Genomic DNA, 72089 nt, shown 5'->3' on the forward strand with positions numbered 1-72089 from the left:
TTCATCCTGCATTTCTCGCACATAGCCTCTCTACTCAAAAAGAATGTGTGGACCAAAAAGCATCTTCAATACCGTTCTCAAGTAGAAAAACAGGCCTTACAGCTTCTGAAACAAATCATTACCTCAAAACCATTTCTCCTAAGCTCTGATTATACAAAAACATTCTTATTACAAACTGATGCATCAGAAAGCGGCCTTGGGGCCGTATTGTCACAAACTGATGACATAAATCAATAAAGGCCAATTATATATATTAGCCGTAAGCTCTTTCCAAGATAAACCAGATATACAGTAATAGAAAAAGAAGCCCTAGCCATCAAATTGGCTATTGAGTCCCTTCGATATTACTTAGAGTGAAAGGAGTTTGTCCTGTATACAGACCATGCCCCGTTAAAATGGCTCTCGTGAAATAAAGGACATAACCCAAGAATCTTACGATGGTTGCTAGCACTACAACCATTCCACTTCACCATTCTCCATAGAAAAGGAAAGGACCAGGCTAACGTCGATTACCTGTCCAGAAAGCCTTCAGACCCCTTTCTTGTAAACAATAAAGTTAGGGGTGGGAATTGTGAGAGAATAATTCAGCCCCTCCCCAAGACCCTCGACTTACCTTCTGCTCCGCGTCCATGGTTCCCGTTCTTCCTGAGTCCCGATGATGAGGGCTGGGAAAGGAAGTAAACAGTAAGAAAAGACTCTCATTCACTCCTACAGGACAGAGACGCCGGAACTTGGCAGCTGGACCAATCACACAGCGAAGGTGTGAGGCCAAAGGACCAATCAGGAACGAGAGAACGAGGAGCAAATGAGACGGAGAAACCGACGAGAGACGAGGAAGAAGACGCTGACAGGGAGAAGGACGCCGATAAGGAAAACACTGTCCAGGGAGAAGACATCAGCGAGGAGGAGGACGCCGCAGACATAGCGAGGGAAGTCACTGTCAGAGACTTTGCTGAGAAAGAAGCCTCCACTGAAAACGCTGAAGACGGGGAGAATCCTGACGTCTGGTCCGAGGAGTGGTGGTTCCCAGAGAAAACACAGGATCCGCCGCAACTCTGGAGAGTTGCGGCTTCACGGGGTATGGGATGCAGGAAAAAAGGGGTAAAGGTAGGGGAAGGGGGCAAGAAGTGGGTGTGAACCGGAGCTCTACTCTTTCCTCCACCCCTTCCTCACTCCACAAGGGCGTGCATTTGCTTTCGCCTTATGATATAAATGTATTTATTTATTTATTTTTCTTCTGCACCTTTTTCTCACCACCTTGAGTAACCCCCCCTTTCCTCCTTCATAAAAAAGGGGCCTCCTAAAGAATATATGAAGACTGGGAAACAGACACTGAAAGAAAGAGACCTGAAAGCCAGAGTCATAGTTATATGCATGCATGCTTTCTCTCTCTTTTATTTGCAAACTCACTGTAACACAATCTCCTCCACTTGGGTGTAGGTGAAAGAGTATTGGCAATTATAGTAACCATACTTAACGCTCCTTATGTGTTGTTCCACCCCTCTGCAAGCTACTCGGGACCCCTCCTTCGAGATGTAGAAGTACCTAGAAAAAACCAGAAGAGAGAGAGAACCGTGAAGAAACGACTGTTTCTTTTATGAAAACCTAACAAAGTATATCGTACTCTGATTTTGAAATAGCATTTACTTGCAACTGTCAAGAGAGCAATTAAAATAAAGACTCAAAATACAGACCCATTATTAATCCGATACGGCCTCCTCACTTCTGTGTTCGCCCATCCCTCCGACACAGACAAATATGGATTGTCCTAAGTGGAGGGTTACAACAGTGGGGTAAGAATGCCGGAAGACCAACATTATCTGATCCAGAAAGATAACTTTGAAAGAAAGATGATTCTTAATTGGTGAGGACTCTTCAGGAGTAGTAGTAGTAGTAGTAGGAGGGGACATTATTTGAGTCTGAGCGCTGTACTGAGGCACAGAGTGTAAGGAACAAGCACAATTTGCAATGGGTAAAATGTTAATCATCCAAAATGCTGGAGCAGGAGAGGAATTTAATTGGAGAATAGGGAATCTAGTGACTAAGCTTCAAACTTTATTACCTCGAGACCTAGGTTCTAATTGTGGTTCTGGCACTTCACTGTAAATCAGTAGATTCTGGGCAAATCACTTAATCTTCCAGAGTCTAGAAATTGTGAATATGTGTGAAATATTATGAGATTGTAAATATGTATTTTGCAATGTTGTAAAATGAATATATTTAAATGCGAGATAGATGTACAGCACTCATTTGCTATCCAGCTAGGTTTGTGCATGTCAGAAGGGACTTCCTCTCCTGCCCATGTCTCTCCTATACAAATACAGGCATGAGCTCTAATCTTTTCAGGTACAATGTCCATTAAAGAGCCAAGACAAATCTCACTCTTAGAGTTAGCCTGTTACATATGTCCTAATATTTGACTGCATTGACTGTTACACTCCCATGCATTCATGCATTGCCTAATCGCTTACACGATGTGTACTTTCTCCTGTGTACATTTCACAGTGTTTTGTCCTTTGTACTAATAGAAGTCATGCGACTGTAGTATTCATAGGTATGAATTTGTTTGCTTTGTATATCCGGTGCACCCTTCACCCTTTAGGCAGTCCAACGGGGTTGGGGGCATGGTGGGGAAAGTGGCATGGCAGTGGTTCGAGTTGTTTTTAAGAGGGTATAAACTGTGAGCTTAACTCTACCTTATGTGCCAGTTTACAGCCAAAATATACGCTGCCCTTGATCCTAATCCCTATATGTCCTTATAAAACTCAAACACACATTTGTCAGCCTTATCAGTATGTGGGGTGTGTCTCAGAAGGGGATACCTCTGGCTGTTAGATTCCTCCTTTTCATGGCTACAGAGATGTTTCCCTCAAAGCCCAAAGATACCATCTGTACATTGATACTAACATCTAAGAATTTCTATGGTCATCTTCCATAGTTTTTACTTATCATCCCTGTATTTTCTGTTGCATACTGTTATGTGCCTGAGTTAGGCCCATGTAGAAATGCTGCACATTTTCTTTATTGTCCGCTTTTTCGCCAACAACATTTTACTGAAGTGTTTTTTTCTGTTTATAATTAAACCCAATAGGAAGATTGCCCAACACCACTAAAAGGTAGTTCAAAAACATTTGCACAGAAGTTTGACTATTTCACTGATTTTGACACATCAGACCCGGCCTCATGTTACTATAGGCCTGTACCTACACCTGCAAAGTAAAATGTGCTGACAAACACCAAGCTGATATACTCTGCTTCCTTTCATTCCCAGCTGGCTGTACAAGGTTTTGACTTTTGTAAAGACACAATATACACAAAATCTGTTTGGGGGACAATAGAGTGGCAGGTTCAGGGGACTGAGGCCTTGTTTCGAGCATGCCTGATACCATTCCAAATGATTTTCCTGAACTAAAATGTGCAACAAACATCAACGTTGGAATAGCCAAGATAAAAGACTTGAACACACCAAGATTTCCCACATTTGCATGCTTTGACAATTGGCAGCATTTCACACAATAGAGTGAGGATACACTAGATGCCATGCTGTGCAATAGCTCTTACAATTCATCAGACCCCAATTGGAAGGGATGGTTGGTTTGGCCTTTAGACACTAAAGGGTGTCAGTCTAGATTCCTGGGCAACACTAAAGGGTTTAAGATCAATAGACCTGACCAACGTTATGTACAATATGAACACGCTGGGTGGTGGCATCATACAGTGTTGGAAAGTTATGCCTCGATTTGCTAAAAACCTCAAAACTGGCTAAGGTGAAGCAACACTTGTCCCTTCTTTCTGATGATACGGATCTCGGGGATTTCATGTTAGGTCACCTTAACCCACGTCAAAAGTGCTATTTGTGTGCAATATACAACAAGCTGTGTAAAGTTTCTCAACCGGAAGCTGCTGAGAGACTGCGTGAGATTGACAGGGTTAATTTGGAAAAGATTTTTGCTATGGTTGTCAATGGTATGACCACATTATCTTCCAGGATATAGTCACTGGGCAATATAGTATCTTCTGCAATTGATACAATGCACCAGGACATACCTTTTTTACAAAATGGACAGTCACAACTTCGGTCCATTGTGTTATTAAGCTGGACACTTCAAACCTTATATTCTAACCACGCGCCATGGCGTTATAGTAACAGCACCAATCTGAGTTCTTCATGCGACCTAACTGAACGACAGATATTAAGGGCACAAAGTGATGCAAAGTCTACCATGTTGCACATTGAAAAGTTAGACCACTTAAACTTCACCGCTGCTGAGACGCCGTCCACTGATTGTATAATCCATGGTTATATTACCCTACCAGTAAGGCATTCCAATTCCAATATTCTCTACAACATCACGAAGCAGACAGATAGGAAGCGTTACGGGAAGAATTTGGGCATGAATACTGGGAATTACCCTTCAAGTTTAGATGCAGGAATAGGGATACAGACATTTTTCTCAGCGGTTCTGACTGTGAGAATGCATTGAGCGCGTCCTTAACATACAAGAGCATTTCACTTCACTGGGCTTGTAATGCGTTGGTTGCGAACATGTCCTGTCATCTTAAGGGTTCTCCAGCCGCCGTGATTCATCCGGTTTTCAGGCTGCTCTCTAATGTGAGTAACTCGATGCTGAACGATCAGGGCAGCTGTGGAATGGAACCAGGCATCGCTTTTCTATTGACGGTTAATTCCACAGTTACTTGTTACACACAAGTATTGTTTCCACCTGCCCGCACAGTTAGGGAGGCAACGCTATGGCCTTCGATAAATGTTTCCAACATAGGCTTTGATTCTCTGAGCAAGCTGAAAGCCATGCTTTTTCAAAAGGATGTGGCCTTAACATATGCCAGAGAGACGTTTGATCTCCAGGTTGCGTGGGCTTCGTCCGAAATACAGACGCTTCTTCATACTAATTTCCCTCTGCATTTTGGAGAGCTGGTCCACCATATCTTTAATATGTCTGATATAAAGGGAATAGTATACTTTTTAATATGTATTGGCTAGGGACTAGTTAGCACCTTTCAGGCAGTTTTCAGAGTTATTCCATCATTCATGCACTTCGTGCTGGGAAGCGTTTCTGGAGGTCTCCCGCTTGTCCTGCTACTTGTGGCGGGGAGTCTTATGTTAATTTTTCTGCTCCGCAATGGACGTCTCAGTTCAAACTGGAATGAAGACAGCACTGCTTGTGCTACAATGAAGAGAGTGCATGATAAACTTATTCGGCACACCTCGGTATCGATAACTAAATGAGCATTGGTTCTTATCATTCAGGCTTGTATGGCCTCACTGCGTACAACCTGTATTCCGCTGCCTGCTCTGCAGTCATGAGCACGCACTGGATTTCTGTCTCGGATCTCAATTGGTTGTGCCATTGAACATTGAGGTACTGATGGACTCCTTAAAGGCCCATGGGTATAGTTTTTCCAGCATATTCCTTTGCTGATGAATGCATTCTTCGATCCACCCTGGGATGCTTTTGCTCCTAGAGAACTGGATATCGGCTCTGCGGAACATTTACAGGATGTAGTCCCTCTCTTTGCAGCTGCTAGCGAAACTGGATGGACCCCCTTTGCTCTATAAACCTGCTCCCAGGTGCACCTCTGGGAACATAGTCTGCGGTTGCTTGCAGCAGCAATGTTGCAACTACCACTCAGAACACAAACAATTGGCTTTTCGGTTTGGTGGGAAGTATTTAGCCTGTTTTTTAACAAAATTGCTACAAAGTGAACATTTATTTTCCCTTCTCTTACTATACTTTTAGGCACCTTGGCTTTCTGTATTCTTAGTATTTCAACTACATGTTTTAATATGTTTTAAGAATCTTTTTTAAAGTTGATTTTAGAGTGTTTTTCAATTTTTACAGTTTTACAATTTTATTTGGCTGGCTGTTCTGTAGATACCTTTTAGGTCAAACTTTAGTGTGAGGAGTGGGTGTTATGTGCCTGAGTTAGGCCCATGTAGAAATGCGGCGCATTTTCTTACATTTTCCGCTTTCTGCAGAACACATTTTACTGTAATCTTTTGCACACATTTGCGTGAATAACAATGTTGGATTTGTATATATGAAACCGCTTAGCTTACACATCTGGTTTCGTGCACCATTATCATGGTGCCCCGAACACCGAGTACAAAGCCTTTGCGCACACTGTACAAATGTCATCCTATCTTCATCCACAAGGCAACAGGGCTATCTGCATATCCATAACAATGCTAATCTACACGTAGATAGCAAGTATGTTCTTTATAATAAATAAATAAGTATTTCCGGGGGTTAGCAGAGGAGACACCAGCTGACATCGAAGGACCCTGCATGCTTAGGCTTCGCCAAGCATCAGCCTGACATCTCTGTGTGGGGTGTTCACTTCATGGCCTGGACGGGGTCCTACATTCTTTCCCATCAGGTAATGGGGTTAGATCATCCTGTGGGGGATTCTTGGCTACACAGCTATATACACTGTAGACACACATAGAATAGGGAATGCATAGTAGGAGTATGTCTGATTACTACCTTTTATCATATGTCTGCATATATACACTGTTGTCACACCATGGTGGAACTATACCTGCTATTTACCATTTTGGTGCTTGTAATCACTTTCATACGCTTCTGTCTACTGATTATCGCAGCACATGTATTCTATACAAGAATAATGTTAGTTCAATAAATATATTTAAACGCCCCAGTGTGTATTTGTTGTATATTTCCGAGAATAAGAGAGCACGAGTGACTGAGCAAAAGGGTTTTGGATCTGTTTTCACGATCCCTGAGGGGACAGGACTGTCATGTTCAGTTGTTGCCCGAAACCAATTGCTCCCTGGTTGGGTCAGGGGGGCTTAAGGTGGCACTGTGAGCTAGTTGGTCTCTAGGCCAACATATACTGCGGGGGTGCATGGTATGAGTCTAAGCACCTCACCCAAAGTTTATGTTGTCCAACAAATGTGCAGATCCTATGGATTAGTAGCAACTGCATGACAATACCCACTGGCTGTTGATATATGAGGAGAAATGGCGATGTTGGCAATTCCTGATTTCCAACTTCAAAGTCCTGCTATAAAGTCATGGTTTATGGCAGAGAACCTTGAAAGCACATGGTTTGTGGTTGGATTTGGTGGTATGTTAAGTGGAGTTTCACTTTTGCATGGGCTTTGCACCTTGCCCTGTTGGAAATTGGCATTGCCATAACAGATATCACAGCATCTTTGGTGTCAATGGCATATTCCTTGTTTCTATTCCCTCTGTCCCCTCCTTACGTTCACATTTGTTGATGCCTGATACTTTGCCCCATTAACTTCCAGTCTGTCCTGTTTTAAAAGAATTGTGATGGTGGAATGAATAGAAGGGTTTCCCTTAATAGTGTTCTGTGTTTGTTTTCACAAGTGTGCACAGGGTACAACTGTAGAATCGTTTATGAGATACTTTGTAACATCTTACAAGTATAACTTTCCATTGGGACAAGATAGAGAAATGGAGTTTAATATGCCTGAACTCAGAATGTAAAAATGCATCTTTTAGTAAAGATTATTTTTATGTTGTGTGTTTGAAAATACCACTTTCAGAAAGTGGGTATTTTCTTGCTTAGCCATCTTTTGTGCCTCTGCTGGGTTTTGGATTGACTATCTGGCTTTGGAGAGACAGGGGCTGGGGATGTGCATTTACTGTAGACAGCCACCGGGGGTAGACGTGTGAGCTGGGCTGAATAGACTTGGGCTGCATTCAGAGTAGTGGGAGGAGTTTCACTAGCACCTGAATAGGCCTGGTCTGCATTTAGAGTGGTGGGAGATTTCCCTTGCACGTGAACAGGCCTGTCTCCCTTGCACAATGTTGTTCCCACCCCCAGCCAAAAATCTGGGCCAGAGAGGATAGAACTGGTTTGGACTGAGCTGAGAGACTTTTGCCACAAGAGAACAAAGAAAAATGTAGTATAAATATTGGGGCCCAGACCCCAGAACTTTAGATTACTGCTGAACTAAGGAACATGCCAGGAAGAACAGCTGGAAAAGCTGTAAGGAAGAACTGCCACTTTGCTGCGTGCTCTGCTGTGTTGTCTTGCTGCTTGCTGCGTCTGGGAAAGGACTGGATTGTACTTTCATCATCCTGCTGTAAGAGTTTTCTGCAAGGGCTTGAATTAGAGCTTACCTCCTGTTGGAATTCTCAGGGAGATAAATGACTTTAGAGAACTCGCTTGGATCAAGGAACCTGCCAAAAAGAAGAGCTGGAAAAACTGCCAGGAGGAATGCTGCCCCTTTGCTGTGTTGTTGCTTTGCTTGGTCAGCCTGCAGTCGCTGCTTCTGCCATGGGCAGTGAAAGGACTGGACTGCACATTCTTCGCTTGTTGCTGAGTATCTCCATTGGCTTAAAATAGAGCTTGTCTCCTGTTCACAAAGTCTCAGGGACAGCAAAGACTTCACTTACCTCTGGGTACCGCCTCTGGAACCATGGGTTCCAGTTACCACAGAGAGGGAAAGCTGTCAACACCATCATCGACACCGCTGCTGGCTCTGTCCTGAGGGCACTGCTGAAGGCACCGCCACACTTCGGACCTTAACCCTGGACTCACCGATGACAACTACCGCGGCCGCCACCGAGCCGCTGCTTGCACCACGACCTGTGGGCACCGCACTCTGCACCATCTCGCTTCACTCCGCAGCCCTGGTCTAACCGACTACGGCACTGCACGCTGACCTAGACACCCATGACTGCACCGTGGATTGGGGGCACTGCTTGTAAGTCACACGACGCACCGCCCCATCCCACACTGCAGTTTTGGCGGACCAACACCAGCTCCAATCAAACGTCCTTTATAGTGTTTTCACTTTATTACTGTGTGTTATGTGCAAATGTTTTACACATTGCCTCTGAGATAAGCCTGACTGCTCATGCCAAGCTACCAAGGGGGTGAGCAGGGGTTATTTCAGTGGTGTATCCCCCTTATGCTGACTAGGACGAAGGGTCCCTACCTGGACAGGGCAACAACCTACCAACTACAGACCCCCATTTCTAACAAGGTGGTAAAAGGGAAGATTATTAGAAGGGTAGGGAAGGGGTGAACTCATCTCTTGGGGGTACATTTTCTTGTTGGGTTCTGTTTTATGGGAATAGTGCAGGAGGCTTCATGATGCCATATCTGATGTGTCTTCTTTGCTGCCTAGCCCACTGTCTGAAAGAAAGAGTTTGAGAGGTAAGAGTATTCATGTCATATGATCATCAAATTCTCTAGATAGTTTATCATGCTTGGGTAATGTTTCAAGGTGGGACAAGAGGAAAGAGAAATGAGAGCATTCATGAGGTACAGTGACTGTTTAATGAAGTTGGTGCAAACCCTTATACAACTAAGGGCCCGATTCACAGAGGTAAAGTTGGACTAAAAGTCTCGGTTTAGATCAAAAGTCTAACTTTACTACTTTTCAATATTCATAAAGGTAAGTTATGAGTAGTATCTTTACGACTGCAAAGTTTTCACACTCGGGTGAAGTTTACGCACTCGGTGGAATTTCCGCACTTGTAAACATACTACTCGTAACTTATCTTTGTGAATACCCAAAAGTAGTAAAGTTAGACTTTTGGTCTAAATTTAGACTTTTGGCCTAACTTTACTTTTGTGAATTGGGCCCCTAGCCTTTTTTTTGTTATTGTTGATCATGTTTATATTCATATTTATTTTAAAATTCCTATTTAGCGCTCTATGTTTTACTTTTTTATCTTTTTTACTGCTGGTGGCTCTCTTCTGGCATTTAATGTTTTTTGTTTGGGGGAACATGACTACAACAAATTTTGTGGGGGCATTTTTTCATTGGTCACTATATTTGTGCTTGAGTGATTTTCAAATGGTTCAAATATTTGAATGTAGTTTAATTTCTAAACCTTATTTTATTTGAGCGCTTCTATGAGTTTTTTGGCTGGTGGTGGACAGTCGTTATTCTTGACTCATCATCTATGTGTTCTCTCTCTCCCAGAGGTACCATTACCTTTCGTTGCTGTCCATCAAGCTGGCTACCACTGAAAGGGGGTGCCGAGAGTCCACTGAGCAGGCGTTTACTTCTCCCTCTTTGCAGTGTACATGCAGTATCTCCAATACTCTTCCTGTGTTCTAGATACTGTTGCACCAGTGGGAAGAATACAGAGAATACTCTGCCATGCAATCTTTTAGACAGATTTTGCAGACAGCCTTGCAAGGCTATGGCAGTTGTAGCAAAAATGCAGAAGCAGAAACTGAGGTAAGTCCTGTCCAAGATCCTTTCACTTCCTTTTCAGTGCTTCTCTCCCATTGGGGATGCAACAAAGGGTGTCTACAAGCTACATTGCAAATCTTTTTTTTCCAATCTGAATTGCTTTTCTCATTTCCTTAAGTTTTTCCCATAATCCCCACCTGCAACCAGGCTTGGGATTGGCACAGAGACCAGGGAGAGGGCTTCCTACACTCCAGACTTCCAAACCCAACAGAAAATGTCCAATGCCCGACAGCTGTTTATCTTACCTTTGGCTGATATAGGCTGCTAAGGCACAAAGCCCCCCTTGTGTTCGCTTCTGAGCTGTTGGCTGCAGCAGTGGGTGTAAAATTCATGTAAGAGTCAAAGATCCCCTTAGTTAGCTTCAATGCTACTAGGGATCTGGTCCCTGACTTGTGGGTGCTTCTTTTAGCTGGACTGAGGGTCTGAAGTCTTAGACTACCTAGTAGTATGCCGTTTACCATACTAAGGAGTCTAAAGGACACATGGCAGTGATTTTCTAAGAAAAAGAGTATTTTGTCTCACACTCGACTCCTTCAATGTAAACCGGTTAATATAGTAGCTGCCTTCCTCCATTTAATGCCTGCACTGGGCTGACTCTTTGCTACTGCCATGAAACTGTCTCCAAGGTCTGCTATGCTTCATCCTTGCCATGACTGCATCAGATCTATCATCGTCATCATCCTCAAGCTCAAACTGGTCCTCCTCATTTTCATTACTGGTGATGCCTCATCATTGGAGGTTTCTGACTAGTCATTGGTGTGGGGAATATAGCATTGTTTGTGAAACGGAAAGAAGCCTATTCTGGTGCAGATACGTCAACCCTAGCTCCTCAAACACTGTTGTCGCCTATTCCGGCCTTTGAGCTGTTAAGATTGGTGTTACCAGTCCTGGTACTTACATGCCTCTGTCTTTCCAGCCCAAGTCTCAAATAGAGCTGAGTTTGGACCGCTGGCACATGCAGCCATCCCAGACACTAGGCAAAGGTGGTTGTGGTGCTCAATACTGGCCTATCTGCTGCTGCTGATTTAGTGAGTTGTGGCTGCAGCTGGGACCTAGAAGTAGGATACACGAGGCCCAGCAGCTGAGTGGGGCCATCAGATGTGTCTGCTGCTGCAGCTCATAGTCACACTACTGTGTTTTGGATTGGGTGTGATGTGATAAGGGATTCACAAACATATGGAACTCTACTTTCTGTCCAAGCATGGATACTCCAGCTCAGTCTGTCGCATCTGTATACAACCAAGGCCCAGATATATAATCTCCAAACTTAATACAGTAGGTCTAGTAAATGGAACTTCAGCCTCCTGTTTTGCTGCTCTTTGCTTAACTTGGAAAATACTTCATTTGATCACAGAAACCTCAGGAAATATTGTGATTAATGGCATAATCTTTTTTGCAGTCTGATGCTTGGGGAAAATGGCGGCTCCCTAAACAAGCTCCTGAGTCGGCACTGCCCGTAGGCAATCCTTATCTTCTGTTTGGGGCCAGATGAAATAACCAAAGAAGGGGCCCTTGCAATGCTCAATGATCGGGTTGGGAGACTGACGGTGCCACTTGAGACCCCAGAAAGCCTGGTCAACTTGCTGTTTCACAGCAACCCACTGGCGCACCCTCTTCGTCTGGGTGCAGCCTCTTGGCCCCAGCCTCAGTGGCGGTGCCGCCTGACTTCAGCATCGGCGCCAGAGGTGGGCTAGGCCACCTGACTATCAGGCTCCCTTTTCCCGGCTCCACAGCTTGTTGGCTCCTGTGGCTGTGGGGTGATTGATGCTTTCATGACCATAACTGGGCCTGGCAAGGGAGGCAGACCACGCCACCGCTTACTCTGCAGTCCGGAACTGCAGGAGTCAACCTCCAAAAACCAGCAGGTGTGGCACTGGGGAGGGCTCTCTGGCTTGGACTCTTCTCTCTCCTCCTCCAGATTGTGATGCCTGGGGCTGCCTCCGTGGGTTGAGTGACTGGGACAGGGCCATCATTTGTACGGTGTGCGACACTCAGGCATTGCAGTCACCGTGCTAGCGGCCCCCCCACACGGGGCTCCGGCCCATCATCCCCACCCACCCTTGCCTCACTGGGGTTGGTGGGGTGAGGTAAGTCGGGAAGCCCAACCTACTGGATGCTCCATTTGTGGAGAAAAACCAGCAGCAACAGTGCGGCCCACAGTAGGATCATGGATCTAACCTGCGAACGAGGCCACTAGACAATGTGAGGAGCGACAGACTTTGCAAAGACCGTACATTGCAGCAGCACCCACTGGCATAAGTAAGTAAAAAGCTTTAAGCAAGAAAATGCCTGGAGGCATCCTGGTGCTAGCATCCAAGAAAAAGCTGACAGAAACAGAGACATATTTGGAAGAAGGTGAGAAGAGCCAACATTTTCCTGAATTGTAGTACATTTGGCTGTGATCTTAGTTAAAAGGGTAGGGAGTGTCATAGTTTACAGGCAGAATAGGAGAAACTCCTACTGCCCCATTGGGCTTTATTGATTCTGGGGATGACCACCAGCTTAGCTGAGCTGGACAGAAGGTTGCGGCTGGGCACATGCCAGCAGATCTTTTGGAAATATTCAGCACCAGTCTTATGAAGAGCTTCATGGACCAGGCAAAGCAATATTAATGGAATCCTATCACAGGCTGGTAGGCAGTAAAGGCTAAAGATAGTTTGCGAGACCGGACCGAAACTAGGAATTTTCATGAGCTGCATTTTGAAGGGAATTAAGTTTTTACAGCAGAGCTTCTGGATGCCAATATGGTGAGCGTTGCAATAGTCGATCTCTGAGATGACGAGTGCCACAAAGACCATTTTCTGTAGGTCTGGGGAATAAAGGGAAAATCGTTTTTTGGGTTCCAAGCAGGAAAAGACAGGAGGAAGTGATTTGGTTAATTTGATCTGAGAGCAGAGTACTCCATGAAACAAGACTCCTACATTTTTGGCTTTCTGCGCTGGTGGAGGGAGTGGGCCTAGGTTGGAAGGCCACCAGGAGGTGTTCCAAAAGGTGGTATTATTTCCAAATAGTAGCACCTCTGTCTTGTCTGAGTTTAATTTAAGACAGTTTTTCTGCATCCAGCTGATTATTTGCACCAAGCAGTTGTTAAAACTTTTGGCCACCTCCTCAACATTGGACGAGACCAACGCTGCCGGCGTGAGATACCAGTGAGGTACCTGACTCCCATCGTAGAAGTCATACATCCTTGATTACATCATATTCCTGAGTATGACCTACCGCCTGGCTAGCAGACAGCTCTCATTGATGCCCATCAAAGACCCTTGAGCCTTGCCAGAGCCACAGGACTCAAGGAACTTTACAACGGTGAGTGCTCACTACCCACATTTACCGGCCCCCTGCCTGGCATTGCATTGTACCAGCTACACCCTTTCTGGGCGGGACGCCACCTATGCCTATCTGGGGGACTCTCTCCCATCATCCCAAATCTTCCAGCCCTGCTTGGGGCCACCACCTGTTTCTTCCACTCCCACCTACACACAGGCCTCTCTCGAGGGCACCAAGAGAGACCACTGGCAGATCTAGTGCCTTGAAAACATCTTTTTGGTCTGTTAGCCCACATACACGCCCACTGTTCCCTACTCACTAACCCCTGTGCCCCACCAGCCTCATATTTACTGTTCCTGTCCCCCTAACAATCTATGATGTTGAAGCCCTCCAGCTAACTTCTTTTCACAGAAGCCGTGGCAGGCAAACAGAAAGACAGAAAAGATATGGACTCTAGACACGATACAGCCCTGGAAGCTATCTTACAGGAACTATCTGCTCTTAAGACTACTATGAAAGAGATAGCTGACAACACCTCCAAACCTTCAAAGTCCATCTGCCATGACCTGGCCTCTTTCAAAACCCGCCTCACTAAGGCGGAATCTCTCTTGGATCGAATATACCACCAACTATCTTCGGCGACAGACTGACAACAGGATCCCTGGTGCAATCAGGTAAAGATGGTGGAGCTGGAGGACCGGAATCAGTGTGATAATCTTTGTTTTTCAGGAGTTCCGGGGAATTTGGAAGGTGAAGACATGTTGGGGTTCCTCTGAGACTTCATACCGGCCATAACAAAGCTGTCATTCGATACCCTCAATGGAGTTCCGGAGGGCACACCACATTCGCTCTCACCATCTGCAAGAGCAGTCCAGACCATGCCGAATAATTGACTGCTTCTTAAGGCACCAAGGCTCTCAATGGCCAGATGTCAAGGCTCACTCTTCCAGATTAACATAAAATGTACATATCGCAAGACTTCTCCTAAGACACCATGGTCCTTAGGAAGAAGTTCTTCCAAGTACGTCCCTGACTCAAGAATATGAACATCAAATACGGCCTTTTAGACCCAGCCACAATGCCCATAATGCATGGTAACAAGACAACTGAATTCAACGACCCAGGACAACTGGAAGGCTTCTTGGACTCTCTGACCCCTTTGTGGATGGAGGACGGGAGGGACCAGGTCTGCCCCCAACAACACACAGACCAGCCCCGTATGGCCCAGCCTGGTACCCCGGAGGATGAGCAACTCCAGCTGGAGGAAGTCACCAACTATGGTCAAGCGCTCAGCCTGCAAAGATCTTTATGCACGATAAAAGTCTCAATCTCCCCTGAAGTCCCCAGCACCTCCCTTGACCATATTTCTGGGCCACTAACCTGCTTAATCATTAACACTGTCCCTTACACATGCCCTAGCCAGCATTTCCTACTCCTCCCTGACGCGTTGCTGAAAGTCCACCACACACTTAACTCCCAAGCACCACTATGGTGTAACGCCTCACTGTTAATAGATGGCAAAGAATTCCTGTGGAATACCTTCAGCTCTAAAGGCTTATGCTCCCCGTCAGATCTACTCATGGACCAGTCCTATAAGTCCTTGGCAGAGGCATGGGGCCAACACAACCTGCTTTTACACTCTTTCTGGAATTACCAATGTCTCCAACACTGTCTATGAAAAAGTTTGGGTCCCACTCCAGTAACACTGGTGTCATCCCCTATTGTGGAATATTTGCACAAGTGGGGCACATACAAAGGAGTGGAGAAGTGGTGTCGGGCCACTATCGAATTCTGTCAGACCACCAATATTGTAAACCATTGACCCACTCCCTAAATGCTTGGTGGACAGACAGGTTGGGTCTGCAATACACAGACGAGGACTGGACAAATCTCTTATCTAATCCTGATGGCTCTCTCATGGAAGTCAGATTAAAGTTCAGCTACTTTAAAATACTTCATCGATGACACTGGACACCTCTCAGGCTACAATGCTCCCTAATACTCCCCACAGCAACCTGTTGGCAAAGCGTCTCCATGGAGGGATATATTGTCCAACTGCTGTGGAAATATCCCTTGCTGGTTCAGTACTGGGCATCTGTGACAGCAATGATCAGGAACACAATTCCTCTTCGAGTACCCACCATGGCCCAGCTGATTCTTCTCCATGATGCAGCACATTGCACTGACATAACCAACCAACAAACGTGATGGGTAGTCACAACATTGACTATGGCAAAGCTGTGCATCCTCCGGCTGTGGCACACAAGTGCTTGCCCATTCTACGACTCCTGACTACAGCACATGTATAAACTGGCATCCTAAAAACGTATCCTTGTTTGCCTGAATGACCGGCTAGAGAAATTCCTGGAAACATGGGGAGGATTCCTTAACGCCCCTTGACACTGTACATACTTGCAGCTATTGGCGCTCTACGGGGACCCAATCTTCGGTGCTAACGTTGAGCCCCCTTAAGGACCCCTGCATTTGTACTGTAGGCCCCAGGCCAAGGTCTAGAAGATATATGAGTTCAAATTGTAACAATGTTACGTTTTTGGGACACATAGTGGTCAGACTGCCGCCCCCTCCCTTTCTTTTAACCTGCTCTTGCCCATCGCTCTTTTTTTTTCCACCCCTACCTCCAACCACCCTCCCATCCCTGCCTCTCCCCTCCCTTCCCCACACCCCATACATCTATGTTTTTTTCATTATTAAAGTTCTAAGGCTTATGTTATTTTACTCTATTCTATCACGGAGCTCATGACGTGGTGGAACGCATTACAGAACTTTTGATCTTTTGACTGATGCAGGCTTTGGCAGATATATGTATGTTTGAGCAAGAGGTTGCCCAACCCATGCAAAGCTGATACTGGGGCGTGTTCATTGCGCTTTGTCGTACTTTGTTGCACTTCGTTGTCATTTCTTGTATGCACACTGCAAAACCTAATACAGTTCATATAAAATCCAAAAAACAGAAAGAAAGAAATTGGGCCGGCTCTCCAGAAGGGAATGTGTGGCTTTGAAAGCACTATGTATAGCTCATCATTCAATAATTTGCTGTGGGCCCAGCTTAGTAGAGTCTAGGTTGATCAACTATAAATCGTAGTGTGCACTGAGATAAGAAAAGGTCAGACACCTCCAAGTACCAAGAATAAAACAAATCACAATATTGGGACAGAGCCATGCTTAAACTAAGCATATGTAACTCTTATCTTGGTGAGAGAGATGAAAGAACATCTCCCTTTCATGGAAAAATCTAAACACTTGCCTGTTCAGTAATGCTATTTGAGCTAACTCTCAAAACTTAACTTTCAAAACACGACATCAAGAAATGGATAAACTACATGACAGGTCCCTTAGTGCATATTTTTTGCAAATTTGCTATAGGAAATTCTACCACTGCCTGAGAATTCCACCCTTATCCTCGCTCTGAGGTCTAAACACATTGCTTGAGAGGTTAAAAAAAACTTTCCTCTCTCGCTGGATTTGCCATTTGATGAGATTTCCAATACAACAAACCCACTTCAAGCTAAAAGAGGGCTATGCCATTTCTACTATTTTCCACATACTGAGATACTACAGTAAGGTTTTTTTTACACAGTACATCTGAAGCAATGTAATTTCAATAGCACAGCCACCACTAATATTTCACAACTGTACCCATGAAGTTCCTGAAAAAACTGTTTTTTGATGTTAATGGACATTATAGTTTCCTACCTAGCAAAGCTACTTGCTATATTAGTTCACATGGTGTGAAGGACCCAAAAAGAATTCATTTGAAGGGGCAAAGATTGTGATACAAAAAACTTTAAGCATGATAATATTCAATAGGCTAACATTAAATCCCCAAAAGTCACTTTTTGTCATGAGCTCTTACATGACTTCCCAAGACTTTGTGAATGCCATCACCGATGACATTACCAATTGCAGCGTCAATTTTATTGACGATGACTTCACATTGCAACAACTTTATCTGTATGCTCAGAATTTCCATCTGTAATTGTAATGACATTTCTGTGATGCTCTTTTACTCACGAACAAGCAACGCTTTTCACTCTTCTGGTCTAATCCAGCAACATTCGCTAAATGAGACTGCAAGCCGCTCAGCACATGCCGAGAGTAATATCTATTAAAAAAAAGTTTTAAAAGGGGGAAGAAATTTAAATAAGACAACATCGAAATACTGCACACTCAAGTTATAAAGTATAGGGTGCATGGAGACACTGCTTCTTACAACAAGACTTAAGGAGACCAAATGAAGCCCCCACATATTCCGGCCATATTAAGACACAAAGGAGCACATGCATCAAGCAAAATACCGGTCGCAAACGGGCCCATTCGCAGAATCGGCGCGTTTGCAACCGGTATTGAGCTATTTGGGATGCATCAAGCCCAAAGCAAATAGAACGGCAGGGCTGGCATCGGCCACGCCAAAGGTATGGCGGTCGAGCCGGCCCCCTCCACGACAGTAAGGGAGGGGGGCGTGCCTTTCGCACACCATTGTGACGCGGCGGCCTCCCCCACCACCCTCTCCCTGATAGGTGATTCGAATCACTTCCGGGTCGCGTCGTGGGGCAAACGTCCGTACAGGGCTATAAAGGGATGGGGAGACCAGGAAGTCTCCTCTTGGTTCCTGGCTCCCCAGCTTGCCCCCCCACGCCTCGCTAGGAGGCGTTAACATTTGTTTTTTGTTTTAATTTTACAGGTCGGCTGCTGCGGCGAGGACGGGCACCAGACGTCGAGTCTCGGATCGTCAAACGCCGGAAGAGGGAAGCCGTCGATTGCGGTGTGAAGCCGGGGGCGTCGGAGGCCGGGTGAAGGAGCCATCGCTTGCTGCCGGGAGATCGGCCGAATCGAGGACGCGTCGTAAGCGCAGGGAGGTCGAGGGTGGGAGCATCCGGATTGAGGTACCCGTTTGGGGTTGTGCAAAGCCGGTAACGGTGCTCACCCCTCCGGTTGCGAACTGTGAATTGCACCGTGGTTTGGTTTAAGCATCGCGCGCTCTGTTTACATGTGCGCGGTAGGAGTCACTCTGGCTTAATGGTTTAAGGCCTGAGACTCTTACTCGGAAGTGTCGGTGTTCATTCCCTGATTTTTCGAAGGCAATGACCTCCTCAGTCTAAAATATACGCATTGGTAGCAGGTGTTAGAAGTAAGCCCCTGATAGCGCAGTTGGTAGAGCGGAGGAATGCAGTAAAGTACTGGGCATCCTTCGGACGCTAGTTCAATTCCGTCCCGAAGGAATTTTTATTACTGTAATTGCTGGGATAAACGCGCAATTGCTGGGGCAGCGGGCCGGGGTGTGTAAGATCACCTTTTTACTCCCGCGCGCCCTCATTTAAATAGCGCCAAAGCGGTGCAGCATAGTAAAGGGCTGGATATCAGACTTTCTTTGCGGGCCAAACGATGACAATTGTGTGGTGAACAGATAGTGCCCAATGCAGACGCTTGTTTTCATAACTGCTGGCTGTATTTGAGGGGGGTGCAATTTCTATCACATTTGTGCGTGGCTTAAGCATAAGTGGTTTGTGGAGTGTGGTTTGTGGTACAGTTTGACCATTTGATCTTAAGCAATCTGCGAGGGCTACCCTCCGTACGCAGTTGTGCGACTACCAGTAAGCTCAATTTAAGTTACGTTTTGGGTGGTTGGCGGTTAGTGTGATATATTTGCCTTATGGCAGGGAAGGCTAAGAGGGGGGAGCAGGGATCTTGTATGGAGAGGCTGATGGAGGAGATGATGCGGAAGGTGACAGAGATGGGGCAGGATCTTGCTAACCTCAGGGAGAAGGTGGAAGGACAGGAGGGGGAGAGGCCTAGGTGCCCGCATGTGCCCCCCAAGGCTGCTTTTCCAGCAATCCCCAAAAGGGAGAGAAGCGCGCGACAAAGGGAATACCTTCACCCACCCCCCAGAGGGGAACGATCAGGTGCGACCTACCCCTGTCCCAGTAGCAGGCACAGGGAGCCCGTTGGTACCAGTACCGGCAACAGCACCAGCGGTACCATCACCACCAGTGGTGCCACTGGCCCCACCTCTGCATCCAGGGTCGCCGGCGATTCCGGAGGGCCCAGTGCCACAACCTGCCCCCTTAGGGGTGCCAGCTCCAGCGACCCCGGGTCCCGTCCCTTTACCAGTACCTTTGGGGGGGCACCACCGGTGGGGGGGGGGGGGGGGGGAGGTCCCTCAAGATGTAGTATCACATCTGGCGGCAATTCTGCCTTGGTTGGGGAAGGCAGGCATTTTAGCCCCTGCGGTGGGAGTAAAGGATTTGGGTACTAATGCGCTAGCAGAAGCAACGCGAATTGTGTGTGAGTTCAATGCAGGGCGCAAGAAGCAGGTCAATGCTGGGCCTGTCGCTTCGTTACCTATCATTTCAGGGGGGGTACCGCCACCTTGGAGAACAAAGGGGTGTCATTCCCCAGTACGACACCTGGGATTCCACCGGAGGCACCGGGGACAACGGTAACAGGTAAACTGCCTACATTGCCAATGTTGGGTGTGGGCGAGATCAGCTCTGAGCGCGAGTTCTTGGGCAGGCATGTGTCACAAGAGTTAAAAAACAGAATTTGGGCTGGTGAATATATTAACATGTTTTTGCTTCTGATCTGCGAGAGGGAAAGGGAGGAGTCAAGGAAGAACAAGGATTACATGCTTCCAAGGGAATGGGCTAGCGAGATGCAGAAATTTAGGGTGGAAGAGAACTTAATTAATTGGATTAGAGCCTTTTCCATATTCATGGCAGTCACAGCTGAGCGTTTCCCAAACTTACAGGCGCAGATGGCTTGTTACCAGAACAGGATAGTGTTGGCCCATGATAAATTCGCGGGCGGTGGGTGGTTAGTGTATGACAAAAGTTTCAGGGTGGCTAAGGCATCTGACCCAACCCTGTCATGGGACCGAATTTACACGGTATCTTGGTTAGATCTATTCGGTGGCGAGGGGCATGGTAACCCAAAGAGTAGGGGTGGGTGACAGTTTCCGTTCGCGGAAATTGCGACAATTCGGCATTTTCGCGTTCCGTGCGGAACGCGAAAATGTCGAATTGTCGCAATTTCCACGAGGGAACGGAAATTGTCGCCTTGAGACTAGTCCTTCCTTTCCTGTCACAAAAAGTAAACCTCAACAGGAAGCACTTACAGATATAAATAAAGCAGGGGCCCGAGTTGAAGCTCAAATTCAGTAACGCATTAATCAGCACAAAACATTCGGGAGCTAGGTCGAGGCTGGGCAGGTATGCTTTTCTCCCCATATCTACCGTCAAAAATTTGCTGTGGTCCTTGATGGAGCTCTGTGCAGCTATGACTTTCTAGAGCGCAATCCCCGTGTAGTTCCTGACACCCGGAGGTCGTGTCTCCTCGTCTGCTGCTCTGATCGGTCTCTGGCCCTAAACAAGAGGCATGTGAACTGCATGGAAGCCCCGCCCCACACACCAGCGGTGGGCAACGTCTTCCCGCCCTTTACCCCACTATGATGGACAGCTGACTCGAGGGGGCCCGTCGGCGCCGTGGCAAAGTAAAAGTAAGTACTTACGGATTAGCCAGTAGAAAGTACTCGAGTAGAGGTATTGCACAAAACGGTGGCATCTTCTTGGGTAAATATGCAGGGCAGGAATCATTCTGGCACGATGCTCCTGTAACAAAAATGAAACCGGAAGCACCAATCTCCGCGATCACACGAAAAATCGCGTGATCGCGGAGATTTTGTGCCGTTTCGCGATATTTGACGAAAGGCACTTCCGGTAATTCCGCCCACCACTAACAAAGAGTCAGTCCCTTCAGCCACCGCACCCTTTCGGTCACAGGGTAACGCAAGCTACACCACGAATTCAAGCAATAATAGTGGAAGGAAAGGGACGGGCTGGGATTTCAACAGGGGGACTTGCACCAGACCACAGGGTCAGTGCAGGTTCAAGCACGCGTGTTCCATTTGCGCCAATCCATCCCACCCTGAATCCAAATGTCTTAAAAGATCAAAAGATATGGGCAGGAAGAACAGGAGTGAGTTGGTTTTCCCGCTCAAAGCGCGCTCCCCCATCGACGTCACGGCACTGACTCCATGGCTCAACAAATACCCATGTCACTTGACAGCAAGAATTCTGTTGGAGGGTTTCAGGGAGGGTTTTAGGATACCAGCTCCAAATTATGTGGGGGCATCTGAGTGCCAGAACCAACTCTCCGCCCGGACCAATCCGAGCATAGTCTCCACAAAGATTGCCAAGGAGTTGCGCCTGGGTAGGGTGGCCGGCCCATTCAAGTCTGTGCCAGTTGAGAACTTTGTGTGCTCCCCTTTGGGCGTAGTCCCCAAGAAGGTAGAAGGGGAATTCAGACTCATACACAACTTGTCCGCTCCCAAGGGTAACTCTCTGAATGATGCTATTAACGATGAGTTCTGCAGTGTTAAATACGCATCATTTGACCAAGCAGTGGAGATTCTCAGGGGTTTGGGCCCGGGAGCACTGATGGCAAAATCCGATATAGAATCAGCCTTTCGGTTACTCCCCGTACATCCGGACGATTATCATCTGCTTGGTTTTAAATTTATAGATAATTTTTATATGGATATGTGTATGCCTATGGGCTGCTCTGTTTCATGCGCATATTTTGAGAAATTCAGTTCGTTCTTGGAATGGGTTTTCAGACAGAAGACAGGGCATCAGTGGGTCATGCATTACCTGGATGACTTTCTTATCCTGGGGTCACGGGCCTCCCCGGAATGTGGGTGGGCGCTGCAGGAATTCTGCGCGCTCATGCAGGCTCTGGGGGTTCCTTTGGCCCCGGGCAAGACGGTTGGGCCTGCATCTACTATAGAGTTCCTGGGCATTGAGCTGGATTCTATCCAGAAGTGTTTCAGGTTACCCATGGACAAGGTCAACAAATTCAGGGCATGTTTACAACTATGCTTGAGCAAGCAGAAGGTCACACTACATCAGTTGCAGCAGACAGTAGGGCAACTCAATTTCGCCTTAAGGGTCATTCCAATGGCTAGACCCTTCTCCAGATCCATCTCCCAAGCCATGACTGGCCTCAAGGAAAAACATCACCACACAAGGCTGTCAGCTGAGGTTCGGCAGGACATGCGGATATGGATGGCATTCCTGCAGGATTTTAATGGCAGGGTAGTGTGGCCAGGTATGCCCATTGCATCCGCGGAGTTGGGTTTAATGACTGACGCTGCGGGCAGTGAGGGATTTGGCGCCATACTCGGTACCGAGTGGGTGGCTCAACGTTGGCCAGCGTGGTGGGTGGAGAGCGGCCTAACAGGGAACATTGGCTTCCTGGAGCTATTCCCCATCTGGGTGGCATTGATTGTATGGCCGGAACAATTGTGTAATCAGTCAGTGATTTTCTGGTCAGATAATATGACCGTTGTTGAGTGTATCAACCAGCAGGCAGCCCGATGTAAGATGATTCTCCGCCTCTTGAAAGAGATCGTTCTCACATGTATGAAATTGAATGTACAATTTAGAGCAAAACACGTGCCTGGTGTACTTAATCATGCGGCCGATGCACTTTCTCGCTTTAAGATGCAGGTTTTCAGGGCGCACCTCCCAGCAGCGGCAGAGTGTGCAACCCTCTTCCCAGAACGACTCTGGCAGATTGGTGCCCCCGCTTACCAGACCTCGTGGCAGCGAGTCTAGCACCAAGGACCAGGAAAGCATACGAAGGGGCGTTCTGGCAGTATTGTTCTTTCTTGGGTGAGGGGTGGGCTGAGCGGTGGCACGACAGAGGGGCACTCATTTCATACTTAGGTTGGTTAAGGGCCAACTGGCGTTCGGCGGCCGCAGCTAGGAAATAGGTGGCGGCGATTTCCGTCTTCGCTCAGACCAGAGACGGGGTGACCCCACTAACAGTTTCACGGTAAGGAAGGCTCTGAAGGGGTGGCGACGCCTCCAGGGGTCGGCCCCAGACACAAGGCAGCCAATTGGGGTGCAGCTTCTCACGTCAATACTAGCAGCCCTCCCCGCAATTTGCAACACATCAGGGGAAGTCCTGTTATTCGCTGTGGCCTTTTTATTAGCCTTTTACGGCGCTTTCCGTATTGGGGAGTTGGTGGCCCAAAACAAACTAGACATGCACGGCGGCCTGCAGTTTGAATGCCTTAAAGTCAGGGCCGATACCCTATTAATATCGATCAGGAAGTCCAAGACCGATCAGGAGGCCCGGGGTGACGGGGTGGTTCTCCACCGGGCACAGGGTAACCCATGCTGTCCTGTATCACACGTTGAGAGCTACTTGCAGGTTAGACCACTTAACGTAGGGGGGCCTTTCTTGATCCATGAGGATGGGGTCCCGCTGACACGCTTTCAATTTCAAAGGGTGTTGGACATGGCAATTCTGAAGGCAGGTCAGAATCCAGAGAGTTTTGGTACCCACTCCTTTAGGATAGGGGCTGCCACTGAAGCAACGGCCAGGGGTCTATCAAACGGCGACGTACAGAAGATAGGGAGATGGGTGTCCAATTGTTACAAACGTTATGTGCGCCTACACATGTTGTGACTAAGAGAGGCACACAACGCTGATGCATGGTTTTTTCTGCTTTCATTACAGTTTCTCAAGCCTGTCACGCAGGGGAGAAACTCAAGACACTGCACCAGCAACAATCGGCAGCACGGATATCATCACCACGAAGGCAAATGTTTCAGACTGTGCGGATCATAGGCAATTCATATGTAAGGCGTCTGTCTAACCTTTTTTCTACAGGGGATTACAGGGAAAGGGCGCGGCAGGCAGGGTTTGAGATAGCATGCCATGGAAAAGGGGGGCTATGTTTTGATCGGTTCAGGGGTATCATATTGGACCTGTTAAGGAAATGTGGTCTGCCCCCGGATATAATCATCCTGCACTTGGGGGGGAATGATTTAGCAAGACTAGGAAGAAGAGGGTTGGTGGAAACGATAGTCACTGAAATAGGCTGGTTAGCTAAGACTTGTCAGGGCTGCACTATTGGGTGGTCCCAGATGATACCCCAGTTCCAATGGAGAGGGGGGGAATCTGTAAAGGCTTTGAATCACTCTGCAAGGAGAATAAATAATAAACTTGAGACTTTTCAGGGCTCCCCACTTACAGACCATCGCCCATGGATGCATTAGGGGTGAGCCGTGCTTCTTAAAAGATGGCGTTCACTTATCCCAGGTAGGCAACGAGGTGTTCCTGGAGAATATGTTGGCATGGTTGAGGGGCCTTAGGCGCAGGGGATGGCCTTTCTAGTGAGCACAGGGGGGGCTAGATAGTCGGTCAACTATGCTAGCCTGTGGCGGTAAGGTCATGATTGGTGAGCAGTAAATTTAAGGTCCTTAGAGGGCGGCGCCATTCCCGAATGGTGTCGCCCAAGTGGGAGGGACAAGTGGTCTCTCCTAGAACTCCAGGGGCAGTTGGGTGCGGGGGAGGAGGGAGTCACGCTTTCTATAGGCTGATGGGCCATCCCGCACATGCACAACGGCTGCAAGGGCCCCTTTATGGAGATCAGGTATAGAGCGTACGGGGTAACCGGGGGTGGGGGGGGGGAGTACCCTCACGGTGAATGGGCCCTCTGCGCATGCGCACTCCGGCTGGAGAGCGTGGTTACAATTTGATAAGGATCTGACACCAGTTAGTGACTTTGCCGTAGGCCCCTTTTAGGTACGCAGAAAATAAAGTTTGTAAAGATTGATAAAGATATGTTTAGATATGGACAGGAAACCTTTGTATTAGAGTTATGTTAAGGTTAGCCATTTGATATCTGTAACTTATCAATTGTAATCTGTGTAAAGTATATTTTCTGCTGTGTTTTGTAAAAAGCTAATTTTTAATGTTTATTAATTTCGTATAATAAATACGGCCCGGGGGTGTCACGCCCCCTGCCTCCAAAAACTTCTCCCCTTTCACGGGTCTTTTGTGGGGAGGAGGGGGTGTAGGGAGTACCTGGCCATATCGCAAAATAGGGAATTGCAATTTATGCGATTACCTATTTTGCAAATGAATTTAGGGAATTGCATTTTGCAATTCCCTAAATGCAATGCAGTAAGCATGAAAACATTGCGACCCTGCTTTAAGGATTCGCAAATTACTACCAACTTCAAGTTGGTGGTAATTTGCAAATTCTTAGAAAAATGCACTTTTTTTGCATTTTTCTAAGTGCCATATGGCGCACACACATGCCTTTAGGGCATGTATGTGCACCACATGTGTACACTTACCTGTATTAGGGTGCATCAGGGTGGCCTTCTGCCCCCCTATCAGCCTTGCAGATTGCATGTGCAATTTGCGAGTACCTATTTGGTACTCACTGATTGCGAATGCAATCTCATTTATTCTTATGGGCCTCTGGGCCCATAGGAATGAATGGGAAGCCACTCCTTAATTGCGAATCGCAATTTGCGATTCGCAATTCAGGAATGTGTAGGAATCGCTAATATTTTAGCTAAACCTACATGCATGGGCAATTGTGATTCCTTAATAGTCATTCCTTAATAATCGCTATTAAGGAATCGCAATTGCCTAGCTTGATGCATGTGCCCCAAAGGTGATGGGTGAAATGTCGAAGGCAGAGGCCCCTGCAGTGCTGCCTTGGTAAGACCCATTTGGTATGTGAAGCTGAATTGTAAGTGGTAGGATGCTGCAGACAAAGCAGGCCCTGTCCGCCCCCTGTTGATTTATGCACACTCCCCCCAGCGCCTTGAGACCCTCACGGGTGAGTAGCGCGCTTCACAATTCCCTGAGTGATTGATTGATTGATTGATTGATTGATTTATAAATACAGGTGGGGTCCCCACTGGTTGTCATTGTCACTTGTGGAAGCCAGCGGGTATCACCCATGGGCTTTTATTAATGAGCCGTAACTTTCCCCCCAGCGGAAGGACACGTACTGCCAGGTAAATGAGAGTTCCATTAATTTGCATGTGAAATACAAGAGCTCCAAGAACATAACTGGGAAGGACATACAGAGAGCCTACACATCTTGAACATGTATGTCGAGACTTCTGAAAGAGCAGACTTAGTAGGATGCAACGATTAGAGGATATTTGCGGCTGAGACATCTGTACAAACACCATCTGCAGAAAGGTATGTGTCTAGTTGAGAAGTTTGTAAAGAAACCCAGTCCTTAATTCAGTACAATCAGTAGCCCAGTGTGTTTTCCTGCTTCACAAAACCTTGTCTGTGATGGCATGGGCACTGCATTGGAGTGGTTTAGCTGCGATGACCGCCTTACGTGCCACATATGAGGTACTTTTGAGGATTTGTATTCAACTTTTATCTCATATCACTAGCCCTACAACATTTTGGGGATAATTTAGTGCTATTTCGGTAAGAGGACCCACAGTTACTGGTTGACGATCAGGTACAGAATCTGGGATGTTACTGTAAGCAGCCAGCTGCTATTGTCAGGTACCTGTATATTTATAAGCTTTTCATGAGGTTACATGATGTTTTTTTTAACTTGTAATGAAATTCTACCATAATTGTCAACATTATTCTTTAATAAATTTGAACCCATTTTAATGTGGATTTTTATTTCCTTTTTACAGTCAGCGCTGCCAATATTTTTTTAATTCTCTTTCCTTTCTTTTCCCCCAGAGATACTGTTGCGTTGAAATGTTTTACTGGTCAAGTGTTAGTAACCTGAGCTTTATTTGCGGAATACCCCTGACTACTGCTTTATCTAATAATTTCCCAACATTAATCCATATTTTACAAGGGTACGGCCTTGGAAGCAAACGAGGAAACGGCTCGGATGACAAGAAGGCCGTCGAAACTGAGCAACTTCAAACACGGGCTCAGGGTTTGAAGATCGGCGTAACCAGAACCCATTGGGCACAACTCGGCTGCCCTTTCATCTGTAAACTGGCTGATTTGTGCGTAAGCCTCATCACACCGGACCTACTTTCATTTCACAATAAAAATCAACCATCCACCCAAGTGCTAAACCTGCTTAAGATACTGCGTTCTACAGTTGTTTCATAAAACAACATTTCTCTCTCTCTCTCACACACACACACACACTCTCTCTCCCCCCCTCTCACACACAGAAAGTCTCTCTCACTCTCCAAATATATATATATTTACTGAAAAAACCTTAGGGTCACAGGGACTTTATAGTTAGGGTAACATATTGGAGTCAAATCCTTACGTTATCAACACGAAAAAGCACTGAGCTAACTATAATGTGTGTCCTCGCCATGCACTGCTTATGACCTGACACGATACATCACGGATGACATGTTCAATTACATCATTGATGACAGCGCTGATGACATCTCAAATGATATCAGTGAGTTTTTTCAGTGAATTTCATAGTTTTTTTCCTATTGAATAGTAAAATAATATGCATTATGCACTAAACAAGTGGGAATTTTTAATAAGTATTGTTAGAAATGGGATTTCTAGTTGGCTAGGGCTTGCGCCTAAGCCAGACAGAAACCACCACTCTAGTCAGGGCAAGGGAGTTACACGCAGAAAATAACCCCTGCTTACCCCCTTGGTAGCTTGGCACGAGAAGTCGGGCTCATCCCAGAGGCAATGTGTAAAGCGTTTGCGCAACACACACATACAGCAGCAACACACTAGGCACACTACAAAAGAAACTCCACACAAGGTTATATAGAAGAATAGCCTTTGTATTATCCAAAATACATTAGAATAGTAATCACACAATATACACTGTGCCAACTGGCACTAGGCAATATTTACAGGCGATTATATACACCTGACAGGGCCAATTGGGCCACTGTCAGAACCGACACAAAGCACAAATAGTAAATGTAGAACACAACCAGTAACTACTGATAAACACTGTACTCAGCTTTATATCCTGCAACATAAAACACATTACGCAATAATCCCCACAAGCATAAACACATTATGCGCAGATCAGGGTGCATAAATCACATTTGGCATATCATCACATAAATCACATTAGGGCCTTGCGCCCTACCAACCTACTACTGACCCCCAGGCCAACTGGCCTTCTCTAGGGGCTCAAATGCCCTATGTCTAAAATGTCAGGGCTGGGCTGCCAATGCAGCAGAATCAAAGTGCGCAATTGCGCTGGCACCACTGTGCCTCCTGGGTCCCCACTGGGACTCCTAAAAATGCTCTGGCCAAAACGTTGCAGCTGCCGCTAATTGCGGTGCAGCTGTGAAAATAACTGTAGGCACTGGCACTCACTGTGCCCTCTGGTGTCCCCACCTGGACTCTGCGAACAGATGCACCCACTGTTGCAGCTGCCCGCGCTGGTGCGGTGCAGCTGTGAAGGAAATGGGCAGCGGCGCTCTGGGGCCCCGCTCTGGGGCTCACTGACAATGTGCCAACATGAAGCCCTACTCACCGGGCTCTGCCAATCAATTGTGGCAAAATGTTGCAGCTGCCGCTACAGCGGTACAGCTGTGAACACAACCAAAAAGAGGCACGGGCACCACTGTGCCCTCTGGACCCCCACTGGGGCCCTAAAAACAATGTGTCCATGTTGGAGCTGCCCGCTCTCCTGCGGGTCCGCTCAGGACAACAGGCACCCAAAATGTGCCTCGAAAGGGGCCATCAAGGCACAACATAGAGCCCCCACTCACCGGGGCTCTTCGGTCGTGGTTGCGGCAGCCTGAGGAGCCCGCGAGGCTTCACTGGCCTTCACCCGGTCCCTCTCCTGGGACACGGGGCTTCGGAGGGGAGCCCACGATGCTCCAGACGCTCATGCAGTGGGTGAGACTTCCTCTCCCTGCTCCGCCAGACGGCTCCTAAGCCCCGCCCACAGTCAGGCGGACTCGGGAAGCCGGCTCCTTTTCGTGGCAGTAATGTGGGGTGGGCACCCGCCTAAAAATAAAGCTCCAGTGCGGGGTGGGCACCTGCTTTCTCCAAATAAGCACACAAGCGGGGTGGGCACCCGCTAGTAACCGCCAAACGCGGGGTGGGCACCCGCATTAAAAATATGCATAAAGCGGGGTAGGCTACCGCTCGGTTGGGCAAAATGCGGGGTGGGCTTCCGCTGAAGAAAACAGCGCAGGGGGAATCTCCAGGTCGCAGCCCAGAGCTGTAAATAAAATAGAAGCGCTCCACAAGGCGCTAGGTCCTTGGAAGTCCTAAGGGATTAAGGGGGAAAGCTGGGCCCAGGCAGCCCAGCACACAGGGCCCTCCAGCAGGGAGGCAGTCCCTTGTGGCAGTTCCTCCTGAGGCCCAGCAGCAGCAAGCCCCCCAAGCACAGGAATAAGACAACATTTCATGGGGTCACAGCCCCTATATTTATATTACATATGGGCTTTGTCTGCCCTGGCACAGGGCTTCTCGGGAACCAGCCAAAACTGGTTCAGGGGGGAATTGGAGCACTTTGTTTACCAGGCTCCTCTTCCCCTTTGTCAGGTGGGGGCTCGTCATCAGACACACCACAGGGGGCAGAGCCAACATTGTACAGACTAGGCACAGACCTATTCAGGGACCAGGGACTTCTCCTCTCACTACTCCAAATGCAGATGTCCCATTGAGCCTAGTGCTGACTCACCCTGCCCCTCCTGTAGCCACACACTCCTCACCAGCCCCTGTCACTCAAAAGCCAGACATGCAATTCACATCAGGCAGGCAGACACATAGCACACAGAAATGCCAACTTCTAAAAGTGGCATTTCTAAAATAGTTATAATAAATCTGCGCACACCATTGCGCAGCATTTATTATTACCATTCCAAATATACTAAACTTGACCACACTGCTCCTCTCATATCAGAAATTACCACTGAAACACTTATCAAGGAATCCCCAATGCATTCCTATGGGAGGGCAGCCCCACAGTAGTGAGAAACCAAAATGGCTGTTTGTCACTACCAGGACATGTCACACACTTAAGGTACATGTCCTATCTTTTACCTACAATGCACCCTGCCCATAGGGATAGCTAGGGCCTACCTCAGGGGTGACTGACATGCAGTAAAAGGGGGGTCACAGACATGGCACACATTTTAGGTGCCATGTCACAGCGGCAGTAACACTGCGCGTACAGGCTCTGCAATGGCAGACGCCTGAGATAGGTTTGAAAGGCTACTTTGGTGGGTGGCGCAATCAGCGCTGCAAGCCCACCCGTAGCATTTAATTTACCAGACCTGAGTATATGAGATATCACTTTACAAGGGACTGACAAGTAAATAAAATTGGCCAAAGAGGTATAGACCAATCTTACCATATTTATCATAGAGAGCACACACACTTTACACTGGACAGCAGTGCTAAAGTGCCCAGAGTCCTAAAACCACCAACAACTGAGAATAGAGATAGCTTATGCACAGCCTCTGTGTTGATTCCAAAGAGTTGTTATGTTGTTAGACGTGCTCCTGGTGTATCACTCTCAGACCTGTGAATACATTTGTACAATCCCTACGTCATAGGATGAATCCTCCTAGGCACAGTCAAAAGCCCTTAACGGGTGTAGTAGGTTAGACCAGGTAATAAAGACAAGTAGTCCTCGAGTGGTTTTCAATCTTTTTATTTTGGGCTTTTCTTTCAATTCATATTTGTTATAAGACAAATCGATATTTGGTGTGTATATACTTGGTCACTCTGTTTTTCATGACCCAATTCATAAATCAATCTAATGCATTTCGGGCATTGCGCCCTTCATCCGGGATATATCTATAAGAAAATAAAAAATATGTCATGAGGAAACCATCGTATGTATGTCATAACATTAAGTTTTTGCAACAGTTAAAAAATTGAAAAAACGCTACTCAATCGGTAAATTCCCATATTAGCATGATAAGAAAACCATGATTTTTGATGAATACAAACAAAGACAGTAAGTGATAAAAACCATATTTTGATAAGTGCAATCGGTCAATTGACCCTGATCAAACTTCAATGCAATTGTATGTGTTTCACTATGGGGCGTCAACCTGCATGTATTTGTAGCCTCCTGTGAGTAGCTCATTTACTCAGTGATGTTAATATTAACGCTATATATCAGCATATGTTAAATCGAGATTAACCATGAAAATCGGACTCTGATAAGTCTCTGTGGGTTAGCAGGTCACCGTAAATGAAAGTTGCTCATGCTCATGTTTCTACTATCGCCATGGATAGCCCGCAGTCAGCTATGCGAATTGTTAAATCGCCTTTTTTAAAAAAAACTTTTGTGCGCGCATTGGTGCCTTTCATTCGTGAATAAAGGTCTCTAATGAGTCTCTGTGGGCTAAAGGGTCACGATCGGTGAAAAGTGCTATTGCACACGTTTCTGCTGTTTTCGTGTATTGCATGCGGCTAGCTATATGGTGTAAAGGTTACGCTTTGAATTAACAAATCACTATGATTTCAAAGTGCTCTGAAGTGCAAGCTTCCCCAGCTTGAAAAAATGGCCCCTTATTGCAACATCTGCAACTAAATTGTCAGTATAGGAGCGCAGTCCATGGCCAATTATTGAAAGCTGTGGTGGACCACAAGTGTTAAGAGGATTTCTTTTTCGAAATTTGCTACATCCAAGTTTTTCTTCACCACAGTTGTTGAAAAGAAAATCAATTAACCAAAAAATTATTTAAAACTTCAAAAACTGCAAAAAAGTGATTTTTAGAACTACCTATTTTGGTACAAAGATAGAAAAGGTACATGTTATATGTTAGTGTGTTAATGTCCATGATTATTAATGTTTTTATGTTTTGTTTTTGTCATAAAATGTTTGTGTCTATGTCTAATAGCAAGTGTATATGTTTCTTAGTGATTATGTGTGTGAATGATTTGTGAGAGGAAACATCTGTAGGTGTATGAGTACATGTGAGTCTAAGTGCGGGTATCACTGATTGTGTGGTTGAGTATGTCTGTATATGTTTGACTGAGTGTGTGAGTGTGTGTGTGTATGAGTGTAGTGTTCATGTGTGTGTGTGTGTGTGTGTGCGAGTCCGAGTAAATGACAATGGATGTCGAAGCACATGCGTGTCTGGGTGTGTGGCAGACCCTATGGGGCTATGTGAGAATTTGTGTGATGTTGAGTGTTTGTGTGCGTGTGAGAGAGAGAGGAAATGTCTGTGAATGCATGAGTACATGCATTTCTGGGTGTTGGTGAGAAAGAGTATTTGGTTGTGTATGTGTCTTTATGTGTGTCTGTGTGTTTGGCAAGGGTGGATGTAGTGTGTGTGTGTGTGTGTGGCACTGTGTGTGTGCAAGGGAATGTGTGTAGAGGTTTGTGTAGCTGTGTGAGTGTGTCTCTCAATGAATGTGTGGGGGTGTATGTGTTTGACTAAGTGTGTGCGGGTGTGTGCATAAGTGTAAATGTGCATGAGGATCTTTAGTGCAAGTGAATGTCAGTGGATGTAGGAGTATGTCTATCTATGGATGTGTGCCTGACAGTTTGAGTGCGGGGGTGTGAGAATGTGTGTGACATTGAGTGTGCATGTACATGTGTATGTCTGTTAGTGGAATTGTCTGTGGGCCTATGAGTATGTGTTTGTCTGGTTGTGTATGTGTTTGAGGGTATGTGTGAGAGTGTAGTGTGTGTGACTGCAAGTGAATTTTAGTGGAGTACATGCATGTCTGTGTGGGTGTGTGACAGTGTGTGTGGTTATGTATTTCTGGATATATGTGACTGAGTGTATGTGTGTGTGCCTCTGTGTGTGCGTGAAAATGGCTGTAGAGGTGTAGGTAGGTGTACAAGTGAGTGTGTTTGCCAATTAATGTTTGTGGGTATGTGTGTCACTGAGTGTCTGATGGTTTAGGTAAAGTTGTGTGCGAGTGTGTATGTGTTTGTGCAACATAATGTGTGATGCGCTGTGTGCAAGTATGTGCATATGTGTGTGAGACTTGCATGGGCTCTCTGTGTGGCTGTTTAACTGTGACTTAATGTGGAGGTTTGTGTGTGGGTGTATACATGTGTTACAGACAGTGGGGATGTGTGTGTGTGTGTAAGTGTAGCTTTGTGAGTGTGTTTCTGTGTGCTTGTGTTTTATAAGGGAGTTTGTCTGTTAGGTGTATGTATATTTGGTTGTATATGTTGCTCTTTCCTCTTGTGAGACTGTGTATGTATTTGTGGTTAAGTGTTGAGTACATGTGTCTTTAACTGTGTTTGTGATTATGTATGTGTGCATGTGTGCTCATGTATTAGTGTCTCTCTATTAATGACTACCTGTATGAACACTTTCAAGATTGTGGACAATGTTTATAGTAAGTGTTAGAACTTGGGGTCTCTAGTTGGCAGAGGTAGGTAGCTTTGTCCAAATAGGGACCCTTGCTTCAAGTCAGGGTAAGTGGGAACACTTCTAAAATAACCCCTGCTCAGCCACTTGATAGCTTGGCACGAGCAAACAGGCTTATCTCAGAGGCAGTGTGTAAAGCATTTGTGAACACATACAGTAATACAGTGAAAACACTACAAATTCACACCACACCAGTTTAGAAGAATAAGTAATCTTTATGAGTCTTAAAACAAGACCAAATGACAAAATCCACAATACTGTACTCAAAAATAGACTTAAAATGGTAGAAATAGCTTAGGTCAATGTAGATGGTAAATGCGACACTTTACTCTCAAAGTACCTTGGATGCGTCACGCAAAACAAACAAAAGAGTCGCAGGGAAGGTGATGTGTCGGTTTCTTGCTGCAGCGCAGGGGAGGTGTTGCGTCGGTTTCTTACCAGAGAGGATGTGATGCTTTCTTACTGTGATCCGGTGCGATGCGACAAGATGGCGCCTCGATGCGATGAGACAACCCGGTGCGATGCGAGAAAATGGCATCTTGATGCGATGTGACAACATTGGATCTGATGCGTGCACGCCCGACGGCTGTGCGGCAAACTCTGTAACTTCTGAGCTGCAACAGGCCCTGCGACACGTTTCTCCGGGGATGCGATGGCGGCAACGACAAGCTTCTCCGGTGATGCAACACGCTTCATCGATAATGTGACAGCGAACAGCTGCAGCGGCGGCACACTTCTTTGGCGATGCGACGGCAACTGCTGCGGCGGCGACATGCTTCTCCTCGTTGCGTCATGCTTCCAGCTCCCAGCGACTCGCAGACTTCTCAGAGGGCCCAAACAACAGTAGGCACCTCTTTGCAGGCAGAATTCCACAGCAAGGGAATTCAGGGGAGCTGGTGGTGAAGTCTTGTATCCCTGAGAGTTCAGGCAGTAGGCACGCACAGTTCAAGCCCTTGGAGATTCTTCTTCACGATTGCAAAAGTACACACAAAGTTCCTTTTCTCCTTTCCAAGGCAATAAAGTAACCACTGCAGGCCAACCCCAACAGCACAGCACAGGGGCAGTCTACTCCTTCAGCTTCCTTGGTTCTTCTCCTTGGCAAAGGGTCGTCTTGATTCCCAGAAGTGATTTAATGTTCTGGGGTCTGGGTACTCTCTTTTATACACCAAAATCCTTTGTCTCTGACGGCAGAGAGTGTCTGTACCTAGTCCAAACCAGTTCTGGGTGCATTCTGCCAATGCATAACTTCTTCCTTTGTCAGTGTGGGCCAGGGTCATCAGACACAGCACAGGAGGTGGAGCCAGCATTGTGGAAGGCAGGCACAGCCCTATTCAGGCCCAGGTGCTACTCCTCCCACCATTCCCAATGCAGATAGGATCTATTCAGCCTTGTGCTGACTCACCCTGTCTCCTGGAGCCACCCCAGCCACTGTCATTCACAAACCAGACATGGAATACACAACCTAGCATAGGCAGGCTTGGATGGTTAGGCAAGAAAATACCTACTTTCTAAAAGTGGTATTTTCAAACACAGAATGTTAAAACCAACTTCACTAAAAGATGTATTTATCATTCTGAGTTCAGGCATGCTAAACTCTAATTTCTACCTAGTTCCCTGAGTCAGTTAGGATTATAAGATACTATAATCAAACTGCCCATTCAGGCCTATGGGAACAGGTAGCCTTGCAATAGTGAAAAACTAAATTGGCTACGATTCACTATCAGGACATGCTACACACATCAGGGCATGTCCTACCATTGACTAAAATGTAGAAAAGGGATGGTTTAGGGACTGGCAAGTGGGTGCACTTGCCAAGTCGACATGGCAGTACTGGACTGCACACAGGCTCTGCAATGGCAGGCCTGAGACACACTTTACAAGCTGCTTCTGTGGGTGGCACAACCAGTGCTGCAAGCCCACCAGCAGCATTTGATTTACAGGCTCCGGGCACACATGGTTCACTGTACTAGGGGCTGACAAGTAAATTAAATGAACCAATCATGGAGTCACTAATCCAATACAACACTTTACAATAGGGAGCACTTGCACTTTGGCACTGGATAACAGTGGCAAAGTGCCCAAAGCATCTAGACCAGCAAAACAATTAGCAAAAATCCAGGAGGCAACAGCAAACAGATGGAAGGGAGACCCACACCAATGGTACCAGGTCTAACAGTAAGCATTTACCACTACCTCAAATTTCAGTATGTACAGATTAAGGCTTAAAAAACACACAATTATAAAATAGTGATGAAAAGCAAACAATATTTTAGGATAATATAACCAGCTCTTCAACCACTTTTAAACTCCATTCTTCTTCTTTAAACTTTTCTTCACATATTGGTGACAGCGCTTAACCCTCATAAAAATGTAAATATTCACTAAACATTTTATTTACAATCTTTTCTCATATGTTTCTAAATTATTAAGTAAGAAACTTCAACAGTAGCTCTCTGTCTTCCTTAGTTGATGCGAAAGAAGGATCTTTAGTGCACCAAAAAATACATGAAAAATAGTGTCAGAACCAGAAAATTATAATCCAATTTTTTAATTTACAAGAGCAAGCTCTGTGCAGAGGAGAGCCGTCCTTAGTTAAGTTGTTTTGCATACCGAGTAACTGAATATTTTCTAAAGTGCTCTAAACAGATGACAGGTGATATATATTAGGTAGATAACTATGTTGTGGGGAATGTCTATACAAGTGAATTGAGCTGTCTGTCAAAAGAACTGTACTGTGTGTACACTGTAGATAGTATTGGATTCTGTTATAACATGACTTGGGTAACAGGAGAAAAAGTTTGAATGTGGTGTATGTCATCATCATAATCATAGTCTTTACTTCGGTCACTATGGACCTTAAAAGAATACAACATATATACAATTTGTGAGTTGAGTATTAAAAGGTTAGATATAAAACAGTCATATAAAAAACATTTCAAATTTAACGTGTGATGTTCTTGTACATAATGAGTCGGTTGCGGATAAACCACATAGCTGTTAAGAATTTAGCGACTGCAAATACCGTTGGGGGGGATAGATCTGACTTTAAGATTCTATATGCAGGGTAATGGTTCCTAAAACCTAAATTTCTAAGGAGTGGGACAAGCCAGTATTTCCGGGGTGTGTTATACGCTGGGCAAAAAAAAATGACATGCAAATCATTCTCTCGCAAATGTGGGCATACTTGGCAATTCACTGTAATGTGTGTTTTAGACCAGTGTTCAGTGTGTGCCCTCAATGGAAGAGTTCCATAACGCTACTGCATATATAACTTCCTTGTTATTAATGGACTCACGTCATCAAAAACGGGTTCTACGTAATAATGATCTTTAATGACAAGGAAGTGTTTGGATAGGGATTCCTGGCGTGAGGACTCAGTTATAACCCGTAGCTTGTACTCGTAATAAACCTTTGCTAGGGATCTACGAGAGATCCTGGTGCAAGCGTTTTCCGGGTTTAACCACAGCTCCGGTTTCCCCAACATTTCGAAGGTGTGCTTGATATATTTAAACCATGGTATTTGTAGCACTTTGGGAAGGCGCAAGATTTCTGCAAGTTCAGCTCTGTAACTGGATAGCTCCTGCGAGCTCCATATTCTGCGCCAGAAAGTCAAAGGTTTGAGTCCCAACTCCTCAGCAATTGGTCTTAGACCTAGGTCGAGTCTTAGCGGGAGAAGTGGGGTACTAGTTGGTAATGCAACCAATTGTCTAATGAAATTATTCTCGGTTATCTGTAATTTCTGACCAGCTATATGCCCCCAGATCTCACCCCCGTATGTTACTGCCCCTCTTGCCAGAGTTTTGTAAATGTGGAGGGGTGGGCCGAGTGGTTTATAAGACGACCCAGATAACATCCTGCATATACCACCCGTTAGCTGCACCAGTTTTAAGTTCGCCTTGGTTGTGTGCGAATCCCAGGTCATGGATTGATTAAGAGTGACCCCCAGATATTCGAAGGTGGTAACCCGATCTAAACTGACAGGCCCTATCATTGGGTTAGGACGGGTTGAGAGGGGTGGGTTGAAAATCATGTACTTAGTTTTAGTCGCATTGATTTCCAATCCACGCCCCTCACAAAAGTTTGTGAACCCGTCCAAAACCCGTTGCAAGCCCATAGGGGATTTAGAGAGCAACAGGGTGTCATCTGCAAACATAATTGCAGGCACCCTATTGCCATTCAACTTCGGGGCATCGATGTTACTTAACCCTGTCAGAAAATGTATGACCCCGTTCACGAAGAGGCAGAACAGGGTCGGTGCAAGCACACAACCCTGTCTTACCCCCGCGTCCACGGGGAAGCCATCAGAAAGCGCTCCCCCTCTTCCGCACCTCACCTTGGCGAAGTTGCCCTGGTGCAGTCTCATCAGCATTGATAAAATGTCAGCCGGAACACCTAGATCCTTTAGTACTATCCATAATTTGTCCCTAGATACCAGGTCAAACGCCGCTCGTAAGTCCACGAAGACCGTATACAGGGTGCCGCCCTCAATTACCGCAGTCTTCCAATATAGGAGGTTAAAACGGAAGATCTGGTCTATAGTTGATACACCCTCTCTGAACCCAGCTTGATACGGGCTCAGTATCTCCCGCTCTACAATCCAGGCCTGTATGCGGTTTAAAAGCAGTCTACCGAAGAGTTTTTGAGGCACATCGATGAGACTAATGGGTCTGTAATTGGAAGGGAGCAGAGGAGATCCCTTTTTGAATATTGGGACGATCTCTGCGCCCAACCAAGTGTTTGGAACCTCCATACCGCCAAGAATAGAATTCAATAAGGTCAGTAGGTAGGGAGCCCAAACAACAGGTTTGTGTTTAAATAGGTCACCTGGTAGACCATCCAAACCGGGTGCCTTACCTGGTGCCAGCCTGCCTATTGCCTCTTGGACCTCAATTAGTGTAAATGGGGGCCCTTTTAGTTCGTCTCTGTCAAGATGAATTGGATTAGGTCGGGCACCGTTGGGTACACTATATAAAGACTTAAAATGATCTTTCCAAGCCGTGGCTGAAATGTTCGGCTCAATTGCACTAGTCTGCATTTCACTTCCTGTATTTACGAGGCGCCAGAATACACAGGAATCTCCTCGTGCCAAAATAGTTGTGAGTTTCTCCCATTTTTTAAACTCCCATTCCTTTTTTGCCTGACCAGTCAAATATTTATACGCCGATCTCCTAGCCCTAATCTCCTGAATCTCCTTCCCCTCCTTTATTGCAGCCAGGAGATCGGTTTTAGCCTTACGGCATGTAGAATTATACCAAGAGGGACAAGGAGGACGTCAGTTACTCCCTTGTTGAGTGGAAAAAAGGATGTCAGACACTGCTAGTATTAACTCTTCGTGTAACGTGCCCCACGCTTTCGAAATATCATCGATATTGTCTTGTTTTGTTAATGCGAGGACTTTTACAAGTGTGGGTATAACCCGAGCATTAAGCCTAGGTAGATTCTCTGGGTTAGAGACTAATCTCTCCCACTTCACTCTACGTCTGTTGCTCGTAAGAACTAGGCCCATCTCAGATGCCGAGCTCTGTTCCCTCCTGGCCTCATGAACGGGGAGATTATATTCCATTTCCAATGCGTCATGGTCGCTATCCAACCTGGGGGATACCCGAAAATCTTTAATTAGTGGCCAGGATGCTAAGGGAACAAGAATGTAATCCAGTCTTGATTCCCTACCACCTCTGTTATATGTATATTTTGGTGGGATATCAGATTTTAACCGACCATTGCAGGCCCGGACACCAAATTTTAGAGTTAATGATGTAATTTGGACAGCCAAAGGTGTCCATGCTCTTGGGCCCGGTGCCTCCAAGGGGGGTATAGACCAGAGCGCATCCTCCTCTTCAGCCAAAGCATCTGATGGGCCGTAGAGTGGCTCGTAATGGCAGTTTAGGTCGCCTCCGATTAAGAAAGGAGTACCTGCAGGGATTTCGCTTAAGACGTCCGTGAGTTCCTCTATGGTACGAGATTCGTGGCCGGTATTTACCGGTCGGGAGTAAAGATTTACCAACAAAAGTTTATTTAAATTTGGCCATTCGAGTAGTACAACAAGAATGTCCTCCTTAGTGAGTGGGAGTAAAGAGGCCCTACATCCCAAGTCTACCGCCACCCAAATTGCAAGTCCACCCGAAGGGCGCCCCTTGCCCCCCCATTTCGCCTGTAAGGAGAATGTGGCAAAGCCTACGTGTGTCACCTCTTCACGCGCCCAGGTTTCTTGGAACATACATACATCTTTACTCTCGACATAAGTGTTCCATTCTGGGCAGTGCAGCTTATTAGTCAGGCCCGCCACATTCCAAGATAGTAATTTTAATGAGGGGGTAGTAGTGATATCAATATATTCATTTGGGGGAAGAACCCTACTCGGTTGTTGGACCGGGAGTATGCTAGTATGTGTGTCAATGACTTGGGAAATCTCTGGATCCGCAACAGGAGCTGGGGGGGGAGCAAGCAGCTTGGCTGTATCATTAAGAGTGTCAGCCTTCACGATGTTAACTTTCACATTGGGGGAGGGTATGCCGCTATCCTCTCTGCTACCCTTCCTCCGCTGTCAATCTACCATATCTAAATTACTATATCTATTCTGAGCGGGAAAATAGTCAAAGTACGATGTTCTGGTCTGGCAGGGGATTCTCCTTTCCCTTATGCCCCACCTACTGCCTCTTCTCTGTACTAATTCCCAGCCTCCCTCATCCTGATCTTGCGGTGAGGGTGGGTAGAAGAAAGATAATGGTAGGACTTGGATTGATGTCCCCCTGTCACGGTATGGCCAATTAGATATATAGGAGACGGTCAAAGGGTCCCTAAAATTAACCAAGACACAGTCTCCATCAATGGATTTCCTGGTGCCACCCAGCCACGGAACTCTTCTGACCATCAGGACCTCACTCCTTATTCCATCAGGGAGCGGTCTATTAATAGAGAGCCAGTTGATAACCTTGTTTTTAAGGGCTTCAACTGGTTCTTTCATGGATTGTTTAAGTTCGGGAATACCTGCCAAAACAATTATGTATGGGCTAGCCTCGGGTGGTAAATTAATTAACCTATGCTTACTGTCATTACCGTTGCTCGGGCCCTCGTTTCCGGTCGTAATCACTTTCTCCTTCACACTTCTATTTGATGCCTGGCCAAAGGCCGGTGAGTTAGATTGTAGGGGAGGGAGTTGAGTCTTTATGGGATCAGTGACAGGGCTCGGTTCTTTATCTGGGGGGAGTGTTTTTGTCACCCCATTACTATGGTTCATCCCTGTGGCTAGTGAACTGCTGTCTTTAGAACGGGTAGCTGATATATAAGCCATTTCCTTTTCAATATTCTGCAAGGAAGTTTCGATCTTTCCTAGCCGCACTTCCAACGGTTTCAACAATATCCTCATCAAGCTACGAATGTCAGAGAGGTTAATGTCCTCCTCCCCCGAAGTTATACAAGTATTGGGGAATTTCTCACTTGATACATATGATGGTGAAAGCCCATTTTTTTGTGTTGGGGTTTGGCTTTTCTTAGTTGTTCCATTCTTACCCCCCTCTATTGGAATTGAGATTTTAGCGATTTTCCGCTTTTTTCCTCGTGGGCTCTGTGCCCTCTTCTTACTTTTTGGGATGGCTCCTTCCCACTCCCCCAACTTATGCAATACAGACTTATGAGGCCCGGAGTTAGTTCCCTCCTTAGCATGCAGATTGGTATTGGGAACAGTTTTAGTTTGGGCAAGCTTTGATAAAGGTAATGGTATTATACTAAGATCTGCCGGGGAAAGTATTGGACAGTCTATGTCAGGAGCAGTAGAGCTGCTTATACCGGCTATATTAGACATATCGGCTAGTCCCCTACCCCCAACTGCTGACAATCCACGTTCAAATCTTTGTTCAGGGGTAATTGCAGTAGCTAGGGGGCCCAAAGACGATCTCCTTACCCACTCAATTTCTTGGGAGATACGTCGTTCTAGAGAAGTAATGTCTTCAATAAGTAATGTTCCAGCCTTTGCAAAATAGGTGTCCAGAGTACATTGGGGCTTCCCAGCCACCGTCGTGGTCTTACTTCTTGTCTCTCTCAAGGTCATTCTCCAAGTACGGATTTTAGCTAAGTACAGAGGGACAAGGGTGGGCACGATACAGGGGGAGTAGCCCAAGTCCAATCTCGTCCGCTCTCGAATGGCCTCAAACGGCCCGCTCTTTGCCCGGTCTTCGCCCCGAGCGTCGGCCCGCGCGCGTCCCGCTTGCGCGTGGCCATAGGTGATGTTAAATAGGGGGCGGGTACGGAGGAGGAGCTAGCGGGAAGAGGCCCCAGGTGCAGCGGTGATTACCTCGCTGTGCACACTGGTCCTCGCAGTCCCGCCAGCAGGGAGGGCACACACACGGGCTCCCGGAGATGCAGGCAAAGTCCTTGGCAGGTGTGTAGATAGTCCCCAGAGTCTCAGGACAACGCAATCCTCAGGTAATCAGCGGTGAGCGGATCCCGCGAAGCGGGGGCCGCGAGGCTTAAGAGCAAGTGGTGCCGATTGTGGGAGGAGCTGGCGGGAAGAGGCCCCAGGTGCAGCGGTGATTACCTCGCTGTGCACACTGGTCCTCGCAGTCCCGCCAGCAGGGAGGGCACACACACGGGCTCCCGGAGATGCAGGCAAAGTCCTTGGCAGGTGTGTAGATAGTCCCCAGAGTCTCAGGACAACGCAATCCTCAGGTAATCAGCGGCGAGCTATCATGCAGAATTCCAAGATCCACTGATGCAGGTATTTCCTGCTTAATCTGTAGTTGCTCTTCATTTAATTGAGCTACTAAACTGTGTAAATCAATAGACTCAATCTTCACCTAATCCATAGCATTTTGTTCCCTCATTCATAGCAACTGCTGCTTCATTCTCAATAAGAAGCTGGCCAAGAGGATCTTGACTATGAGGTCCTGAACTCTGGCTGCCTTGTGAAGTATTGTTCACACTCTCAGCTGCTATTGTCTCCTTTTGTTGAATATCATCATTCAAAATTTCAGATAAGTAGGAAACATTGAGCATTCAATATAGTCTTTAACTGCATTGAAAGCATCCCCATAGCAGTTGTATTGACCTAACAGTTCTTCCTTATTACGTCAAAGTTTGAAGAGTTGCAAATGAGCCAAATAAAAGAACTCCCTTTTATCTGCACTTTGACAACTTTGAGCATCATTTATGTGTTGGCGGTAAGTTTACTTTGCCACAATAGCGATGGAGTATACATACTACCAACATGAAGGTCTGCCCGCCTGATTTAAATGCAGGAGTATCTTTGGTTTGGCTACTGTGGTGACTACTTCATCACTGCCATAGCCAACCCTCTTCAACAGCCGGACGGAGTAAGGGCCGTCAGAAAAATGGCTACTTGTTTGCCCACCCTATCAGGATGGGTGAACATGTAGCCATTTGTTTTACTGTATGTCACCACGATGAGAGACAGTAAAAACCAAATAATGCTCCCCTCCATAATGGGAGATAACTCCCATTGTGAAAGGAGCATTTTTTTTTTTTTCAAAAAGAAAATCCCGTCCCAGGATTGTCTTTCTGAAAATAAAAAAAAGAATACTGTTTGGTACAATTGTGTCATGCTGATGCAGCCCTGCACCAAACAGCGGATTGCATCGACAGGAACCAACATGTACCTACCAATGCTTTATACATGACTGCTTGCTTGGCGGTCATTTATAAATTTGGCGGTCGATTCCTCTGTCATGGGGACCGAGGTATATACTCCATCCCTATGGCAGGCCATCCGCCAAGATCTAAATTATAAATGAGGTCCTACGTTTTCAGTGGTTGATAGCACTTGGTTTGTTGTGTCTGACTAAACAATTATTAGATCCAGAGAGTGCAAACTTGCCACTTTCAATATTTTTTTCGACACTGGTTTTCTATGTGTAGAGTTGAACTAATTCGTACAGGCGGAGGTTTTCTAAATCAACACTTGAATTTGGATGTGACTGTCAGGCATATTTGTTTTGACAATGTCTGTGCTGTCAGAATCAGAGTATGCAAGATATTCAATCTCCTCCAAATACTTCAATACTCTGCTACAAGTAGAAGCAAGGCCTCAACTAATTCAAACAATGGATTTAGACTTCCCATATAAACTAGCCAAACTCAATCTGCCTCATGCCTCATAAGAACTAACTGTACTGAAGACTGAAGCTATAAAACGTCTTTGTTAAAGACTCCTCTGCTAAAATTTCTTCCCGCACCTCTTTTATTTCTGTCTTTTCAGAATTTGTAATGTAAGACATAACATTGAGCAACAGCAATGGAATTGTCAGCTGTCTGCTGAATGTGCATGCTGCATTCATCATACCCAAATTGACAGGATTGTGGTCATTGATAAATTTGGATGCCTGACTTCTATTAATGTTGTATGTAGTCTTTGGAGATGTGCCAGTGACTGTATGTCTGACTAAAGGCACAAAACTATTTACTCTGTCTTTAGAAATAAAATCCCTAGGGACACCAAAGCGACACCTGGTTCAGTGTTTTCTTATGGTTCTATATCTGCAACAACACTATTTTACACATTTGTGGGTCTGAAATCACAAAACCTGTTGCATGAGGGTTCTGTTCTCAATCTCATTGGGAATCTCACATATTATATGCTGTTCAATGAATGACAGTACTAACTCATCAGTATCCTGTCCAAATTTTGGCACATCTTTTATCCTCATTAATATGTGAATATGTGGAGCACCTCTAGCTTGGTATTCTTTCCTCAAAAATTAGTCAATGACCTCATGAAGAAGAAGATTTCTTTTGTTGCAGATAAAGTGAAGTATAGCTTTAAATCTATGATTAAAGTACCCACAAACAATTGATAGATTCACTGAGCACAATTCACCTGGTGTTTAAAATTTGATGCAAGCAATGTTGGAGATAGCTTCTCTGAGGAGGTTGTGCAAATCATCCCAGGCATGCTCCGCACAGATAAGAGTTAGAAACCAGGTAGATGCACCCAAGTTGCGCAACATGCGCTTGAGCTCACCATGCCGACGGAACCAGTTCTCATTTGTGCCAAGTTGGCACGCCATGAGATTCATGAGGTTGCACTTAAGATTCTCATCATTCCCATGACCTTTCTCAACAAAGTTTCTTGCACTCCTATTTTAAAATTGTGCTCTTGTTTTCACAATAAGTGCAACCACGTAGACAGAACAGCGAGTTCCCTTTTAAAGAGAAGGTGACAAGGAATGATTTATCTGATTCTCGGATCGTCAGAATACAGTCTAGTTGATCTGTACTCTAAAGAAGGAATCTGCATTGGATGATCATCATAACAACCTCCGTCTCCTCTGTGGAAACAGATGTTTAAAGTAGTGAGCATCTAAACTCTTTTCCCCCACGCTAATAAGTTCACCTTTGTCTTGTTCCATCGGATAGAATTCTAATGCATCATCCTTTACATCCCTAGAGTGTAGAGGGTGAATAATGTAGTGTTCATATATCTCGTCTCTTCAGCTTTTACAGAATCTACTCTTTTAAACTGTCCACTATTGGTAAACATTGAAGTGGGCGAACTCAGTGAAGTTATATGTTGATCTACATCCACATCTTTGTAGAAAATGTTTTCTTTTTTCAGGGATTATATAGCTTTGCTTGCTTTCTCTATACTAATCAAATCCTGCCAAATTGTTTTATTCTTTTTTTGACACCATTTACTAGCACCACACGTGGTTTCCCTACATTCCGATCAACTTCAAGAGTTTCAATATTCTGTCTAAAATCTTGTGGTACATACCCAACTTTTCTTTAAGGCCTTTCACTAATTCAGTTGGAGGTAATGCTTTAGTTTTTGTCTATGTGCTATTGCTTGAAAAGGATGTACTGTTTGGAACAGAATATTCTCATATATGTTCAGCTCTTATAGTTCAGGTGGCATTGGAAAAACTTCCAACTTACTGTGAATACATCTAGCTGGCATTTTGTATGTCATCAAGTTTGCTTATGCAGTACATGCGCACTACTTGATTGATACATAAATCAAAGTGCTGCTCTGAAATTCAATAGCGGGTAAGTTTAAACCACTGGATAAGGTCTTCCTTTTCAGTTTTTGCTCAGATATGAATGTTTCTAGTTTGTGTTTGTAGTGTGTAAAACTACAACAGGCACATATCTTGTTTGGTATTTCAGCAAATGTTGCACTAAATTCTCTTATTTCTTCGCTGAAGTTGTATAACAGGATACCTGTACTCTCTCTCTCTCTATCACTTGAAGGTTCAACAACTTCTTCATTTGCTTAAATGTGGCTTTCAGGTCCAAAATACAATAATTGGGTAGCTTCTGTAATATTTGCAACTTCAGACAGATTGCCACGTAAAAGACCTTTATCAAAAGCTTCTAAATGCAGAGCTGAACATTTCACAAAATATAACCTTTTAAGTAGATGGTATATTTTTGTGTGGTGCATAGACAGCACTCAAAAAAGGTGAAAAGCACAGTCACATATTTCTTTTGATAGGCGCACTAATGAATGTCCTTGTGGATTGGATAGTTTTGTTACTCCACAAGGATCCAGAGTTCGCAAAATTTGAATTTTCCGTTTTAAAGTTGCAATGTTGACCTTTGTTAGGAATAGCCTATGCTTCTGGATAGACTTTTAAGTAACTATAACTCGTGTCCTTGCCATGCACTACTTATGAACTCACATATTACATCACTCATGACATGTTCCATGACATAATTGATAACTGCAGACATCATTGATGACAACACTGTGCATGGCAGGGGAGCGAGTTATAGTTACTGTAGGGCACAAGTTATATTTACTTGCGATAACTATAACTTGTGAATTTCAGTGCTTTTTTCATTTAAAACAGGATGTTTTAACTGGCATTTTAACCTACAACATCCTTTTCAGATGCACACATATATCTATATATATAGGCACACACATATATATGACCCAGCATATCCGGTAGCAAGACACATAAACAAATACCACGGAGGTAAGACAGAGGAACTTTCTTTCTTTGTGATCAACACTATCTCCAGGAACATCAGAGGGGGGAACAGACAACTGTCACTCCGAAGCCTGAAATCTAGGTATTTAATACTACTAAATTGTAAAATTCCGAACGGGATGAACGCTGATGAGGCACTGAATGCACACCTTTAAGACACCTTTTGGACGCCTTCAGCACACCTCAATTATCCTAGCCACTATCCCTGCACCTTAACCCAGTCCATAGTGTTAGGTTTCTCTACTGTATTAAATTTGATTTTATGTTTTTTCACAGAGGGCACAATTTTCCCATGTTTGCTCTTTTTATTTTTATTTTCATTTTACTAACTTTTAATGCACACACTGTACACAGTTAGCTTAGGCTTGGACTGGATTGTTTGTTTGTCCGCTGCCCCCTTAAACCATATGCATTAGTCAAGTGTTCTTCAACAGACTGGTTGCGGAGGTGCTCTGATCATTTGGTAAGCTGCACATAATACATACTTTTTTGTGTACGCACCCTTCTGTCTGGACCACCATTGTGTGTTTAACATTGAACACAACCAGACATCACTATTAGAAGTTCTTCACATAATGCACCCTAACAGGGTTTAGGAATTTTAGTAGCGGAAACTTTACTAACTCATCTATGCCTCCTCAGTTGCATCTGACACGTAATAGAATTCCACCTTGCTAACTGAATACATGTAACAAACACACGCCTGTTGTTTTCCTTATATTTTTCACAATTTGCATTTTAGTAAGCATGTTTATATTTCGTTGTGATTTTACTGCGAACAGCTTCAACAACTCGTAATTTACATATATGTTTTTTTTTTGCTTACTTCACATTGTGCATTAACATGATTGACATACCAATTCTTCTATGTCTCTTAAATGACTGACGGTTGCTGTGACAACCATTCTCCTCTGTGCTCAAACGTATGTAGATAAAAGCAATACGTTAAAGAGCTACCTGATGTAGTGAGCGGTTCGTCCGCCGAAACCCGTCTAGGTGATCATTTTGGAATAAATACTTTTCTTTGAAAACGTCCCACTGAATCAGCGCCTGCGATCAGGACTGGTGCAAAAAAATAAATAAAAAAAATATATATATATATATATATTCCAAATGTAGTTGCTCCCAACATTGAAGGTGCAACACACTGTCGTTGTTTCAATCCTTTAACTGTAGCACTCGCAGAACACGCGGCGTTACTGGTTACAGATGCAATGAGGCCACAGTTTCAAACGCGTTTTGAGTACACTTCCACCCTTCATCAATGGTTATGGCTTTCACGGGAATGAGGCAGCAGGTATTCACATCGAATCGCGATGGTTTTGTAGTCCCGCCCATGTGGGCGTTCACAACTGTGCATCTTGGTTTTTGTAGTTCTTAGTGTTCCGCAGTGGATGCTGCAATGTTTCCCAATTTTTAAAATAATCACCACAGTGGGTTGCTGACAATTCGAAAGTTCACGGGACTGCATATTTCAGTGCATACAAATCGGACACGACGTTCCAGGTGTGTTTGTGATACTCACAGCGCAGGACCCGCTGAGTTCGCGGTGGGGCACCTTCACGACCAGAGCCGGCCGCTAACATAGTCCAATTGTAGTTGCTCCCAACATTGAAGGTGCCATACACTGTCGTTGTTTCAATCCTTCAATTGAAGCACTCAGAGAACACGCGGCGTTACTGGTTACAGCTACAATGAGGCCACAGTTCCAAACGCGTTTCGGGTACACTTCCACCCTTCATCAATGGTTATGGCTTTCACGGGAATGAGGCAACAGGTATTCACATCGCACTCGCGATGGTTTTGTAGTCCCACCCATGTGGGCGTTCACAACTGTGCATCTTGGTTTTTGTAGTTCTTAGTGTTCACCAGGGTGGGGGCCGGTTTTGGACCCCCGGGGGGCCGTTTTTGTTACAGAGTGCCGGTTTTGCAGCAATATTGGCCGCTGTAACAAAAGAGCTGCAGTGGTGGGACGGGAGTGGTGCTTCCAACTACCCCCCTCCCCCCGCTCCCGGGCCCAGCCGACCAGTTTGCCAAGACCGGTTTAGGTTCCCAGTCCGGCCGTGACCTTGACCTCAAACTCATGCGATGGGACGACCAATTGAATTAAAATAAATATTTTAAAAACATATTTTTTTCACAGGATTTGTGACTGCTAACATAAAACCATATGCTTCTGGCTGAACGCACAACAACCATGCAAACCATAACTCACACATTAAATACAATGGTTACGACCACACAATTTTTATGCCAATATGTAACAACACCTAAAATCAAAACATAATAAAATAGCAACATATACTCAAACCAATAAATAATACAGCATTCATAGCCATCTCGCTCATAGTGTTAAGAGTAATAGGATATGTAATCTCTGCAAAATTATTTACATTTGAATCTGCATCTGTCATATCAAGGTTAATGTCATGAACATTCTGTTTGCTGTGTGAGTTATGGTTTGCTTGGCTATTGTGTGAGGAATGGATTGAGCAATTAACTTTAACCTGGGAATTTCAGATGTTTAATACATGACTATAACTGTACTTTAACGTTAGGCTTTGTACTTGAGTTGAGTTTTTTTAAACATTTGTAAAAAAAAATGTTAACAAAAGTAAACCATAACTTCACTTTAACCTTCTTTTTTCAGTGAATATACATCGGCATATGCCTATGACTGTGTGTATTTTAAAGAGACCAACATATTTTTTATAGCGTTTATATATTAGAGACATGAAGCAAACTATCATTTGGAGCGCAAGGGAAAATTAACAGTAACACTATGACTCAGTAACTGTGTTACCTCACTTAGGCCCTGATTATGATATCACGCCCATCAGGAGATCACCCGACAAGAAGGCGATGGTCCAACCAGCCAATTATGATGGGACCGCCATGCTGACCATGAAAAGGCTGTCAGAAACAGACATTGCAATCGCTACAACGGTGCCTGCACAGGCACCGCCGCCATGCAAGGGATACGATTCTGACTGCCTCTCCAATGGGATCTTTCATCCTGTCAGAGGCAGCGGTCTGTCCCCCCGACCTCTGCGGTCCAACCGTCTGCATTGTAATGCGGTGGTCGGACTGATGGCCTGTCTGTCGGGCAGTCTGCAACCGACGGCCTTTTGTTGGCAGTACGCCCGACATCGTAATCGGGCCCTCAGTATTCAAGCTGATACAGCAAATGTATCTTAAATGATGAATGGATTGTTTATTTACTGATGAGCTTTGCAATTGTGCTGCACATCACCTTGGTGTCTTGTGAAACTGTGCATCTGTGATCTCTGTTGTAAAGTCTATTTATTTTAAACATTATTTTATGTAAGACATATTTATATGGTACACATTCCACCATTGGTGTGAGTTAACAGCTAGAAATATGACCAGATTTGGCTCGGTGCTATGAGGAATGGAATTTCAGTGTTTACGATGTGGCTTTTCCACATTTGTATTAAATAGCACAGTAGTATAAAAATTGCATTTGACATGATTTATCCGGATGTGACAATCGTTAAATGAGGACCACAGTGTTACAGGTTATTTAGTATGCTATTGACTGACATACACAATGCGATTTACTCTAGCCGATAATTTTTTTGTTTGATGCTAACTTTGACTGGGTCTCGAGTAGGGTTGAAATGGGATGAAAAATAGGCCGTGCAGCCTCAAAATAAAAGTGCCTCACATTTGCGGATTGTGCCTTTTCGCAAAACACTGCTTCAGTATTATTATAAAAAGAAGGAGGCGGATTTCTCTAAGGGAGGCAAGTTTTCATAACTTCACTGAGATAAAAAAAATACATATGTTACCAGAACTCTTGGGTACGGATTAGTTAACAATGGTGAATGACACCTGCATATAAGTGAGACTACTTCTGCTCAGGCCCCCTACCTGTTCTTAATCTACGTACATTAATGGGCGACCCAGCAAGAAACCGGGAATTACACCTCCACCTCGTTGGTAAAAGGGAGGTAATAGAGGTCCATCTGCCTCTGGAAAGGCCACTGGGGCCCCCACTGAGCCGCTGGAGGCAACTGAACAGCACAGGTACAGCCCAAATTGGCCACCACACTGGCCAAAAAAGCAGCCCACAGCTGCAGCTCAGATACTGGCCCATTGCCCGCTTTACCAGTCCGACCCTGGTCTTGGGTGCAAATTATGTTTATGAAAATTGTGCAGACAATTAAGTACTTCCTGTGACAGAATCACTCAAATGACTGAGGGTGCTCTACTATGTCATTGTGACTACCTACAAGAGGTGGAATCAAGCTTTAAAGACAATATGCTGGTCATGAAATCGTGAATTAAAGCTTGATAACTTAGAAATGACTGCATATGGATAGCGGAAATAACAGTGTCATCTATATCGCTGCTTGTAGAGCCCACAGAGCACATTCAAAGCCCATGTTCCCAGTACACTACACACAGGGCTTGGCCATGGGCCATGTCCTATATTCCCTGTGACAATAACTGCAGTGGTTTCAGAGCATGACCAAATACTATGTCCTAAAAAGAGATTACAAGTTAGCTGAAAAATCCAATCCCTGTGCAAACCCCTGTTTCCCCAGGTAAATTTCAGCAGGTCAGGGAAATTTCAGCAGGTCAGGTACATTTCAGCAGGTCAACTTGGTGAACTTCCCAGATTTGGCAACAGGATCCTTAAAGCTAAAGGAGGGTGTATTATTAGTGCTTTGACTATATCAAAGAGCTGGTTCCGGTAGTGGTTCATGGTATGACTCAAGGATTTAATATGGGTGGCTTTGGCCTTACAAATAATACCCTTGAAGCACCTTCTGGACATCCTAGGAGAATCAAGGTGAGAGAGAGGGGGATTGTTTTACACTTGTTTTCCAACTAAGGGCACCACTCAAATGAATGCCCTTTTTCATTGGTATACTACCTGCAGACCACTTAGATCCTCATGCTGTAAAAAACTTAGGATCCCTAGATTTCAGAAGACTAAATGGAGTGGGCTTACTTTTCGGTAGCAGCCACCAAACTATGGAACACTCTGCCTACCTACATCTCAAATGCGCCCTCTTTTTTTGTCCTTTAAAAACACCTGAAACCTGGCTATTCTCCTCTTAGAATCATTGATCTTGGCTGCGCTGCTCCTGCAGACTCATCTGTTCCACTACAGCACTTTGACACCTTCAGATTTTAGTGTGCTCTATAAAGTCTATCCCATCCCATCCTATAATTATTTACTTTTCTCAGAGATACAATTGGGAAACTGGGAACCAATATGTTTGTGCCTTTTCCTTTTGTTTTTAAGAGGGACCAGATCCTTCCACACCCTTCAGACACATGGCCATTAAGATTAACTTTGGAAGCATTGACATTGTCATTCAGAATGATCAGTGTGATGTTATTTAGACCCTGTGCAGCTGGATCTAATTTTATTGTGTCTCAGAAACAGGTAAGTTCACAGATTAAAAAATTTGTTTGGAGACCATTAAAAAGAAGATCAAGCAATGATGGGACCAGTCTACAGGAATTAGGTATCATCTCCTCCTTAGCGATTATGGCACATGAGTAAACTCTTTCAGCTGATTTGTTTTATGACAGTTTTGAGTGTAAGCAATTTCCAAGAAGAGTGTTGAGAATATGCTGACTTTGTTGTCACCGAGATAAACACAATAAAGGTTGAAATCAACTAGCAAGATGATAGCATCAGATGTAATGAGTTAATAGGTCATATCCTCCAAGCATTGTTCAAGGTATCTGGGGTTGCCAACAGGAGAGTGGTATATAACATTAAGGGCTTGATTGTGAGCATGGTGGTGGGGCGATGGAGGTCCAGCCACCGTCGCACCAGCAGTCCGACCGCCCTATTACGACTAGGGTGGTCGGTTCACCATTGCACCACCGCAACCACCAGATATCAGACATCCCTGGCGGTTGCGCGGCAGTCTGAGGGCCACAATAGGCTTGATGGTGCCCTGATGCACCGCCAATGCATATAACAACTTTCCTTACCGCCAGCGGTATTATGGAGGTTCTTCCTCCAAACTGCTGGCGGAGAGGAAAGAAAGGGGGCCCTGCAGGGCCCCCTCCTGCCCCTGTGCATGGGAGTTCATGTAGGAGGGCACATGATGTGCCCCACTGTATTTGTGAACCTCCTGCTCCTGCACAGGAAGGAACTCACAATATGGTGCATTCCTTCCCGTGCTGGAACGTGCACTGGTGGTCCTGCAGCAGTGCAGTTTAAGGCTCACTATGAGCCTTTAAACTGCACCACCACTGGATCACCGTGCTGCCTACCCACTAGACCACAAAAATACTTTTAATCTGGCGGGCGGTGGTGTTTTGGTGGTGCGGGAGAGAAGCAGTGTCATGACGCCCGCTCCTGCACCACCAAAATCCGTAATTAGATCCTGAGTCTAATGATGAGGTGATTTGATTTTTTTCTACCATCAAGCACTGGAAGGAAGAGGAGGGACGGGGCCTGTATACGTCTCACTACTATGAACAGAATTCTTGAGCCTGATTCACAAAGGTAAACTTAGATGTTTGGTCTAAATTTAGACCAAACTACTAAATTTAAGACTTTGGGAATTCACAAAGGGCATTTAGGACTACTATGTTTATGTCCACACTAAGTTTAGACCAAACATCTAAGTTTACCTTTGTGAATAGGGCCCAGAGTATAACTGTAAAGCTTCCACACGATCTTCTATTACAATCATTCCATATGGTGGAACAGTCATTTGGGAGAAGAAGTTCAAAAATATTATGAGATGTGTCAGTAAATCAAGTCTCGATGAGAAATAGAAGGTCAAGAACATTATGACAATAATTTCAGTGAATTGCAGTTTGTGTTTACTGCAGCTTGTGTTTAACTGCAGATCTACAGTTATGTAGCAGATATAGCATAGTAGCTTTCACGGTTTTGAGCAAAGGGAGTTGCTAGAGGCTCTACTTGGATCTGAATGAGGTTGTTTTTTTAAAATTTTCTTGTGGAGGAAAAGTTCAGTGAAGACCTATACTTTTTACCAGCCAGAAAGACTCATGCAAAGGGAATGCCTCCATTCAGAGGCAGGACTCAATGTGGGACAGACTGTCCTTGGACATTTGGGTCATTGAGGTGATAAGACAGATGATGGTTAAGCACCTATTAACACATATGATTATTGCATGTGCAAAGTTTCGATCACTGTCAGTTTTGTTCCTTGTGTGTTTTTGTTAGATATGTTAGTTTGTTACCACACAAAAAGAATGTTGTTAACCTCTTCAGTGCCCATGACGAGATAGTCTCGTCATGGAGCACGGTTGCGCTGTGCCCATGACGAGACTATCTCGTCATGAACCCCGCCCGCTAATGCAACGCCCGGCACAGGGCGGGGAAAGGGCGTGGCACTGAAGGGGTTAAACTAACATGGCAGGCTGTTGTGTTTTAGTTTAGGGGAGTCAATGGGCGTTCCCAATGCACATACAAATCTTTTTTTCATGCACAACGTGCATACTTTTTAAGGTATTGCCTCAACACCAACTTTGTTGTAGCATAATATACAATGTTTTCATAATCTTTCGAGTTGGAAAAGTTATTTCTGGGTGTGTGCTTTTCAAAAAGCAGACATCATTATGGTCAGTTAAATGTATGTCATGTACAAAGGATCATTGTGGTGTCTGCTGCCCAAGTTGAAAATTGTAATGGATGTGTAACTTGCATTTTAAGCTTTCAATAAGGGTATTAAGCCATATGAAGAATTTGAAATACTTTCGGTCATTTAGGTTAGAGTTATGTGATTTTGTGATGTATCTACCCTTTCTACTGGTGTACTGTCTGTCAAAAGAAATAAGCAATTTAAATGTGTACTGTTTTTAGAGCTGGGCTAAATAAAGATTGTTCTACCCTGTGTGCACTCTTTTTGTACACGTGCTTTAGAGAAATTGAGCACTTCTGCATGCAGTAGGGATAACCCGGCAGCTATGAGTCTGGTTCTTGTTTTATTTATTATTCAATACCCTCCATGAAATTGTTTGATCTCAAGATTCAAAAATACGGCCTTAATTAGGACTGCCATAAAATAAAATATTACATGTTGTAAATCGTTACTCTTTTTTACTTGATTTCACTTTAAAATCCAATTGTGCATTTTCTTGCACAGTTAGAAACACTGATAATTATTCAAGCTGCCCTGTGCCCTATGCATTTTGGGAAGATCTCTTTGTAGAGGACTAGGGGGTCAATTAGGATGGCCAGGCCAGCAGTGGCAACCGCCGGGCCGGTGGCGGTCATCCGCAACCTAGAAAACCACCGGTCCCATTAGCATGGCGGTGACAACCATGGCAGTGAGATTTTCCGCCCGCCAATTTTCCGCTGGTAGCAGTCCGCACACTTGGCTGGTGGGCAGAGCTGGACCGCTAAAATGGGGCTGGTGCAGGGTCAGGCTCCGCCAGCATGATTATGATTCCGGTGGTATCCAGCCTTTCTGCGGCGGTGGAACCGCCATAGAAAGGCATGCGGAGAATGTCTCCGGGGGCCCATTGCGGGCCCCCAATGTTTTTGGGGGGTTTTGGGTGTACTGGGGGGGTAACCATGATCTCCCTGTACCAGGTGGCAGGCACTGTGCAGTGCCTGCCACGCAGTGCAGGGATATGCTGGACATGCTTTTTTGGACATCGCGGCGGTGCTGCTGGCAGCAGCAACCACCGCAATGTTAACTGCCGCGATCGTAACGCCGCGGTCTGATTTCGACTGCGGAGCATACTAATTGGACCGGCGGTTATGCCGCGGTCCTAGCGGGCGGTGTTTTTCCGCTATATTTAGAAAGGGTATGCAGTTCCTTAAGGGGATGGTTTGTTAGTGAGGTCAATTCTCAAATCCGTCGATATTGATTGGACTCAAAGAACCTATAGGTAGGGAAGGGGAGTTCCCATATTCGGAACTAATGCCCTCACACACCCAGCAAGCTAGGTGTCATGCTTCATCATCTGGGCCTGCTCCTCGTCAGGCCGGCGGTGCAATGCCCGACGGGCACCCGTGAAGGGGCTCTTTAGCGGAGATCTTTTGTTCCTTGCCGTTGAGTGCGTGGGTGTGAGGGGCCTGAAGGAGTGTAGATGAGTAGAGTGAGTTAAAAAAGGTTGGATAGTCTGTTGAATGTGTTTATTTAGGACAGCTGTCCACCTCATTAAAAAGTTAGAGGAAGATGGACAGTTAGTGTGACTTGTATTTGTCTCTAACTGTCTCCTACTCTAGTGGTCGACATGTTTCATGCCCTCATGGCATTTCGTCAGGACCTGTGTGTGTTTCTATCTACAGTGTACAGAGGGTGATACTATCACTATCTGGGTCTGGCACCACTAAGGTGTGCCAATCGTCGCAGTGGAGCAACCTGCGGAGAAGGGAATATCAAAATTCATATCAGAATCATATTTGCTTATGTTCAAGGTTGCAACAGTGCATACCTCAAGCCAACCAAACCATTGTGAGGTATATGACATCAGTCTAGTTCTGTGCCCGTTATTGTTTATGTCAGAGTGCAGGTGAACACCTGAGTGGGCGATCAAGACTAGGGGTGGAGTCATTCATTAGACCCTTTAGTGGTAGACATCTCATCACCAATTTAATTCATCGCATAGGAGAATAAGTAGCAAATAATTTTGTTAAGGTGAAACTCACCTAGAGCGACAGGTATTAGTGCTTCAATCAGCTCTTGGCGGTATCACAGGCTAGCCCATTAGCTATCTGTGAAGTGAAATAAACGTAAATCCACGTGTTAAACGGCAAAGGATTTGGCTATTCAGGTATAGGATGCTGTTCCTAACATTGAATATCTTGTTGTAGTGTGAGGTTGTGCATGGAACAAGGAGTACTAGGCATCCAAACGTTCTCTTAGTTAATAAAGAAGAAAATTAAAAAGCGGTTGTTATAGCTTTAAGATGCCTTGTCTGAGCTATACTACGGTACAGTGGTTGCATGTCCCAAGGTAGCCTGATTGGTAATGCCAGGTGTTATAGTCATGTATTAGGGTATCGCCAAGTATTGTGGCCATTGCTAGTGGCTGAGCGGAGGCACAACTAGCGTGCATTAGCACATAGCGAGCCAAACAGACCGCTTAAGAATCTTGTTACAAAGGATAATCGGGAGCCCTATTTTATCGAGTCCTTATTTAAACCTCATTAGGAATTCTGGAGTACGTCCGTGTGTCAGCAATTCGATAAACTTATTGTAAACACACCTCTCTCTAGAATCATTATTAAACCCCACACAAATATATGTTGGATAAATCTAGTGTTAGATGGTCTCTAGTACCATTAATTAACCCATAAACATATATGAATCTAATGTTAGGTTGTTATATTCAGTATCGCAGCGTCGTCGCTTGCAGCCAATTGATACTCACAGTTTCATGTTGCCTGAGGTGGTTCGTAACCTACCCGTCACCGCCAGTGCTGGAAACAACACAAGTGTCTTTCAACTTCCTTTATGTAGTAAAGGGCTCTGATCTGGATTGGTCTGGAATTCATGATCATGTGATCGGGTTAGAACTCCAAGTTGTCAGAGTTACGGTGGGTGCCATTTTGTAGTGGGTTTTCTTAAGTAAGAATGACTATCTATGTCAGGTGTTGGGGTCTTATGATGGTGATAATGTGGGATATATTGTATTATTGAAAAAGGTCAGTAGGTGTATATCGACCACTGTTGCCAGGGATATTCATGGACTATGTAAGTCCGGTTAGAACTCCAAGTTGTCAGAGTTACGGTGGGTGCCATTTTGTAGTGGGTTTACTTAAGTAAGAATGACTATCTATGTCAGGTGTTGGAGTCTTATGATGGTGATAATGTGGGATATATATCAACGTTAATAGTTGTATTATGGACAAATTAGGTAGGGATTGAAAAAGGGTCAGTAAGTGTATATCGACCGTTACCAGGGATACTCATGGACTATGTAAGTCCCCTTAAAAAGTTGCTTCTGCGTGTATGGGGGTCCAAATATCTTAAGGTATTCGTGTGAAATTTACCTTAAGCTAACCCACGGGATGTCATCGTTAAGCCCAAGGGAGTCTGAGGACAGACGGTGTATCCATCTCTGTTCAATTCTGAACAGGGCTCGTTGTGTGATGTTAGGGTGAGTTTCAAGGACCAACCACCTCAATGATTCTGGGGTGTGTTTGTGTTCCTTATAGTGTGTATACAGCCTGGTTGTCATTTTCATGCACCGTATGTTACTTTTGTGCTCTGTTATTCGTATCCTGACTGCCCTCTGAGTCATACCTACGTATTCAAGGCCACAAGGGCATGTAACAAGGTAGATGCAATTTGTGGTGTTGCAGTTTGTGTGTCGTATAAGTTCCCAGGTGAACTTGTCTCTCAAGGTCACTTCTTTGGTATTTGTTGTCTGTCCACAAGTGGTACAATTACCACAAGGGAAGTGGCCTTTGACTGGTGGGAGGCCCCATAATGTACTTTGTGTTACCCTGGCCTCCTTCAATGGTCTGGTGTGTATCAGTATGTCTTTTAGATTCTGAGTTCTTTTAAATGCAAATCTAGGCCTAGGTATGGTTAAATCGCCGGTATTTAATATACCCCAGTGTTTGTTGATCACTTTCTTAAGGGAAGATGAAGTTGGTGTGTATGAAGTAACACACGTCAGAGTGTCTGTCTGTTCTTTAGTCACTACCTGGAGTAGTGTTTCCCGAGGATTGTTCCTAGCCCTCTTCATTGACTTTTTGATCTTTTTTGAGGGGTAACCACGTTGTTCTAGGTTATCAGCCAATGTTTGCGCCTCTTTTTTGAAGTCTTCCAGTGTACTACAATTTCTCCTGATCCTCAGGAATTGACCTACTGGTAAGTTGTTCTTTAGGGTGCCAGGGTGATGGCTACTGTACAGGAGCAAGCTGTTCCTATCCGTAGGTTTCCTAAACAGTGTCGTGCTCAGCTCCGAGTTGTCCAGTCTTACCATCAGATCTAAAAATGGTAATTCAGTCGCTGACATTGTATGTGTAAATTTCAGATATGGGTTCTTGGTGTTAATCCATGAGCAAAATGCTTCACATAAGGATCTCTCTCCCTTCCAGAGGATGAAAATGTCATCGATGAACCTCCTCGATAGTATGAGGTGTTCTCTGAAGGGGTTTTCTGGGCTCATGATGACCTCTGACTCAAATGAGGCCATGTAGAGGCAGGCCACACTCGGCGCGAAGGTACTTCTCATGGAAGTACCCTGGGATTGATGGTATAGTTTCTTCTGGTACTCAAAGTAATTTTCAGTGAGTGCGAGAGATGCGCATTCCATGATAAAGGACACTGGTGTTGGTGATGTCCACTCCTCTCTTAACAGGGCCGTCTCCATGACTATTAGGGTCGCTTGTTGAGTTATATTTGTATATAAAGCCTCCACATCTAGAGTGACCAAGAGGTTTATCTCTTCGGTGGTTTCTGTCTCATCTAAAATGCGGAGGATGTCAGTCGTATCTCTAACATATGAGGGTGTTTGTTTCACTAAGGGTTGTAAAAAGTGATCACAAAACCTCGAAAGTGGCTCAAGGATTGAGCCGATCCCGGATACGATGGGGGCCTACCCGGGGTTGGTGTAGTTCCTTTGTGAATTTTGGACAGCGTATAAAAATACGGTGTCCTTGGATTTTTTGTGGACAGGAACTCTGCCTCATTCCTTGTGATCCAGCCGTTGTTCTCGGCCTCGACCACCATAGTGGTGATGGTGGTCCTTAGTCTGTCAGTCGGGTCCAATGTGATCGGGGTGTAATATCTCCGGTCAGCCAATTGTCTCTGACATTCTTTGTCATAGTCCACAGTGGATTGTATGACAGTTGCACCTCCCTTATCTGCCTTTTTAATAGTTATACTTTTGTCTGTCGCAAGGGCCCTTGCTGCAGACTTCTCAGCATTGGAGAGGTTATGGAATGTGTCAGTGGGACGTATTGTAACCATTTCTTTCTTGACTGCCTTTTCAAAAGTCAATACTTCTGGGGAACCATGTTATTCGTTGGAGTGAAGGTAGATGGATTGCGTAACCCAGAGTCCTCACTCTCAATGGGAGTATGGTCATGAAAATATGCTCTTAGGCGTATCTTCCTAAAGAATTGTTGTATTTCACAAGTTTCCTGAAATGTATCCACCCTAGGGGTAGGGACAAAGCCCAAACCTTTTTTCAGGACCCTCTGTTCAGTCTCTGTGAGGGTACGGTCTGAGAGGTTAACTACTAATTCCTCTGACCTCGTGTCTTGCTCCTTGTGTCCATCATGTGTGGAGGCTGGTCCTGCCACTGAACTTGTTGTGTCCCTCTTTTTCTTCCTCTTCCTCTGCCCCAGCCTCTGCCTAAAAAAGGTTGGGCATTTTCCATGGGGTAGAATTGTGGTGGTCCTTGGGGTAAGATCGGGTATTGCCAGTAGGGGTGGGGTGGCGGACCCTGATATATTTGCCCTCCTCGAGGAATGTAAGGGTTCGTGTTCTGTCTCCGTTGGTTTTTATTGTTCCAACTGCCAGAATTCGAATCACTATTAGATGATCCTCTTCTACTGTTGTTAGAGTCTTCATCTGTGGAGTATCCTGTTCTAGACGCAGAATAGTCAGCTTTAAGAAAAGGAAAGATCTTCTCTTTGTCGAACTTGGCTATGTCCTTTTGTAATTTACTGATTTTCTTTTTGAGTAAGAATTCTCTACTCTCTGTAATTTCGTTGTTAATCTCAGCGAGTTTGGTTTTGTAAATGTTATTGTTGTTGATGGTGGATTTGATAGTGTTCTCAGCGGCCTGAATACGCGCTAGGATAGTATCGCCTATCCTTTTCGCTGTGCTGATGATCAGCACCAAGAGGTCTCTAGTACATTTCCATAGGATCATTGACCAGTCTGTCTTGCAGGCCTGGTCGTCCAGGAATAGCCTGGGTGGTAGATTTACGACTAGGCCATTAGGGGCGATATTGGCCCGCAAGTATTCAGTCATAATGGCTCCATGCATTGTGACTTTCAGCCATTCTTTCTTGAGTGTCATTATGGAGGTCCAATCGTCAGACTGTCCTCCTGAGGCAGTGCTACTGTTCGCTCCCAAGAGCGATGGTGTTCTAAGGATGTCTGTGATGGTGTCATCGTCATAGCTTAGTCCTACTGCACCTTCCATTGTAGGAGAGGACAAAGCTGAAAAGAAGAGGAAGAGAAAGGTAAGGCACTGTAGTTTGCAGTGCAATGGGCCAGCTATTGCTTAGTTGGCAAGGCTGGTAACCTAGATAAATTATCCTACGGGGTCGCCTGTGCTAAGAATCTATTAACAAAAGGGGGAGGACAGAAGGGCTTTTACAAGAGGTCCAGCATACATGCCCCGGATAGACTATATTTAGAAAGGGTATGCAGTTCCTTAAGGGGATGGTTTGTTAGAGAGGTCAATTCTCAAATCCGTTGATATTGATTGGACTCAAAGAACCTATAGGTAGGGAAGGCGAGTTCCCATATTCGGAACTAATGCCCTCACACACCCAGCAAGCTAGGTGTCATGCTTCATCATCTGGGCCTGCTCCTCTTCAGGCCGGCGGTGCAATGCCCGACGGGCACCCGTGAAGGGGCTCTTTAGCGGAGATCTTTTGTTCCTTGCCGTTGAGTGCGTGGGTGTGAGGGCCTGAAGGAGTGTAGATGAGTAGAGTGAGTTAAAAAAGGTTGGATAGTCTGTTGAATGTGTTTATGTAGGACAGCTGTCCACCTCATTAAAAAGTTAGAGGAAGATGGACAGTTAGTGTGACTTGTATTTGTCTCTAACTGTCTCCTACTCAAGTGGTCGACATGTTTCATGCCCTCATGGCATTTCGTCAGGACCTGTGTGTGTTTCTATCTACAGTGTACAGAGGGTGATACTATCACTATCTGGGTCTGGCACCACTAAGGTGTGCCAATCGTCGCAGTGGAGCAACCTGCGGAGAAGGGAATATCAAAATTCATATCCGAATCATATTTGCTTATGTTCAAGGTTGCAACCGTGCATACCTCAAGCCAACCAAACCATCGTGAGGTATATGACATCAGTCTAGTTCTGTGCCCGTTATTGTTTATGTCAGAGTGCAGGTGAACACCTGAGTGGGTGATCAAGACTAGGGGTGGAGTCATTCATTAGACCCTTTAGTGGTAGACATCTCATCACCAATTTAATTAATCGCATAGGAGAATAAGTAGCAAATAATTTTGTTAAGGTGAAACTCACCTAGAGCGACAGGTATTAGTGCTTCAATCAGCTCTTGGCGGCATCACAGGCTAGCCCATTAGCTATCTGTGAAGTGAAATAAACGTAAATCCACGTGTTAAACGGCAAAGGATTTGGCTATTCAGGTATAGGATGCTGTTCCTAACATTGAATATCTTGTTGTAGTGTGAGGTTGTGCATGGAACACGGAGTACTAGGCATCCAAACGTTCTCTTAGTTAATAAAGAAGAAAATTAAAAAGCGGTTGTGATAGCTTTAAGATGCCTTGTCTGAGCTATACTACGGTACAGTGGTTGCATGTCCCAAGGTAGCCTGATTGGTAATGCCAGGTGTTATAGTCATGTATTAGGGTATCGCCAAGTATTGTGGCCATTGCTAGTGGCTGAGCGGAGGCACAACTAGCGTGCATTAGCACATAGCGAGCCAAACAGACCGCTTAAGAATCTTGTTACAAAGGATAATCGGGAGCCCTATTTTATCGAGTCCTTATTTAAACCTCATTAGGAAATCTGGAGTACGTCCGTGTGTCAGCAATTCGATAAACTTATTGTAAACACACCTCTCTCTAGAATCATTATTTATTTTTATTTTTTTTGGTTTTTTTTTAAACCGTTTATTGCAATCTCAAGTATATACAAGTATGGGCCTACAACCTTCCGGCCGGCCGCTAGAGTGACAGGAGCACCTGACAAACTTACAAAAGGGCACTTGGCGTTGCAGAGAAGTAAATCAGGAGGCATCAACGACGTGGGCCACATGACTCTAAGCCCACAATACGGTTTCATTTTATACAAACACAACAACATAGAAAAACCACACCCGCAAGGCAACCCGCAATCGAAGGTAACCACACGTGCTCCTCAAATGAGGGACCCCAACCATCCACAGGAATCTAAAGAGGGGGAAGGGAAACAAGTCCAGGACTGGGGGAACTCTGTGCCCGGGGCTGGGGGAGGGGGTCAACTAGGGGGACGGAGCCGGTGAGGCAGCAGGCAGCAGTGGTGGCTCGCAGATACCCCCGCGGTAGGCGTTCCAGGGGCCCCATATTTTCACCCACGCCCCAGGCTTGCCACTCGCCACATACACCACCTTTTCTCGGAACATGCACCAATCCATATGTTCTTTCCAGGCCGACACCGCCGGGGGCCGCTGGGACCCCCACAGTTGAGCGATGTCACACTTAGCTATCATATATCCCAGAGTCACCCATCGCGTCTGAGGAACCGAGTAATCAGTTGGTTCCCACACATTCAGCAAGCATCTCCTCGCTTCAGGCAACAGCGCGACATGCGTAACCAGACGCAGGACCTCATGCACACCACGCCAGAATCGCTCCACCTTCGGGCATTCCCACAAAATATGCAAAAAAGTCGCCAAAGCACCACACCCACGCTTACACAACCCATCCTCAGCATAACCCATACGCAGAAGCCTTGGCCCCGTCATGTAAACCCGGTGAAGTATCTTAAGCTGGACGAAGCGAAGGCGAGCCGGTATGGCCACCTCCTTCGGAGAGGCCACCGCGGAAATCCAGTCTTCGTCGTCCAACTCCAGCCCGTCGGCAACCCAAGTCTCGCGGAGGCCGGTCAGCAGGCCCGAGCGGTCATTAATCAATTTTTTGTAAATGAGGGAGATCGTGCTATCCGGAACGTGGCCATCCAGCACTCTATCCTCCAGGGGGGAAGACTCCGGGATGGAGGCGACGTCTGGGAAGACGGAGCCCAGCGCTCTAGAATCATTATTAAACCCCACACAAATATATGTTGGATAAATCTAGTGTTAGATGGTCTCTAGTACCATTAATTAACCCATAAACATATATGAATCTAATGTTAGGTTGTTATATTCAGTATCGCAGCGTCGTCGCTTGCAGCCAATTGATACTCACAGTTTCATGTTGCCTGAGGTGGTTCGTAACCTACCCGTCACCGCCAGTGCTGGAAACAACACGAGTGTCTTTCAACTTCCTTTATGTGGTAAAGGGCTCTGATCTGGATTGGTCTGGAATTCATGATCATGTGATCGGGTTAGAACTCCAAGTTGTCAGAGTTACGGTGGGTGCCATTTTGTAGTGGGTTTTCTTAAGTAAGAATGACTATCTATGTCAGGTGTTGGGGTCTTATGATGATGATAATGTGGGATATATTGTATTATTGAAAAAGGTCAGTAGGTGTATATCGACCACTGTTGCCAGGGATATTCATGGCCTATGTAAGTCCGGTTAGAACTCCAAGTTGTCAGAGTTACGGTGGGCGCCATTTTGTAGTGGGTTTTCTTAAGTAAGAATGACTATCTAAGTCAGGTGTTGGAGTCTTATGATGGTGATAATGTGAGCTATATTGTATTACTGAAAAAGGGTCAGTAGGTGTATATCGACCACTGTTGCCAGGGATACTCATGGACTATGTAAGTCCGGTTAGAACTCCAAGTTGTCAGAGTTACGGTGGGCGCCATTTTGTAGTGGGTTTACTTAAGTAAGAATGACTTTCTATGTCAGGTGTTGGAGTCTTACCATGGCAGTCGGAATGATTTTCCGACCACTATCCTTATAGACCCCTATGCGTCTGCAACGGTAGTCACCAGTATCTGGTGACCGTCCTGAGTTAGTCGAGTCTCCGATTCTGTGGCATCCCACTGGTAGCATCCGCAGTATTGTGCAGTGTCAGGCACAGTTGATGGGGGACGGGAATAGCCACCGCATCACTCTGGTCGAAGCATGGATGACCCCTCACTAGGACGATTCAGGTCCGACTCTGTCTGCACCGGCATGGAGACTGCGTGCTGTGGCCCAGTGGCCTTTATGTAGTCTCCAATATCTTCTCAATTACCAACGTAGAATCCTCCAGTAGGAATAATTGTGCTAAGTGATTCCACATCTAGAAACAGGAGATATTGTTCTTGCCTTATAAACTGAAGGCGGTCAACCAAACTGAATATGATTATAATGCCTTTCTAATTTAAAGCATATGAAAAGTTACAAAAAGAGTCCTGGTAAATGGACTCTTTGGTTATAGGGTACACTTAACACTCATGATACAAAATTCGAAAGGGGCCCAATAATCCTACTCTTTAGAATCAGTAGGATAACAGTATATGACGCTCCCATCCTAATTTAAACCCACCAATGGGCTTTCCAAGTACCACTGACACTCGGAGAACTACTTTTTACAGTTGATAAATGAACACTCAGTTTTTAGCAATAAACCGCCTCTCATCAACTAAGTGGCTAGGTCATCCAAAAATGCCTCAACAAACTGTAAATTATGCGCCTCATGCTCTGACTGCATTATTTTAATCCATTTGCGCTAGAAACACATTTTTTTGTGAGATCTGCAAATTTTGCAATATGCAATATGTTGCAAATTATGCGGCAAATGTAGTAAATCCATAATTGTTGCTGCTATAGAATCACAGAAATCCACTGCCCTCACTGTTTCCCATTGTTTTATCAGAAATGTAATTCCAATCAGCGCAAACTGTTCACTGTACTTTGTAAAACAAATTGCTTTTTCAAGCACCTACGCCAAAATAAAAACATGCTAATTAAAATATATAATAGATAATATGTGTAACATGGTCCTAAAGTGTGATCTTGGGGTTTTGGTAAGATTTACAAGGGAAATATCCTTTACCACGCAGTCTTTTCCACAAATTGCCTTTGCCACGCAGTCTTTAGCACACATGTGTCTTTACCACGCATGCCTTTACCACGCCTGTGTCTTTAATGATGTAGGTCTTCCACGCTTGCCTTTACCATGCATACCTTTACCACGAAACAATAAGTCATTTTAGACAATTCAGTAATAATTACTTGGGTTTGTGTTAAATTTGAATTCCATTTACCATAAAAAAATAATTTTTATAAAAATAGACTAATATGTTTAAGTGTCAGGATGCATCGGCTATGGGGTATTGGGTTGGAAAGTGTATTAATACTTAGGTTCTAACTATTAATATCTGGGAATTAAGATTTAAGTTTTATTCATTATTAAATGTAAACATTAAATTTATTAAAAAATATAGGATAGGTTTTAGGCAAGGGAAGCAAGGGAAATAAGGGTACTGGGTGGGGAAGTGTATTAATACTCAGGCATTAGCTATTAATACCTCGATGTTAATGTTTACCTTTCATTTAATATTAAATATAATGTTTAAATTAATTAGAATAAAATGTAGGATAAGTTTTGGGCACAGGATACAATGGATTAAGGGGTCTTGGATGGGAAGTGTATTCAAACTTAGGTAGTAACCTTTGGTACTTTGGTATTCAAGTTTAATTGGTTTTCAAATCTAACGATTAAATAAATATAAAATGGAGGATATGTTTTAAGCACGGGATGCAAGGGATGCAGAGGTATTGGGTAGGGAAGTGTATTAACACTCAGGTATTAACTTTTAATACCTGGGTATTCATTTTTACTTTGTTATTAAATGTAATGATTAAATAAATTAAAATAAAACACAGAATAGGTTTTATGAATGAGATACAAGGGATATAAGCGGTATTGCGTAGGGAGGTGTATTAATACTCAGGTATTCACTAGTAATATGTGGGTATTAATTGTACATTTTAATTTATTATTAATTCTAATGATCATATACATTAAAAATAAATTTTGGATAATTTATAGGTACAAGATGCAAGGGAGTGAAGAAGTGTATTAATATTCATGCATTAAATATTACTATAAATTTTTTGGTTTAATTTACTATCAACTGTGATGATTAAATAAATTAAGGGGGCGTGGCTTGCAGGCTGATGGAGGCAGACGCATGAACTCCGAGCTCCGTGCCGCCCCCTTGAGTTATCTGAGTTAACGGCTGTCCTATCCCCGAGAGGATGCCGCAGAATGCTCACACAGTGGTGCAAAGCTCCGAGGAGGTGATCGCAGCCCCTGCCTGGCCGGATTGCGGTGTGTGGCTACGACGGCGGCCTTGAGGGTCTACAGGCTGAGGTAGGCAAGATAGCGCCGGCCTGAGAGGAGAACACGCACACGCTGACCCGCGGATCCAGCTTGGGACACCCTGGGAGTCTTGGAGACCAACAGCTGGGAATTGAGTGCCCGAAAATACCACTACAGCGGCAGCGACACGGCTTGGGACGGCCTGTGACCCGGAACCGCTGTTCCCCGTGGTGGACCCCTGGCGGAATCGGCCGAGAAGGGCGGCAGTGCTTGGGCTGAGAGACGCTGATCGTCATCGCCATACGCCGGAGTTTCCTGGTTTGGCTTGTAGGCCAGCTTGCTGCACGGGAGGCCCCCCGTTCGAGGCCCGGCAATATCGAGCGTCGCAGAATGCTCTCACCGGAATGCAAAGCCCCGAGGAGGTTATCGCGGGCCCTCTCTGGCTGGATTGAGGTGTGTGGCTGCGGCGGCGTCCCTGAGGGAATATAGGCCACATCGGGCAAGGTGGTGCCGGCCTGAGAGGAGAGAACACACGGACTGCCCTGTGGATCGCGCTTGCGATATTCTGGGAGTCTTGGGGGCTAACAGCTGAGAATCGAGTGTCTGTAAATACCCCTACAGCGGTAGTGCCGCAGCATAAGACGGCCTGAAGTCCTGATCCGCTGTTCTCCGTGGCAGACCCCCGGTGAGATCGGTCGAGAGGGGCGGCAGTGGCTAGGTCGAAGGACGCCGGCCGTCACCACCATACGGCGGAGGTTCCTGGTTTGGCTTGTGGCTTGAGGTGGCCTCCTTGCTGCACCAGAGGCCCCCCGCCTGAGACCCAGCAACATCGAGGGCACTTGCAGGTGAGTGCTATCCTGCAAGCCTTTTATTGAACTGTGCATTGGAGCTGGAGGGGGCCTCCCACTCTATCTCTCCTGTGGGCTGCCCGTTGCAGTTACAAACTTGGGGCCTCCACAGACCCGTGCTGGTTTATTGCGCGCAAGACCCGGACTGCCTAAGAATACCGCGGGGAGCCCGGCAGCCCCTGGATCATCTGGGCCACTGCCTGTTTGTTTCCTTGTATCAGCCTGCGAGCTGGGGTTCCCACTGAATTTCTAGTGAAGTGTGTGATCCAGGAACCCCTGCGGCTCAGTTACTGCTGGCCAAATAGCGCCTTGCTGGACATTGGCGGGGCGTTGGTGTGGGGCTTGATGTAGAGAGAACAACGTTGCATGTAGGGTGTGCCCTGGTCTGAAGAGACAACTCTGCTCCATGACTGCGTGATGGGGAAGCCCAGAGGGAAGCCTCAGGCGGCTCGACAGATCGGTAAGACTTGGGGCAGGAGGAGAAACGACCGGCTTCTCCTGAGGCGTCGGGTGATGCAGGGGTGCAACAACAATTGGCCCATATACTCCAGGCTGTCACTGATACAAGGGAGGCCCTGCATCAGGACATTGCTACAGTTTCAGTGGGACTGGGGCTGTTGTGAGCCGAGCACGCCAAGTTGGCAGACAGAGTGGAGCAGGCCGAAACCGCCCTGGCGACTCTGGAGCTGGCGCAGAAGTCCATTGCTGACCAGGTAGGGGACGTCACCCGTAGACTCTTGGTGCTGGAGAAAAGAGCCGAAGATGCAGAGGGAAGGAATCAGAAGAACAACATCCGCGTTTTGGGCCTTCCGGAGGGGGTGGAAGGGTCCAATATGGTCCAGTATCTGGAGGACTGGCTCCGCGACAAGGTAGCAACGGAGGGGCTGACACAGTTCTACAGGCTGGAAAGGGCTCATTGAGTTTCGGCCCACCCGGTGGCGCCGGGTCACCCTCCGTGTCCGGTAATGGCCAGGCTCCTCCACTACAAAGATAGGGACCACCTCCTGCAGACGGCGCGTACAGCTGGGCCATATACGGTGGACAACAGCAAGGTTTCCATTTTTCCGGATTATACACTGGAGGTCCAACGCCGCCGGGCATCTTTCCTAGCTGTTGAAAGAGCCCTATGTGATGAGGGACTTCAGTATTCTTTGATGTTTCCGGTCTGACTGCGGATTATTCTTGATGGTACAACGCACTTTTGTGAGGATCCGTCGGAAGCATGGGACTGGCTGGAAACCTACAAGACGGGCAAGAGGCCGGCTGGGAAACTGGGGCTCGCATACCCCCAGGACGATTACCTCAGCGACGGCGAAGGTCGCAACGGCGCCCTGTCACCCTGAAGACACCCAGCTCTTCCCAGACGGAGAGGGAGAGAAACGAAGCTCTACGTTCAGTGTCAGAACTGCTCCGGGACCCTGAGAGGGGATCGAGGGCTGGCACAGAGACGGATAAAACTATTGCGGACACGGACGAGTCCCAAGCTAGTGGCCTGCAGATGCCACATGTCGCCCCAGGCACTGCTGATGCTATTGTTTGATATTGTTAATCATGTCTTATTGATTCATTTCCTTTGCAGGCCTGCTGGACGAGTTGTGTGCCTTCTTGATATTAGTACTATACGTATTTTGTTTTTATTGTGATATTGATTGCAGGCTAAGTTTGTATACTTCTGCTGGTGCGACGCCTTCCGGGAATGGGAGGGGAGTGCATTACATGGGGCATAGGCGTGGTCGTTTCTTCAAACTCTTATTGTTGGTCATTGACAGACTGCAACCACTTTTTCCCATTGTTCCTCTGTAGTTACTAGAGGGAAGTCAGTTTAGAGTAAGTTTGGATGGTGACTAGTTTCTCAGTACCTGTCCTGGGGCGGGGTTGTTGGGATTTTTTTTTTGGAGTAAGGGAATGTTTCAGGGTACTTGGCGTAACCTTTTAAAACTGTTCAGAGCCAGTGCGGACCAACACCATGGGTTCGATATCTGATTTGAAATGTCTATCTTGGAATGTCAGGGGTATGTACACCATGTCACGGAGACATAAAATACACACGTACTTAGTCCGTAGGAGGGTCCAACTGGCTTTTCTTCAGGAAACACATATAGCACCAAAAGAAGATGTGGCATTGCAGCATAGGTGGAGAGGGCAGGTTTTTTGCACAACTTACTCCGCCTTTTCACGAGGGGTCTTGATATGGGTCAGGGCGGGTATCCCTTTTCAGCCCACTCGTCAACTGAAGGATCCTGAGGGCCGTTACATATTGGTAGCAGGTCGGCTGAATGGTAGGGATGTAGTGCTGGGCAGCATATATGCACCAAACACAGAACAATCGGCCTTTTTCACACAAATGTCTGGGAAATTCGCTCCATTCTTAACTGTGTCAGTACTTATGGGTGGGGATTTGAGTTCTGTCATGGATGTCCTACTGGATAGCTCTCACCCTCCCTCCCAGACGCACCTCCCCATGCTCTCTCAAGGATTAGGCGGGAATGGCAGCATAGATGGGGACTGATAGACACCTGGAGGGCGCACCACCCAGGAATATTCGTTCTTTTCTGCTATGCATGACCTCCATGTTCGGCTTGATGTGTTGCTTTGCTCTCCTGACATACATGTTGTAGTGCAGCACAGCGAATACCTCACTAGAACGCTATCTGATCATAATCCATTATTATTACGTGTGAATTTATTGCCTGATCGCCCCAAGATCCCGACTTGGCGCTTAAACCCAGAATTGTTGGAGGAACAAGCATTTCGCAAGGTGGTGAGAACTGGCATTACTGATCATTTTCTGAATAATACCGGTACTGCCTCATCGCTGGTGGTGGAATGGGACGCTTTTAAAAGTGTAATATGGGGGCATTGCATAGCGGATAAGCTGGGAGTGCGTAGAGTGTTATTGCAAGATTTAGAGAGGGTGGATCAACAATTGCGGGAAGCTGAAAGGGAGAGACCTGAACATCTAGATCGCCAACAAGACTTACTGGCAGCAAGGGAAGAGGTCGCAGTGCAGGTGGAGCAGTTGCGCTGCTTTGACTATAAAAAATACGCTGCGCGGGCAAATGCAGAGTGCGATAAGTCGGGCGCTATTGGCATGGCTAGCTAATCCGGCGCGAAGAGGGACGGTCATTTTAGAACTCCATAACCCAGATGGGGAGGCCCACTATGCACAGCAGGGGATAAATGACCTGTTCTTTGCTTATTATAATGATTTATATCAAAGCAAGGTGGCCCCTGGCGAAGAGGCCATTCAGGAGTTTCTGGAGGCGGCAGATCTTCCAGCGCTAGGTAGTGAGAGGGCAGAGCTGTTAGGTCAGGACATTACCTTGGGAGAGGTCCGTGGCGCGATTAAGCATATGGCCCGGAGAAAGACCCCTGGTGTGGACGGCCTCCCGGTGGAATTTTATAGTGAGTATGTCGACCTGTTGGCCCCTAGATTAGTGACACTGTATAATACTGCGAGAAAGGAGCGCCTCTTGCCTGCCACTACTCGAGAGGCGTTATTTATACCGTTGCTAAAAAAGGGAAAGGCTCCCCATGATAGGCCGCCTATCGCCCGTTATCAATGCTAACCACGGATGATAAAATCTTAAATCGGATTTTGGCGACCCGCCTGCTCCCATATATGGTCCAATTAATACACACAGATCAAGCGGGGTTTATACCAACACGGAATACCGCTCAGAATGTACGGCGCCTCGTTAATATTTTAGAGGCTGACACCTATCACAAAACGTCTGCTGCTGTCTTGGCAATAGATATTGAGAAGGCCTTTGATAGCTTGGAGTGGCCATATTTGTTCCAAGTCATGCGGCAATTTGGATTCGGAGATGGCTTTGTAGATTGGACATCTCTTTTGTATAGTCAGGCCACAGCGTGGGTGAAGACGGGAGGGATGATATCAGACACTAGCACTGTGGGTCGAGGGATGAGGCAGGGCTGCCCTCTTTCCCCTCTGCTGTTCGCCCTGGCCATGGAGCCGCTGGTGGCACGGGCTAGGATGGGCTTGCATTATTGAGGACTGAGAGTGCAAGAGCAAATCCATCATATCGCCTTATATGCTGATTATCTCCTTATGTTTTTGGCTGATGTAGAGGGTGCCCTTCGTGGTGCGAAGGCTTTATTGGAGGACCTTGGCATGGTCGCCAGTCTAAAGGTAAATTGGACAAAGACTTGCCAGTTTCCTGCGGCGCCGCAGGCTGAGGGCCAAGTAGCTACGCAGGATGTACGATGGGAACGACAATGTCTGATGTACATTGGTACTCGCATTTATCACACCCAAACTGATCTATTGGAGGGTCACGTGAGCAGGGCCATCAGAGCGCTTAAGGGTTGTATTGAGTTTTGGGGTACGCTCCCGCTTTCTGTGGCTGGACGAGTGGCCATTCTCAAGATGATAGCGCTCCCGAGGTTGCTGTACTATTTTAGGACGCTGCCGATCTGGATACCCGCATCTGTTTTTAAGCAACTCCAATCGATGGTGGTTGGGTTCCTTTGGGCTGGGGGACGACGGAGAGGGGCTCTTAACACATTAATGAGACCACGATCGGAGGGTGGACTGGCAGTCCCCGATTTTGAAACATATTATTTAGCGGTGCAGCTACAGTGGCTTAC

This window comes from Triturus cristatus, chromosome 10 (genome assembly GCF_964204655.1).
Source record: "Triturus cristatus chromosome 10, aTriCri1.1, whole genome shotgun sequence".
Taxonomy (NCBI): Eukaryota; Metazoa; Chordata; class Amphibia; order Caudata; family Salamandridae; genus Triturus; species Triturus cristatus.